The sequence below is a fragment of the Arachis stenosperma genome, chromosome 4, assembly GCF_014773155.1.
Source record: "Arachis stenosperma cultivar V10309 chromosome 4, arast.V10309.gnm1.PFL2, whole genome shotgun sequence".
In the NCBI taxonomy this organism is placed as follows: domain Eukaryota; kingdom Viridiplantae; phylum Streptophyta; class Magnoliopsida; order Fabales; family Fabaceae; genus Arachis; species Arachis stenosperma.
In genome coordinates this window covers 112,261,163-112,333,077 of record NC_080380.1, presented here as the reverse complement: position 1 = coordinate 112,333,077, position 71,915 = coordinate 112,261,163, and the positions used below count along the sequence as shown (strand labels likewise).

Below are 71,915 nucleotides of genomic sequence, written 5' to 3'. Positions count from 1 at the left end.
TAAGCTAGAATTGATGGCGGCATTCATGGGAGTTCGGAAAGTCTAACCTTGTCTGTGGTATTCCGAGTAGGACTCCGGGATTGAATGACTGTGACGAGCTTCAAACTCGCGATTGTTGGGCGTGATGACAAACGCATAAGAATCAAGGGATTCTATTCCAACATGATCGAGAACCAACAGATGATTACCCGTGCTGTGACAGAGCATTTGGACCATTTTCACTAAGAGGATGGGATGTAGCCATTAACAACGGTGATGCCCTACATACAGCTTGCCATAGAAAGGAATGACAAAGATTGGATAAAAGCAGCAGGAAAGCAGAGATTCAGAAGGAAAACAGCACCTCCATACACTTGTCTGAATTTCTCACCATTGAATTATATGAGTAACTATTTACTATTTTATTCCTTCGCGTATACTATAATTTCTTAATACAGTTGAATCTGCCTGACTGGGATTTACAAGATGACCATAGCTTGCTTCATACCAACAATCTCTGTGGGATCGACCCTTACTCACGTAAGGTATTACTTGGATGACCCAGTACATTTGCTGGTTAGTTGAGTGGAGTTGTGACAAAGTGTGATTCATGTTTGAGAGCACCAAGTCTTTGGAGCCATTGTTGATGATCACAATTTCGCCCATCAAGTTTTTGGCGCCGTTGCCGGGGATTGTTCGAGTATGGACAACTGACGGTTCATCTTGTTGCTCAAATCAGGTAATTTTCTTTTTGTTTTAATTTCAAAAGTTTTTCAAAAATTTTTTTCTCTTTTTCGTTTTCCTAAAGAATATTTTCGAAAAAAATAATAAAAATACAAAAAAAATAATAAAATCATAAAAATAAAAAATATTTTGTGATTCTTGCTTGAGTGTAGTGTCAATTTTTAAGTTTGGTGTCAATTGCATGCTTTAAAAATTTTTTCTTGCATTTTTCGAAAATTCATGCATTCATGGTGTTCTTCATGATCTTCAAGTTGTTCTTGGTAAAGTCTTCTTGTTTGATCTTGATGATTTCTTGTTTTGTGTCTTTTGTTGTTTTTCATGTGCATCTTTGCATTCATATTTTCTAAGCATTAAAGATTTCTAAGTTTGGTGTCTTGCATGTTTTCTTTGCATCAAAAATTTTTTAAAAATATGTTCTTGATGTTCATCATGATCTTCAAAGTGTTCTTGGTGTTCATCTTGACATTGATAGTGTTCTTGGATGCATCATTGGTTTTGATCCATAATTTTCATGTTTTGGGTCATATTTGTGTTTTTCTCTCTCATCATTAAAAATTCAAAAAATAAAAAAAATATCTTTTCCTTAATTTTCTCATAATTTTCGAAAATTTGAGTTGACTTAGTCAAAATTTTTTAAAATTAGTTGTTTCTTACAAGTCAAGTCAAATTTTCAAATTTAAAAATCTTATCTTTTCAAAATCTCTTTCAAAAATAAAATCTTTTTCATTTTTCTCACTATTTTTTGAAAATTTTTTTAATTGAATTTTAAAATCTTTTTCTTATCTTTAATTCATGATTTTCAAAGGCTTTACTAACAATTAATGTGATTGATCCAAAAATTTGAAGCTTGTTACTTTCTTGTTAAGAAAGGTTCAATCTTTAATTTCTAGAATCATATCTTTTAGTTTCTTGTTAGTCAAGTAATTAATTTTAATTTTAAAAATCAAATCTTTTTCAAAATATCTTTTTCAACCATATCTTTTTAATCATATCTTTTTATCATATCTTTTTAAAATTATATCTTTTTCAAAAATTTGATTTCAAAATATCTTATCTAACTTCTTATCTTCTTATCTTTTCAAATTTGATTTTAATATCTATTTTAACTAACTAATTAACATTTTGTTTGTTTCTTATCTTTTTCAAAACCACCTAACTACTTTTCCCTCTCTAATTTTTTAAAATATCTCATCCCTTTTTCAAAATTATTTTTAATTAACTAATTGTTTTAAAATTTTAATTTTAATTCTATTTCATCTTTAATTTTCGAAAATCATTAACTCCTTTTCAAAATCAATTTTCGAATTCTCTCTCTCATCTTCTTCTATTTATTTATTCATTCACTTCTCTTCACCTCTCTTCATCTCCAATCACTGCTTCTATCCTCACCCTTGTGTGTGGATTCTTCTTCAATTTTATCCCTTTCTTCTTCTACTAATAATAAGGATCCTCTTTACTGTGACATAGAGGATTCCAATTCTTTTCTTGTTCTCTTCTCTTTCATATGAGCAGGAACAAGGAAAAAGGCACTATTGTTGAAGTTGATCCTGAACCTGAAAGGACTTTGAAGAGGAAACTAAGAGAAGCTAAATTACAACAATCCAGAGGCAACATTTCTGAAATTTTCGAACAAGAGAAGGAGATGGCAGCCGAACCCAACAACAATAATGCAAGGAGACTGCTTGGTGATTTTACTAAACCCACGTCCAAGTTTGATGGAAGAAGCATCTCAATTCCTGCCATTGGAGCAAACAATTTTGAGCTGAAACCTCAATTAGTTGCTCTAATGCAACAGAACTGCAAGTTTCATGGACTTTCATATGAAAATTCTTACCAGTTTTTAACTGAGTTCTTGCAGATTTGTGAGACTGTTAAGACGAATGGAGTAGATCCTGAAGTCTACAGGCTCAATGTTTTCCCTTTTGCTGTAAGAGACAGAGCTAGAACATGGTTGGACTCACAACCTAAAGATAGCCTGGACTCCTAGGATAAGCTGTTCACGGCCTTCCTAGATAAATTCTTTCCTCCTCAAAAGCTGAGCAAGCTTAGAGTGGATGTTCAGACCTTCAAGCAAAAAGATGGTGAATCCCTCTATGAAGCTTGGGAAAGATACAAGCAGATGACCAAAAAGTGTCCTTCTGACATGTTTTCAGAGTGGACCAGATTAGATATATTCTATTATGGTCTATCTGAGTTTTCCAAGATGTCATTGGACCACTCTACAGGTGGATCCATTCACCTAAAGAAAACACCTGCAGAAGTTCAGGAACTTATTGACATGGTTGCAAATAACCAATTCATGTATACTTCTGAGAGGAATTCCGTGAATAATGGGACGCCTCAGAGGAAGGGAGTTCTTGAAATTGATGCTCTGAATGCCATATTGGCTCAAAACAAAGTGTTGACTCAGCAAGTCAACATGATTTCTCAAAGTCTGAATGGATGGCAAAATGCATCCAACAGTACTAAAGAGGCATCTTCTGAAGAAGAAGCTTATGATCCTGAGAACCTTGTAATGGCAGAGGTAAATTACATGGGTGAGCCTTATGAAAACACCTATAATTCATCATGGAGAAATCATCCAAATTTCTCATGAAAGGATCAACAAAAGCCTCAACAAGGCTTTAATAATGGTGGAAGAAACAGGTTCAGCAATAGCAAATCTTTTCCATCATCTTCTCAGCAACAGACAGAGAATTCTGAACAGAGCTCCTCTAACTTATCAAACATAGTCTCTGATCTGTCTAAGGCTACTTTAAGTTTCATGAGTGAAACAAGGTCCTCCATTAGAAGTTTGGAGGCACAAGTGGGCCAGCTGAGTAAGAAAGTAACTGAAACTCCTCCTAATACTCTCCCAAGCAATACTGAAGAGAATCCAAAGAGAGAGTGAAAGGCCATTGATATAGTCAATATGGCCGAATGCAATGAGGAAGGAGAGGACGTGAATCCCATTGAGGAAGACCTCATGGGACGTCTCCCAACCAAGAAGGAGTTCCCTATTGAGGACCTAAAGGAATCTGAGGCTCATATAGAGACCATAGAGATTCCATTAAACCTCCTTTTACCATTCATGAGCTCTGAGAACTATTCTTCCTCTGAAGAGGATGAAGATGTAACTGAAGAGCAAGTTGCTCAATATCTAGGAGCCATCATGAAGCTAAATGCCAAGTTATTTGGTAATGAGAGGAAGCATGAATAGCTTCTCTCAATGCAGAGTTAAACAGAGCCCCCACAGTCAAACTCTAAGTTTGGTGTTGGGAGCCCACAACCAAACTCTAAGTTTGGTGTTGAACCCCCACATTCAAACTCTAAGTTTGGTGTTGGGAGTCTACAACATTGACCTGATCACCTGTGAAGCTCCATGAGAGCCCACTGTCAAGCTAGTGACATTAAAGGAGCGCTTATTGGGAGGCAACCCAATTTTTATTTATTTAATTTTATTTTTATTTTATTGTTCTTTTATGTTTTATTAGGTTCATGATCATGTGGAGTCACAAAAAAATATTAAAATTAAAAACAGAATCAAAAACAGCAGAAGAAAAATCACACCTTGGAAGAAGGACTTACTGGCGTTTAAACGCCAGTAAGGAGCATCTGGCTGGCGTTCAACGCCAGAACAGAGCATGGATCTGGCGTTGAATGCCAGAAACATGCAGCAATCTGGCGTTTAAATGCCAGGATTGCACACTGAAGAAAGCTGGCATTCAACGCCAGAAACATGTTGCAGATGGGCGTTGAACGCCCAGAACAAGCATAAAGCTGGCGTTGAATGCCCTAAACAAGCATCAATCTGGTGTTCAAATGCCAGAATTGTATGCAAAGGCATTTTACATGCCTCGTTGATGCAAGGATGTAAATCCTTGACACCTCAGGATCAGTGGACCCCACAGGATCACCTCAGGATCTGTGGACCTCACAGAATCCCTACCTACCTCACCCTCTCTCTCTCCATTCATGGTCATCCCTTCTGTTTTCCATTCACCACTCACATCCATCCATATCTTTCCCACCCAATCCCATCCATATAGCCAAATACACACATCCCTCCATCTCCTCCATATCTTCTTCTTCTTCTTCTTCCATTCTTTCTTCTTTTGCTCGAGGGCGAGTAACATTCTAAGTTTGGTGTGGTAAAAGCATAGCTTTTTTGTTTTTCCATAACCATTAATGGCACCTAAGGTCAGAGAAACCTCAAAAAAAAAAGAGAGGAAAGGGAAGAAAAAAGCTTCCACCTCTGAGTCATGGGAGATGGAAAGATTCATCTAAAGGGTCTATAGCTCAATGGTAGAATATTTGACTGCAAATCAAGAGATCCCTAAGATACCTCAGGGGATAAATTGTCCTCCACGCAATTATTGGGAGCAACTAAGGATGGGAGCACCAAAATTACTAGGGATCATGCAACAGAAGCAAGGAAGAGACATAGAGGAGCTCAAAGAGCACCATTGGTTCTTCAAGAAGGCGCCACCCTCACTAAGGTGGACTCATTCCTTAACTTCCTTGTTCTTAATTCTCTATTTTTTTATTTTTATGCTATATATTTCTTTATGTTTTGTGTCTCTACTTCATGATCATTAGTAGTTAGTAACTGTTCCGAGGGTTTGCCTGAAACGTGTAGCTCGGTCGTCTGGAAAGGCCCGAGGTGGGGGGTTCAGTGACCCGAGCTTGATATGCAGAATGGTTGGTGGTGGTACCTGCAATGACACTCCGATGCTTAAGTTAGCATAGGTCCAAGCAGATATGTGTAGATTTGGAATGAATGCCATACCTGGGTGCTCCAGTGTATTTATAGTAGTTGGCGGTGATCTCCCCTGGATAAGATATTCTTATCTTATCTTATCTTTGGGAGTTTTATCTCTATCTTTGTGGAACCGCCTTTCCTAGGCCTTTTCGGCCTTTAGGTTTTGGGCTTCGTTCCTTTTTGATGGGCCTTCCTTGTTTATTGTCCGAGGTCCGACCTTTAGGTGTGAGCTTTAGGACAAGGTCGGACCTCTTATGGATTTGCCGGGTTGGAGGACCTCGGTCAGGGTATGAACAGTGCCCCTGCCCGAGTTCGTCCTTTTTTTGGGAGGTCGTGCTCGGGCATAGTAGTTTTTTCAAAATTCGAAAATGGCCGTTTCTGCATTTATTGCATTTTACCGTTTTTCCTCGATTTCCGTTCGGGCTCTGTGAAGGCTTTATTTATTTGCTCCCTTTCCTCTTTTCTGCGTTTTGTCTTTCTTATGTTTTTGCGAGCACTGCTTCTTCTTTCTCTTTGTTCTGCTTTCCCGAATCTTTCTGTGTGTCTTTCCGGGGTTTTCTCTGTGCCGTCGTTTCGTTCTCCTTGCTTCGGAGCTCTTCGTCTTCGTTTCTTCTTCCAGGTTTGTTCCCATGTTTCTCTTTTCTTGTGATCATATACTTCTGTTCTTTGTGTGGCTCTTGTTTGTTTCTTTTTCTTTATGCCTGGGTTGCCCCAAAAAGAGGCGCCGCCATTGCTGTTGTTTTGATATGGGGGGGCTCTTTTTTGTTCTCTGGTGTTTTTGTTCCTTGCTTTACTGAATGGGTTTTTGCTGTCTTCTTTATGTGATTTTTGCTTGCTGTTGTATTCTTCTTTGTAGGTAAGAATTTTATGTCTCGAAATGTTCTTCAAGCGATGTCGACTAAAATTCCATGTGGTCTTGATTGGGTAGACCCTCTTCCTCTAAGAGTCCCTTCTGTGGTAGATTCTGAGTATTTAGCTAGGTTCCGTAGGCATTGTAGCATATGTGAAAATAGAGAGTCTGAGAGGGATTATGAACTAGTAGCCCCAGATTCCGAGGAGAGAGTGTGCTTCCCGCCCCTAGATAGTTCCGAGAAGCTCTTCTTTTATGCTTATGATTGTTTTTTCTCTAAGCTGAGTGTCCGACTTCCCTTTACCGATCTGGAGTCCGAGGTGTTATGGTCTTGTAATCTTGCTCCTACGCAGCTCCATCCAAATTCTTGGGCGTTTTTAAAGCTGTTTCAACTTTTGTGTCAATTTTTGGGCGTTGCTCCCTCTATTTCTCTTTTTTCCTATTTGTTTGTGTTGACGAAGCCGGGGTCGGGTGGAGGAAAGGTATCTTGGGTCTCTTTTAGGGCTAACCAGGGGAGGAAGTTTTGTACCCTGTATGATGAGTCTTTTCATGATTTTAAGAACTTTTATTTCAAGGTCCGGGCTACTGGAGACGTCCGACCTTTCTTTCTAGATGAGAGTGGGGAGCCTTCTTTTCCTCTTTGTTGGCAGGAGAATGTAGTGTCTACTAAGTATACCTTTGAGAGTCTAGATGAGGTGGAGCAGGCTTTTCTGGGTGTGGTAAGCAGTTTATGGGGTCGGGCACCTCACTTGGACACGAAGAAAATGTTGCGAGATCCAAGCCTTCTCCGTTCCGAGTTAGGTAGTTCCCGACCTCTCCGAGATTCATCTTTTTTAGTATTTTGACTTTGCTTGTTTTGGTGGAATTTCTGTTGTGGTAATCCTCTTCTTTTATTTCTGCAGAGATGTCTTCTCAGGCGGATTCCATGAAGTACCTTCGTCGGACGAAGAAGTCCGTGGCTGCTCGAAATATCGAGGGTGGGGAGGCTTCTGCCCGATCTTCTCCAAAGAAGACTACTGTGGGTGTCACTACTCGGTCGAAGACTATTCCGACTCCCCAGTTTCGTCCTATAAATCAGGATCCTCCGACCTCTGGACCCGGTAACTCTTCCCCTCCTTCGTCCTCGGGTCCTCCTCCCAAGAAGCAGAAGACCTCTCAAGAGCTTGCGGGTTTTAATGATAAGGATTTTGATGCTCTTGGTTGGGTTGAACAGCATATTCTCCCTCAGACTTTTATTTCTACTAATGATGTGTCTATGGAGCACCATTTTCAGTATATGGCGCGGAGCTGTGTCCGGATGGCTAGTCTTCATGCCGCTATTGCCCGGGAGTTCAAGAAATCCTCCATTGGTGCGACCAGTTCCCGACTTGAGAATGCTCAGTCTGAGTTCAAGAGGATTAGTGAACTGAAGGCTGCTAGGATTTCTGAGCTGGAAGCATCTTTGGAGAAGGAGAAAGCTAAAGCTACCGCGGCTGTGGCGGCAGCGAATGCATCTGAGGAGATGGCGAAGGCGGCGAAGGAGAGTTATACTCGAACATATGCCGAGCTTGTGGAGACAAAGGAGAGGTTGCAATCCGCTCAGGATGATTTTTACGAGTTAGAAGGACACGTGGCTAAGGGTATGGATGCTATGTTTGAGAATTTGAAGGCTCAGGTCCGGGTTCTTGCTCCTGACCTGGATCTGAGTTTATTCAGTACAGATAATGTTGTTGTGGAGGGAAAGATTGTTCCTGCTCCCAACGAGGATGAGGTTCCGGTGTCTGACCCCAAAGTTCCGGTTGCGAACCTGGCTTTACCTTTGGCCGAGGAGGAATCTGGTGTGGAGGTTTTGAACCGAGATGACGGTGCTGTTAAGGCTGTCCCGATTTCTATGGTTCTTCCTCCGCAACCTTCTACCGACGTGGATTCCGGAAAGGATCTTGATTCCCTGTAATCCTTTTGTCTTTGGTTTTTTTTTTTTTTTTTTTTTTTTTTTTTTGCCCGGCCTGTGGGCTCTTTTCTGGATGGTTCCTGTTGAATGCTTTGAACACCTTTTTGCTATTAGCTACTTGTAGTAACTTTTTAGCTTATTATGCGGTGTTTGTTCGCGTTTTGACTTTTAGCTCCGCTTTATGCTTTTTAGTTGTTTTTGGATAACAACCTTTTAGCTAGCGCTTTTTCTGTGAAACTTTGTTTTTTCCTTTTGATTTCGTTTTTTCGCTTGTACTTTTTAGTTGTTTTTGTATAGCAACTTTTTAGTAAGCGTTTTCGAAATCTTTGTTTTCGCCGTTTTAAGGCTTCTTCTCGGATCCGAGCTCTTTCTCGGACCTCGGGTGGGGCGGTCGAGTACTTCCCTTTGTTGGGTCCGACCTTGTCGTTGGTCGGCCTTTTAAGTTATTTTTGTAATCTCTTTTATTTGGCTCTTTGAGCCTTTTCAGAGTTGCTTTATAACTTCTCACATTAATTTGAACCTCGTCGCTTTATCTTTGCCGACCTTGTGTGGTCTTTTGGCAATGATTTTTTGCGTTTTGCCGAGCATAAATTAATGCGCCTTGGCGGGGTACTTTTTAGGATTTGTTTCATCACGAGGAAGAAGAAAAGAAAATAGAAAAATTTGATTAGTATTTAAAAAAGAAAGAATATTTACAGAGTTTTACCCTCGACTAGGTCGGGTGCCTTACTTGACCGGGTGTCTCATTAAAAAACCCTTGTAGGGAAAAAGAGTACACCTCGGGTTTATCTTTTTCTAGCTGTAGTATCGTCTTAGATTACAGGCGTGCCAGGCCCTGGGCAACTCATTGCCTTCTAGGTCAGATATTTTGTAATAGCCTGTTCCTAAGACTTCTGTTACTTTGTAGGGCCCTTTCCAATTTGCAGCTAGCTTTCCTTCTCCCGACTTTTGTGTTCCGATGTCATTTCGGATTAGAATCAGGTCGTGAATGGAGAAGCTTCGTTTTATTACTTTCTGATTGTATCTGAGGGCCGTTCGCCGTTTTAAGGCTTCTTCTCGGATCCGAGCTCTTTCTCGGACCTCGGGGAGGAGGTCGAGTTCTTCCCTTTGTGTCTGCGGGTTACCTTTTTCGTTGTAAAAGATGGTTCTAGGTGACCCTTCATCTATTTCGATAGGAATCATTGCCTCCATCCCATAAGCTAGTCGGAATGGCGATTCTCCCGTTGTAGAGTGTGGAGTTGTCCGATATGCCCATAGCACCTGGGGGAGCTCTTCGGCCCATGCCCCTTTGGCCTCTTGGAGTCTTCGTTTTAACCCGGCCAAGATGACTTTATTTGCAGCCTCTGCTTGTCCATTGGCTTGTGGGTGCTCGACTGAGGTGAATTGCTGTTTGATTTTTAGTTCGGCCACCAAGTTCTGAAAACTTGTGTCCGTGAACTGTGTTCCATTGTCTGTTGTGATGGAGTAGGGGACTCCGAACCTTGTGACGATGTTTTTGTATAGGAATTTGTGGCTTTTCTGAGCCGTGATGGTGGCTAAGGGTTCAGCCTCGATCCACTTTGTGAAGTAGTCGACCCCTACTATGAGGTATTTGACTTGCCCCGGTCCTTGGGGGAACGGGCCGAGTAGGTCAAGTCCCCATTTTGCGAAGGGCCATGGTGCGGTGATGCTGATAAGGTCTTCGGGTGGTGCCTTGTGAAAATTGGCGTGTTTTTGGCAGGGGGGCATATTTTCACAAATTCCGTTGCGTCTCTTTGCAAGGTCGGCCAGTAGAACCCGGCTCGGACTACTTTCTTGGATAATGCCCGAGCTCCGAGGTGGTTCCCACACATGCCTCCGTGGACTTCTTCGAGGACGCTTTTTGTTTCTGAGGTCGGGACGCACCTAAGGAGGGGGTTTGAGAATCCTCTTCTGTATAATACGTCGTGAATTAGTGTATAATTCTGGGCGTCTTTCGTGAGTCTTTTAGCTTCCTTTCTTTCGGCGGGGAGAGTTCCCGACTTCAGGTAGTTGAGTATGGGGGTCATCCATCCTTGCTGTTGGTTGGATATATTTAGCGTTTCTTCCTCTCTTAGCACGGAGGGAGATTGTAAGGTTTCCTGGAGGAGACTTCTGTTGTTGCCTCCGGGCTTGGTGCTGGCAAGCTTTGAGAGGGCGTCTGCCCGGGCATTTTGTTCCCGAGGTATGTGCTGGATCTGTATCTCTGAAAAGTGGCGTAATTGTGCCTGTGTTTGGTCCAGGTATTTTTTCATAGTTGGGTCTTTGGCCTGGTAGCTTCCATTTACTTGTGATGTGACGACCTGGGAGTCGCTGAAGATCGTGATTTTCTGAGCTCCGACCTCTTCGGCTAGCTTTAGACCTGCTAGTAGGGCCTCGTATTCGGCTTGGTTGTTCGAAGCCTGGAACTCGAATTTTAGGGATAGTTCTATCCGCGTTCCTTGGTCGCTTTCGAGTATAACCCCGGCTCCGCTTCCAGTTTTGTTTGAGGACCCGTCGACATACAGGTTCCATGAGAGTGGGGTTCCAGGGGTCTCAGTGTATTCTGCGATGAAGTCGGCTAGATACTGAGTTTTTATGGCAGTCCGGGTTTCATAGCGGAGGTCGAACTCGGACAGTTCCACCGCCCATTGCAGTATTCGTCCTGCCAGGTCTGTTTTTTGGAGGATGTGTCTCATGGGTTGGTTCGTCCGGACTTTGATGGTGTGGGCTTGAAAGTAGGGACGGAGCCTCCGAGCTGTGAACACTAGGGCGTAGGCGAATTTTTCTATCTTCTGATAGTTTAATTCGGCCCCTTGTAGTGCCTTGCTTACAAAGTATATGGGGTGTTGTCCCTGGTCATTTTCTCGTATTAACGCTGAAGCGACTGCTCGATTTCCAACCGAGAGGTATAGTACGAGTTCTTCTCCTTTTAAAGGTCGGGTTAGGATTGGTGGCTGCCCGAGGAATTCCTTGAATTCTTGAAAGGCTTTTTCGCACTCCGGGGTCCATGAGAAGGGTTTCCCTTTCTTTAGGAGTGTGTAGAGAGGTAGTGACTTTATTGCTGATCCTGCCAAGAATCTTGATAGGGCGGCTAGCCTTCCATTCAGTTGTTGTACTTCTTTGACACACGTCGGGCTCTTCATATTGAGTATCGCTTGGCATTTGTCCGGGTTTGCTTCGATGCCCCTTTGAGTCAGCATGAAGCCTAAGAACTTTCCGGCTTCTGCGGCGAAGGTGCACTTTGTCGGGTTAAGTCTCATGTTGTGTTTTCTGAGGGTGCCGAAGATACTGGTGAGGTCGGTCAGCAAGTTTCTGTCTTCTTGTGTCTTTACCAGCATGTCGTCGACGTACACCTCCAGCTGTAGTCCGATGTGCTCTGAGAACACTTTGTTCATTAGCCTCTGGTAGGTTGCCCCTGCGTTCTTCAGCCCGAAGGGCATCACTACGTAGCAGTAGTTTGCCCTTGGGGTTATGAACGAGGTCTTTTCTTGGTCGGGTCCGTACATCGGGATTTGATTGTATCCCGAGTATGCGTCCATGAAGGAGAGATATCTATAGCCTGAGGCTGCGTCTACCAAGGCGTCGATGTTTGGTAGTGGATATGGGTCTTTGGGGCAAGCTTTGTTGAGATCTGTGTAATCGACGCACATCCTCCATTTTCCGTTGGGCTTTTTTACCAGGACCACGTTTGCGAGCCATAGGGGGTATTTTACTTCCCTAATGAACCCTGCATCTAGCAGTGCTTGTACTTGTTCTTCTATTGCTTGCATGCGCTCGGGTCCGAGCTTCCGGCGTCTTTGTTGGATAGGCCGGGATCCCGGGTAAACCGATAGCTTATGGCACATCAGGTCGGGACTTATGCCTGGCATGTCGGAGGCTTTCCAGGCGAAGAGGTCGGAATTCTCCCTTAAGAGGGTTATGAGTTCCTCTTTTAGGCCCGTTTCGAGGTTTGCTCCTACGTTTGTTATTTTTTCAGGTGTGTTCCCAATCTGGACTTTTTCGGTCTCTCCCTCTGGTTGTGGCCGAAGATCTTCTCGGGATTGAACTCGTCCGAGTTCTATCGTGTTGACCTCCTTCCCTTTTAGGCTCAGGCTTTCGTTGTAGCATCGTCGTGCTAGTTTTTGGTCGCCTTTTAGAGTAGCGATTCCCTTTGTGGTAGGGAACTTCATACAGAGGTGTGGGGTCGAGACTATAGCTGCCAGTCTGTTTAGGGTTGGTCGCCCTATGAGGGCATTATATGCTGAAGTGACGTCGACTATAATGTAGTTTACGCTTAATGTTTTAGATTGCTCGCCTCTTCCAAAGGTAGTGTGTAGCGAGATGTATCCTAAGGGATGGATCGGAGTATCCCCTAGTCCAAATAGGTCGGTGGGGTAGGCCTTTAGTTCCTTTTCTTCAAGTCCGAGTTTGTCGAAGGCCGTTTTGAACAGGATGTCTGCTGAGCTTCCCTGGTCAATCAGGGTTCGATGCAAGTTGGCGTTTGCTAGGATAATGGTGATTACCATTGGATCGTCGTGTCTGGGAGTTATCCCTTGAGCATCTTCTCGGGTGAATGAAATAGTAGGTAAGTCGGGCAGGGGACTGTCTTCTCGGACGTGATAGACTTCTTTGAGGTGTCTTTTTCGTGAGGATTTGGATATTCCTCCGCCTGCAAAACCTCCATTTATCATGTGAACATGTCTTTCAGGGGTTCGTGGGGTTTGTTCGGCCCGATCTTCGTTGTCTCCCCGCCTTCTCTTCCTGGTCTCTTCTCCTTTCTCTGCTATGTATCTGTCGAGTTTTCCTTCTCTGGCTAGCTTTTCTATAACATTTTTTAGGTCGTAGCAGTCGTTAGTGAAATGACCGTAGAGCTTGTGATATTCACAATATTCGGACCGATCTCTCCCCGCTTTCTTGTGTTTTAGCGGTCGGGGCGGTGGGATCTTTTCGGTGTGGCATACTTCTCTGTAGACGTCTACCAGCGAGACTCGGAGGGGGGTGTAGTTGTGGTACTTCCGTGGCTTGTCCGAGTTGGGTTCTTCTTTCTTCTTCTGTTCCCGATCTCGATCTCGGAGTGGGTAGGTTGATTCCTTCCTAGAAAAGTCTCTTAGCTGGGAAGTTTCCTCCATGTTGATATATTTTTCTGCCCGCTCCTGCACCTCGTATAGGGAGGTCGGGTATCGTTTGGATAGGGATTGGCTAAACGGTCCCTCTTTTAGGCCGTTTGCTAGTCCCATGATGGCTGCTTCAGTGGGCAAGTGTTGTATGTCCAGGCAGGCTTTGTTGAATCGCTCCATGTATTCTCGGAGAGTTTCTTGGTTACCTTGTTTGATCCCGAGTAGACTGGGGGCATGTTTTGTCTTGTCCTTTTGAATAGAGAATCTTGTTAGGAATTTTTTGGTTAAGTCTTCGAAGCTAGTGATTGATCTTGGTGGCAGGTTGTCGAACCACTTCATGGCTGACTTGGTGAGAGTGGTGGGGAAGGCTTTGCACCGAATCGCGTCGGAGGCGTCGACTAGGTACATTCTGCTTCTGAAGTTGCTGAGGTGATGACTTGGATCGGTGGTGCCGTCGTAGAGGTCCATATCGGGTGGTTTGAAGTTTCGCGGTACCTTCTCCTTCATGATCTCTTGCGTGAAGGGATCGTGGTTGCCCTCGGTGGTGGTGCCGCGTTCTGTCCGGTCTTTCAGGTTGGCCTCTATTTTCCGCAGTTTTTCTTCTAATTCTCTGCGCTTTCGAGCTTCCCTTTTCAGATCTTGTTCAGTTTCTTTCTGCTTTTTTATGTCCTCCTCGAGTTGTTTTAGTCGGTTTTGTTGTGCTCGGACTGCTTCTAGAATTTCTGAGCTCTTCTCTTTTTCGGAAATTTGTGGATCTTTGTTTGGGAGTGATGTTTTTGGGCGATTCTGTTTGTTTCCCCCTGGAGTGCGTGGTGATAGAGGGCTGTCCGGTCGTTCTCCGGTGTCAATTTCGTCCTCTTGTTCAGATGCAGCGTGGTCATTGTTGAGAGGGTCGTCTGCCATGGTAGAGAGATGACTTCCAGGTTCCCCGGCAACGGCGCCAATGTTCCGAGGGTTTGCCTGAAACGTGTAGCTCGGTCGTCTGGAGAGGCCCGAGGTGGGGGGTTCAGTGACCCGAGCTTGATATGCAGAATGGTTGGTGGTGGTACCTGCAATGACACTCCGATGCTTAAGTTAGCATGGGTCCAAGCAGATATGTGTAGATTTGGAATGAATTCCATACCTGGGTGCTCCAGTGTATTTATAGTAGTTGGCGGTGATCTCCCCTGGATAAGATATTCTTATCTTATCTTATCTTTGGGAGTTTTATCTCTATCTTTGTGGAACCGCCTTTCCTAGGCCTTTTCGGCCTTTAGGTTTTGGGCTTCGTCCTTTTTGATGGGCCTTCCTTGTTTATTGTCCGAGGTCCGACCTTTAGGTGTGAGCTTTAGGACAAGGTCGGACCTCTTATGGATTTGCCGGGTTGGAGGACCTCGGTCAGGGTATGAACAGTAACTATGTCTTAAGGCTATGAATAATTCCATGAATCCTTCACCTCTCTTAAATGAAAAAATGTTTCTAATTCAAAAGATCAAGAAGTACATGAATTTCGAAATTATCATTGAATTTAGTTTAATTATATTGATGTGGTGACATACTTTTTGTTTTTTGAATGAATGCTTGAACAGTGCATAATTTTTGATCTTGTTGTTTATGAATGTTAAAATTGTTGGCTCTTGAAAGAATGATGAACAAAGAGAAATGTTATTGATGATCTGAAAAATCATAAAATTGATTCTTGAAGCAAGAAAAAGCAGTGAAAAACAAAAGCTTGCGGAAAAAAATGGCGAAAAAAATAGAAAGAAAAAGAAAAAGCAAGTAGAAAAAGCCAATAGCCCTTAAAACCAAAAGACAAGGGTAAAAAGGATCCAAGGCTTTGAGCATCAATGGATAGGAGGGCCCAAGGAAATAAAATCCAGGCCTAAGCGGCTAAATCAAACTGTCCCTAACCATGTGCTTGTGGCATGAAGGTCCAAGTAAAAAACTTGAGACTGAGTGGTTAAAGTTGTGATCCAAAGCAAAAAGAGTATGCTTAAGAGCTCTGGACACCTCTAACTGGGGACTCTAGCAAAGCTGAGTCACAATCTGAAAAGGTTCACCCAGTCATGTGTCTGTGACTTTTATGTATCCGGTGGTAATACTGAAAAACAAAGTGCTTAGGGCCACGGCCAAGACTCATAAAAGTAGCTGTGTTCAAGAATCAACATACTTAACTAGGAGAATCAATAATACTATCCGAAATTCTAAGTTCCTAGAGAAGCCAATCATTCTAAACTTCAAAGGAAAAAGTGAGATGCCAAAACTGTTCAGAAGCAAAAAGCTACAAGTCCCGCTCATATAATTAGAATTAATATTCATTGATATTTTGGAATTTAGAGTATATTCTCTTCTTTTTATCCTAATTGATTTTCAGTTGCTTGGGGACAAGTAACAATTTAAGTTTGGTGTTGTGATGAGCGGATAATTTATACGCTTTTTGGCATTATTTTTAGGTAGTTTTTAGTATGATCTAGTTACTTTTAGGGATTTTTTCATTAATTTTTATGCTAAATTCACATTTCTGGACTTTACTATGAGTTTGTGTGTTTTTCTGTGATTTCAGATATTTTCTGGCTGAAATTGAGGGACCTAAGCAAAACTCTGATAGGAGGCTGACAAAGGACTGCTGATGCTGTTGGAATCTGACCTCCCTGCACTCAAAATAGATTTTCTGGAGCTACAGAACTTCAAATGGCGCGCTCTCAACGGCATTGTAAAGACGACATCCAGAGCTTTTCAGCAATATATAACAGTCCGTACTTTATTCGTGATTAGATGACGTAAACTGGCACTCAACGCCAGTTCCATGCTGCAGTCTAGAGTCAAACGCCAGAAACACGTCACAAACCAGAGTTGAACGCCCAAAACATGTTACAACTTGGCATTCAACTCCAAAGGAAGCCTCAGCTCGTGGATAGATCAAGCTCAGCACAAGCACACACCAAGTGGGCCCCAGAAGTGGATTTATGCATCAATTACTTACTTCTGTAAATCCTAGTAGCTAGTTTAGTATAAATAGAACTTTTTACCTTTGTATTATTCATCCTGGATCCTGGATTGTTTTATTCAGTCTTTTGACCACGTTTGGGGGCTGGCCATTCGGCCATGCATGAACCTCTATCACTTATGTATTTTCAACGGTGGAGTTTCTACATACCATAGATTAAGGGTGTGGAGCTCTGCTGTACCTCAAGTTTCAATGCAATTACTACTATTTTCTATTCAATTCCGCTTGTTCTTATTCTAAGATATTCCTTGCACTTCAACATGATGAATGTGATGATCCGTGACACTCATCATCATTCTCACCTATGAACGTGTGACTGACAACCACTTCTGTTCTACCTTAGACCGGGCGCATATCTCTTGGATTCCTTAATCAGAATCTTTGTGGTATAAGCTAGAATTGATGGCGGCATTCATGGGAATCCAAAAAGTCTAACCTTGTCTATGGTATTTCGAGTAGGATTCCGGGATTGAATGACTGTGATGAGCTTCAAGCTCGCGATTGCTGGGCGTGATGACAAACGCAAAAGAATCAAGGGATTCTATTCCAACATGATCGAGAATCGACAGATGATTAGCCGTGCTGTGACAGAGCATTTGGACCATTTTCACTGAGAGGATGGGATGTAGCCATTGACAACGGTGATGCCCTACATATAGCTTTCCATAGAAAGGAATGACAAAGATTGGATAAAAGCAGTATGAAAGCAGAGATTCAGAAGGAAAACAGCACCTCCATACACTTGTCTGAAATTCTCACCATTGAATTATATGAGTAACTATTTACTATTTTATTCCTTCGCGTATACTATAATTTCTTAATACATTTGAATCCGCCTGACTGGGATTTACAAGATGACCATAGCTTGCTTCATACCAACAATCTCTGTGGGATCGACCCTTACTCACGTAAGGTATTACTTGGACGACCCAGTACACTTGTTGGTTAGTTGAGCGGAGTTGTGACAAAGTGTGATTCATGTTTGAGAGCACCAAGTCTTTGGAGCCATTGTTGATGATCACAATTTCACCCATCAAAGCAAAATGTTGATGAGCCTTCATTATTGAAACTAAAACTAGACTTACTCATTTAATTGACTAGAAAGAAATGATTGATCTTAAATGACGATACCAACAAATGTGAAGTATGTGCTATATGAAGCCTGGTATATTAGCCATCATTATTTAGTTTCGAGAAATTACTATTTTATCCAAAAATGATTATTCAAAATTTGAGTCCTCACAAGCATGAAAATAGTCAACTTAATTTTCCTTATTTCATACCTTAATAGTGAAAAACTTCACTATAAAATAGCCTCAAATGAGCTACTATTTCATACTAAAAAACTAAACAACTAACTAACACTTATAACTATCAATACACTCTTTCCTTTCATTGTCTTTTCTTTGCTTCTCAGTTTCAAAAAATGAGTGACATTCCCCCTAAGAGAGTCATCCTGCCAGACCTTCCTAACGAGATCATGCTTGGGATATTTTATCGTTGTGATGCAAGAATGCTTTTAAGTGTTCGATCAACATGCCACTATTGGAGAAACAAACTTAACTACTATGAGTTCATAACAGAAATGGGAACAAGATGGAAAAGCAATGGTTGCTCCCTCTTTGCACGTTTTGGATTCTCATCTAGGTGGGCTACTCCCCTAGATTGGATGATAAAAATTAATGCATGGAGTGGTCAAACCTCTACATTCCAATTTCCATTTCTGTTAACACAAGAGGAATGGTTTCACATTATTGGTGTTCAGAATGGTATATTTTGTATACATTATTGTTCTATGGGAAAAAGAACCTTTATACTTACTTGGAACCTAACAACTAGAAAGTCCAGCATCATGAATGATCTTGGAAAACATTATTGTGATGATTGTTCTTTTTTTTTTCTCATTTGTTTATTATCCCAGGTCTGTTAATTATTCCGTTGTCCACATATTCAAGGAAAAGCCAAAAAGTCCTTCATGGACATTAACAATGTCTACAAATTTAGTTCGGGATTGGAATGTGTCACTCACATGTCCACCATACGTTGATAGATTAGATCTTGATTACGTTCCCTTGATGGTGTTATTTATTGGGTAAGTTGCTTACTTCTTGAGGAGGATGTTGACCCTCCATCATTGTATCATTCTTTGTATTAACATTTACTTTCCATAAATTTTTCCTCCCAATTGAAGCCCATGCCCATTGCCATAATCTGTTGATCCGAAATGATAAGCTCTGCCTGGCTACAAATAATCATGATGATCAGTCATATAGCTCTACCATTTGGCAAGCTGATGCTATCAATGATGATATTATTTGGAGCAAGCTTTATATGTTTAATGGTATTGGAGTTCCTTACATACCTGCATTATTTGTTAATGATAACCTTTTACACATCATGGAAAGGCATTTACCAATGCTGGATATGGATGGTATAAAGTCCACTTATTTCCATATTCTCAAAGTACAATGAAACAAATCACACAAGGAAAACAGTTCGGTGGATCTAATATGACAGCTTGGTGAAAATGAAATCAATCCACAAGTTCAACGAAAGTTTCTTCCCAGCCTAATTTACAACTTTGACGTCTTCTTTGTTATATTTGGTGTGCTGGTAGTGTCTATTTTTATTTTTCTATCATGTTTCGTTTCAATCTTTCTTGCTGTCATTAATTGTTAGCATTTGTATTAGTTTAGCCTTAGTATAAACGGGGAAGATTGCTTATGAGAATATATGTCATATGCCCAAACCTACTTTCATATTAATAGTAACATGTCCCTTTTTTTAATTATGACTTGGGTATTATGTATTCATCTTTTCCTTGCAATTAGAATGGCTCTTAAATTGTGAAGGGGTCTGAATCTATATATTACTTTCAAATTCGTAAATTCATATGTTGATTGCAGTGTGACGGTAAATTATTGTAGGATTATATCAATAGTGGATTATAGAATGTTCCAATCATAACTTACCATTGAGTTATACGTAATTGGATCCAATATAGACAACTCATATTAATATTTACTTTTAATTTACATAAACATATGGACATATTTATTTATAACTTATTTTTTACACAAAAAAAATTATTTCCACTTTCTTTAATTTTAACCCAGTCTTCTTATTTAAATTAGCTTAGTTAAGTTTATCATTAAATTTTATGTAGAAAAAAAGAGATAGATTTAAAAAAAATTGTGATACATAAGTCAAAGAAATAATGTGTAAATTACATACATAATCACATAAAACATTTCAAGAGTTTATAATTATAATCTGCATTAAAGTCAACAGATATATGTAATTAAAGGTATTGAGTTACCTAGATTATTTTTTTAATGTTAATGATAATTAATTATAGTCAAGGTACATAAGGAGTACATAATGCTAACCACAAAACTTTTTTTTGTTTTCTTTTTTCATTCATTTAAAATTTTAAAAATGAAATGAACCAATTTTTCTCAGATTGGTTCTAACATTAAGCTATCACGGATATATCTTATGCAAATTGAAACTGTAAAGAAAGAATGGAAACAAAATAAAATGTAGAGAGGTTTTTGAAAATTTAAAAACACTTTAAAGCCAAAAAATTTACTTTACTCAATCTATAATTATTAGTTAAAAACTTATACCCTAATAAATTATATTAGTTGTAACACCCTACCATACGGAGTTTTATGCTTAAGTCATAAAACAGAGGTGGCGAGGTATTGCGACCTCTAATAATAAAATTTAGTATATTTAGTAGTGGAAAAAATGTTTATAACTAGGAGCCTTTGTAAAAAGGGTAAATAAAAAATCATTAAATTTGAAAAGCGCAACACTCATGAAGCGATAGAGACAAGTGAATCAGGGTAAAAGATAAGCCGACGTGGATGTATACACAAAAGAGTGCCAAAATACAGATAACGAGGTTCAAGACTCAGTTCGCGAAGGTAACCAGCCTGAACACATAAATATACATACATATATATATATCATCAACACAAAATGAAACCAAAAGATAGAATTACAGAACCCGTTTCTCCAAAATAACCTCTAACAGGATTTAATACAGTATATATAGACAGTGGAGAATATAAGTATCTATGCAAGTACATATAACCAAAATAAAGTCCTGAGAGCTAAGGATCTTCACTAAATCAGAAGCTTCCAGCATGCTTCAGCGAGGAGCCTCACGTTCTGCATCTAAAAATCACAAAATCTGCATGGGTGAGAACCGGAGGTTCTCAGCATAGTAATAGTGTCCACATATATAACATATAATGTCCTGGAAATGCCGAAGGCAATCCTAGAACTTCTGATATATATAATTAAAGCTTACAAAATTAATTAAACCATGGAAATGAAAATAGGCAACTAACTAAGGATTTTCGGTATAACTAAAACTCTCCTTTCCTACACCTCTGAACCTCCCAACCACCAATGGAACCAAAATGCCACAAACACAATTATTACAAACAAGGAAAAACCACAAATAGCATTCAAATATAGCAATTAATCAAGTAGCAATTATTTATGCAAACAATTAGGCATTCCAACAAATCACACCAAACAAACATATAAATGCATATAATGCATGCCTGTCCTAGTGGCTGATGAGTATCATCTGTCGGTTATAAAGCCAACCCGACAAATCCTGGTAGCTAACCATTGGACTGTCTCTCTGTCGTGGATCCCTAACTCGAGTTATTCACAATCATAATTATCAATATATATACAACACCCACACTGGTGTTTATCCACAGGGGCGAGCTCATCCGGAACTTTCATAGTATTCAGCCACACTTACCACATAGGGTCAGCAAACTATCGAGTCTCAATCTAGAGCACATGGTGCCTAGCCACTGCTTTCACCTAGGAAAACTCGTATCTCAGATAGTGGAAGTGCAGCAATCACATTATCAATCAACAAGCATATATGCATTCATACTCAGCCATAATCAACATTAACACTGCCATTCGGCTCATAATACACAATCCACAGCCAGCCATAATCCGCTGTCACATACAGCCATTCGGCTCATATCATACACAACACTCCTACCGTCATCCTTAGCAACTCATACCATCATCAACAATTATGATTCATTATAAATTTCCTTTTTACTTCTTTCACAAGTTACCTTTCTCACTGTCCTCACTAAGCTTCATAACCTAAAAACCACCTATTAAGCTTTAAACAAGCGAAAACATTTGAACGTTGAAGGAATGCATCAAAATCAGAATTCATAGTTGCTGAGGAACAGAGGCTCGCGTATGCGACCTTATGCTTGCGTATGCGATGAGCGTCGCCCGTAGCATATGCTCGCATCGCGTGCTCCTTCTCGCGTACTGATGAGTTCGGATTCACTCCCCTCCCAATAAAATTGATGAATCTGCTCTTTGAAAAGCGCACCAAAATTATCGTCAAGTAATAACCCACAGTTGAGTGGGATCGTATCCACAGAGATTGATAGATTTGAACAATTTTAATTAATGGGTGAATTAGTTAAGCTTAGACAGAATAAGTTGTAAGTGAAGGATCATAAATGGTGGAAACATAAATAGCAAAAGAATAAAGGAAAGCAATAAAGTGTAGAAATAGAAATGGCAAGAATGTAAAAGGGAGTGGGAATTCGCTGAATGTAAATGAAAGCTATAAAAGAATGGGAGAGATAAGAATGAGGGAATTCATTGAGATCAGGAGATATTGTCTCTTTGGATTAAATCCAGCTTATATCCTCTTCAATCATGAAACTCATTGACCTCTTGGCAATCATGATTGATTGAGCCCCAATCCCTTGGTGACTCAATCTCTCAGATCTTGATCAATAGCCAATTCCTTGGTCTAATTGCTCAAGAAGAGAGATATGCTTGGTCCCTGATTTTACCACACATCCTTGTAGGTCCAGATAGAGGGAGGATTATATGTCACCATATCCAAACACCAAAACCCAGATTCTAATCAAGTGTGAGAAGAGATTTCTAGCATGGTTTCATGTTTCCTTTTCCAAGGTTCCCATGAAACCCATTTTGCATTCACTCTCTTTTCCAAGATAATTGAACACTAAGCATGAAAATTGAAATCCCTTCTAGCAAATCAAAAAGAAGACAAAGAGAAGAAGAAATTCACTATCATTAATCCATCAAGTACAATAGAGCTCCCTCTCTCAGTGAGAGGGAATTTAGCTACTCATAGCTCAGAAAGAAAGTACAAAAGATGGAAGAGATGAAGTGTAAAAAGTGAATTCAAAACTAAAACTCTACAATCCCCTTGAGATAGTGATCTGCGCCTCTGTATCTATATCTAATACTTCCAAGGGTATTTATACTACTCCTAGATCTAAAAAATAAAGGAAATTACAAAAGTGAAAAGAAAATTACAATTTGGAGGGAAAAGAAACTCAACAAACGTGATCTTCCAGCTGGCGTGTGACTGGCGTTCCCTTGGCGTGTCATGCTTTCTTCGTTTCAAGCTTGGCGTGCCACGCCTCACCCTCGAAGTGGCACGCCTTCCTCCATCACATCCCTGGCGTGCCACGCCTTCGAGCCAAAGTGGCATGCCCAGGGCATTTTAATTGACCCAAGTACCTTGGTGTGCCACGCCTTCGAGCCAAGTAGCACGCCCAGGCCATTTTAAAGTTCTCAAGTAGCTTAGTGTGCCACGCCTTCGACACCAATGGCACGCCCAGGCTATTTTTCACATCTTCATGCTTCTGGAAACTTGTACCAGCGTGGCACGCCCAGGGTTTGGCGTGCCACGCCCCTCTAAATGCATCATCCTCTTGCTGGCGTGCCACGCCTCATCATCCAAGTGGCACGCCCAGTTCATTTGGCCCTTTATCTCCTCCTCTGGAAAACACTACCAGTGTGCCACGCCATGAGACTGGCGTGCCACGCCCTTTACTTGCCTTGGTTCCAAAGGTTGGCGTGCCACACCTGGACGTTCAAGTGGTAGGCCAAAGTGGGACAATTGAGCTGGCATGCCACGCCTTCGATACCAAGTGGCACGCCCAGCTTTGTTTGGCCTCCTTCAGTGCTGGCATGCCACGCTTGATCATTCAAGTGGCACGCCTTAGTGAGACTTCTTGAGCTGGCGTGCCACGCCTTCGACACCAAGTGGCACGCCCAGCTTTTTTGCTTTGCCTTATTGTTCATTGGCGTGTGACGCCTGGTTGCTCAAGTGGCACGCCCAGACCTCATTAGCCTTCAACCCCTTTTCTGGGTTCTTGTACCAGCGTGCCACGCCATGTAGCTCAAGTGACATGCCCATTCAATTGTGGGTCTCTTAGGCTTGGCGTGCCATGCCTTGATCCTCAAGTGCCACGCCCAAGTGAATTCTGGAACTGGCGTGCCACGCTTTTGACACAAAGTAGCACGACCTAGTGATGACTCTTCTAGGTGATTAGTTGGCGTGCCACGCCCAGCTTCTGGCTTGCCACGCCCCTTTGATGGTCTTCATTGATGCTCTCTGGAATGTTGTACCAGTGTGCCATGCCTAGCTTTTGGCGTGCCACGCCAATACATTTTTCTGGCGTTTGTTCCAAGTGGTACGCTTGCTTCACACGCCCACTTGTTTAGTCGTTTCCTTCCCATTTTTATGTCTTTTTCGCCTGAAATTCAACACAAACTCATTTCAAAGTAATGTACTATGATATTCATCAATTAAGGCATGAATTGCAAAGATCAAATGAGATTATGCCTCTTTTATGGTCCTTTTTATGCAAGAAAAAGGGTAGATAATGTAAGTCATCACAACACCAAACTTAAGCTTTACTTGTACTAAGCAAATCAATGTGATTGGTCTTTTTGTGAATTGAGACTTGACCTTGAATGGATGCAATATAACTAAGAATGGGACTAAGTGTTCAACACATGCATGAATGCTTTGAATGTCACAAAGAGTCCCTAGATCCTTGAGGGTTCTTCCAAGTATGTGCCTCAGGGGTCCTATTTTTGGTTTTGCTTCTTTTCTGTTCATTAACCACGACTCTAAGTGTTTTGTCTCAAGACAACCCTTTAGTTAGGCTTTCAATCAACACTCCCAAACCAGTTGGCTTTAGGGTATTAGGTGTTGAAACACCCCTGAGAATTTACTTGCCCAAGCCTCTTCTTGACATATCTTCACCACAAGCATCTACTAGGGTTTCTAACTCTTTTGAGTTTTTCAATGTTTCTCTTTTCTTCGTAGTAGTTGATGCTCAGAGCCTTGGGTCTTTGTTGCTTACTACTTCTTGGTTCTATAGATATTCAAGGAACACCCCTCAACCTCTACTTATCATGCCTTCTAAGACTAGTTGCCTTTCATGACTCATTTTCTTTTTAGTTCATTCAAGGTTCTACACTTAGTCTTTTGTTTCTTAGTTCTTTGAAAGAGCTTTCTTAGTCTTAGTCTCATTTACTCTTGTTCTTGCACAACTCACAACAACTCTTATGGAGATAAACTACACTTTATTGATGTTGAAAAAGACTAAAGTTAACATTGCATTTTCTTTCTTACATACCAATTATTCTCAAACATAAAGTAAAGTAAATAGATAAGAACTTAAACAGAATTCAGAAATTTGGAAAATGTCAATCATGGAACTCAATAACCTTGTGTAGCTTCAACTTTAGTTCATTGGCCCTTTTCCCTTGTCTTTCTTCTTGGAGGAGGAGGAGTCATCTTCACCCTTTTGGGAGGATCCTTTTTGTGCTTTCTTGTCCTTGGGCTTCCAGAATCCCAGCCTTCTCATGTAGAACTTCACATTTTCTTTGTGCTGGTATGCAATTTCCTCCTGTCGTCCAATGAGTTCTTCCAATTTCTGCATGTAGGTGGGATGATTGGGATTCATGTTGGCTACTGCATTGCACAAGTAGCTTAACTTAGTTTGTGCATAGAAGTCATAGTCCCCTCTTGCTATAGTTCTAGCTTCATAGAGGTGTCTGAATTCAGCAAGGCTATTCAATTGATGTAGTTGATGTTCCAGCATCATCCCTAGACTGCCTTGCAACTCTCCCCAGTTTATCTGTTCTTGCTGCTCCTTCAGGTGTTCAAAGCTTCCTTGGAGGTTTTGATGCATGGAAACTTGTCTCTCAACAAATTTTCCTTCGGCAAGTATACCGAATTATCGTCAAGTAAAACTCACTATAGAGTGAGGTCGAATCTCACAAGGATTGATTGGTCAAGCAACTTTAATTAGAAGAATATGCTAGTTGAGCTAAACAGAATTGAGATTGAGATGCAGAAATTTAAATGACTAGAAATTAAATAGCAGAAATTAAAGTGCAGAATCTTAAATGGGGAATTGCAAAAATGCTCATAAAAGTAAATGGAAGAAATTAAAGAGAATGGGTAAGATCAGAAATGGGGAAATCATTGGGTTTAGGAGATGTTGCAATTCTTCGGATCAAATTCATTTTCATCTCTTCCTCAATCAATGCATTCATGGATCTCCTTGGCAATCTTAAGTGATTGGATTCCAATTCCTTGGTAATCCAATCTCTCAAATCTTGATCAATAGCCAATTTCTTGGTCAATTGCTTATGAGAAGAGATGAAGTCTGGTCACTGATTATACCACATACATTTCCCAAATCAAGTATTGGTAGGATTATAGTCACATATCCATCTAAACCCAATTTAGTCCATCATGAGAAAGCATTTCTAGCATGATCTCTTCATTCCTCTTCCAAGGTTCCGAAGAGATCCAATTATGGAGAGTTTCTTTTCCAAGACAACTAAGCAATTTAATTAAGATTGAAAGCTTTCTAGTAAAATCAAGAGAAAAGATAGAAGAAGAAGAATGAAAACTAATATTGATCCATCAAATTACAACAGAGTTCCCTAACCCAATGAAAGGGGTTTAGTTGTTCATAGCTCTAGGAATCAAAATTGGCAGAAAAGAAGAATCCATGCTAGAAGTACAGAAAAGTAAAATATGCAGAGAGTAGTTCCCAAAAGTCCAAAAGTTCCTATCTAGTTCAAAACTACTCCTATATATACTACTCTTCATGATCTTCTAGTGAGTTCTTCAAGTCTTGGATGTGGGCTTTGGACCTTGAGTTGAAGCAATTCTCATCTTTAGTGGGCCCAGCTTGCAGAGAAATATGAATTAGGCTTGGGCATTTAGTGAGATTAACGTGGAATACATTTCTGGGTGCGAGAACGTTAGTGGCATTCACCTTTTCCACTAACGTTCCACCCTTATATGACCACGTTATTCTCAACGTTAGAAGTCTTAACGTAACTTCTAACGTTCCTTCTCAATTCTTGGCCAACGTTAATGGGACTCACTTTTCCCATTAACGTTGGCTTGTGCCCCTTTTTGCAAATGTTAATGGGAATCACTTTTCCCATTAACGCTGCTTGCCTCTTGCCCCCCTACGTTAGGTCTCACGTTAGCTTAGCTAACGTAGCTCTTAACGTGGGCATCTATCACCTTCGAGAGTATTAGTGACACTCACCTTTGTCACTAATGCTCTAGTTGCCTTAAGCCCCTACGTTAGAACCCACATTAACTAAGTTAACATGGCTTTTAACATAGTAATAAAGCCATCTCCTAACATTAGTGACAAAAGTGAGTGTCACTAACGTTGGCTCTTTGAACCCCACTCCACGTTAACTTTCACGTTAACAATCTTAACGTGAGAGTTAATGTAGGCAATGCTAATGATCCAATGTTAGTGACAAAAGTGAATGTCACTAACGTTGGCATTGTTGAACCTCTTCCACGTTAGAGTTCACGTTAACTTAGTTAACGTGACTCTTAACGTGGGGCATTGCCTAGTTTCCCAGCGTTAGTGGTGTTCACTTTTACCACTAACGTTGAGGAGAAACGTTATTGGAGTTCACGTTTCTCATTAACGTGGAGTCCTTTTTTCTTCTACGTTAAGTACCACGTTAACTTAGTTAACGTGGCTCTTAACGTAGGCTATGAATGGCTTCGCAGGCGTTATTGGTGATCACTTTTCTCATTAACGTTGCAAGCTATTTGCCATCCCACGTTAGTAGTCACGTTAACTAAGTTGACGTGAATGCTAACGTGATTTTTTCATGGTTCATTTGTCCTGAAATTAAGCAATTAAAGTGCATCAAAGCTCTAGCCAAAGTCATGAGATCATGTATCATTAGATTATCATGCAATTCTGGCAAAAATCTCATGAAATCATGCAAAATTCACAATAGTTGCTTAAATGCAGGTGTAAGTGTATTTTCACCCAAAACTTGCCTTGTTTACTAGGAAAATGCATGAAACTACCCTAAAACAGTAAGGAAAAGGTCAGTGAAACTGGCCTAGATGCCCTGGCATCACAATACCAAACTTAAAGCTTGCTTGTCCCTAAACAAGTACTGAAGCATAAGAAAAATGAAATGAAAGAACAAGAAGATAAGATGGAAATAGCATTCATGGTTCATGGAGTTTCACGCATAGCAACTTAGGTTCTTTCCTTTTAGGTTTCAAGCCTTTATCAAATCCCTAGTCACTCTCTTGATTGCATCCCTTGAGGCTTCTTTCTTATTGATCCTTCTTTTTTTTCTTTTCAAAGTTTATTTTTCTTTTTGCTAGGTGCTTTGTAAGAGGGCGACTTTTTATGATAAGCTTTCAGCCAACACTCCCAAACCAGTTGGTTTTAAGGTGCTAGGTGTTAAGACACCCCTAAGGACTTACTCCCTCAAGTCTCTTTCCCTCATACATACACACTACAGGCACATGGTTTGTTATTATTTCTTTCTTGAGACCTTGGTGTCCAGCACCTCTTTAGGTTACTTAGTGCTCTGTAACAAGGGTTACTCTTGATAGTGGACTTTCAACTGATAATCCCGGATTAGTTAATCCAAGTTACCAAGTGATAAGGCACCCCTAAGAGCTTATTCATCCAAGTATATCCCTTGTACATAAACACCATAGACACATGCCTCAGTTTCAAAACCCTTGATGCCTAGCATTGTTTCTTATTGTGTTCCCTTTCTTATTTTCACTTGTATTGCTCTTCTTTTTTTTTTCTTTTCTTGCTGGGATCTTATTGTTTAGCTAGCCTCAAGGAATGTGTCTCAAACTTAGGACTTAGGATGGATAGTTGCTTTCTTTCCTTTCTTGGTGAACCAACTTAGCTTACTAATCATCCTACCACAGACATTCAGAATGCACTTTACAAAATAACTCCACTCTCATTCTTTTCATAACATTTTCTTTTTGATTAACTTAAAGAGACAATCATACAAGTAAGAAAGGTGCAAGTGAACATTCAAGACATTAGGTTCAATAACATAGACTTAAGCAAGGAGAATTAAATGCATAATTGAAAATCCTAAGCTACCATGGAAGCATGTTCTATTTCATACATGATTTTCCTTATTTAAAGCTTTGAAAAATAAGGTAAACTAAGAAGGAACTTCACCACCTTTCACTTGTTGGCCTGCTCATTCTCTTCTGCTCCCTTGCCCTCTTGAAGTTTACTTTGTCTACTTGTGCTTTCCCTCATTCGGTTTATTCTGGCTATCTTCCAATCCTCTAGTGCCTTTCTGACAGATTCATAACTTTGTTCTATCCTTTCGCGCTCCATTCGTGCTAACTCATCTTTTACATCTTCATATTTTGTTATTCTAGGATGCAAAACAGGTATTTGTCCGACTAGGTATCCAAGCCTGGCTTGGGTATTCACATGATGCCCAGCCTCACTCAGGTAGACACCTTCCGAAAATGCTCTATGCTCATCAAAAAGATCTGCTTGTTCTCTTTGTATTCGATGCATCTCGTGGATGTGTGCCCCTTGATGTGCTTGAATGTTGATTAGCCTTTGGATGGCTTCTTGTTGCTGATCTTGTTTTTGACTCAAGTTGTGGAAGGATTCACTCCATTGTCTCCCTTGTTCCAATTGCTGATCCATCAATTGTTTTTGCCATTCCTTTTGCTGGTCCATCCATCTAGAGACTGATCCTTTTTGGCGGTCCATTAATTGCATTTGAAACTCCTTATGTGCCTCTTGATTTTCCATTCATTGCCTGGATAAGGTATCAATAGCTTCTTGCAGTTAGTGCATGCTTAAGGTGGCTGGGGGTTGCTCTTGTGGAGGTTGTTCTTCTTCAGTTTGAAGGGTTGGCCTCTTTCTTACCCTCCGTGGAGGTAGTGGAGCTGCAACTGTATGCATCCAACGATAAGTGATTGGAAGACCAACCGTTACCCACACGGGGTTCGCATCCTCGAATATCACCCTGGCCAGTCTGCAAAGAAGAAAAATAGTGCTGGGATAGCCCAACTTTCCTCCAGAAGCACTCTTCTCAGCAAACTTCGAATGCCTTGGGCTATGATTTCATGAACCTTGATCTCTCCTCCTTTCATTATACATTGTAACATCGTTGCTCTCTTGAGATTTACCTCTGAGTTGTTTCCGGCTGGGAGGATGGATTTTCTTACAATTTCAAACCAACCTTTTGCCTCTGGAAAGAGATCTCCTCTTTTTATAAATTTGGGTTTTCTCTTGGGAACTTTTTCCCAATCGGCTCCTGGCACACATATATCTTGTATAATCTGGTCATAATTGGGAGGTTTGTCCATTCTTGAGTGATAGCTCTCCTCTTCAAAAGAAATGCTTCTCAACTTCAGCACTCTCATGATAGTCATAGGACTAAAATCCACCATGACCCCTCTCACAAAACTTGTGTATGAGTCATCTGCCTTGTCTTGCCTAACTGCATTTGCATAGAACTCTCTTACTAGAGTTGCATTCACCCTTGTGATCGGATCGGTAAGGAGCTCCCAGCGACGTTGCTCCACCTTCTCTATGATCTCCGGACACTCGGTTTTTGTTACTTGGAAGCCCAGTTCATAAATTATTTCTTTGTCAGCCATCCACCCATATTGAAGTGCATGATGAAATGTTCTAAACTGCACTTCATCAAAAGGAGGATGTTCTATGGGTCCCTTCCCTTTTTGTCTCTTGGAGCTTGACGATGCCATGTAAGATAGTTGCTATGTTGGTTATTCTCAAGATGGCTGTGAGGTTGTATGTGAAGCTTTGGTGAGGAGTGATGTGTGTAGGACTGAAAAGAGAGAGTGGAAACGGTGAGTATAAGTGTGTATGGAGAGGTTGTGTGAAGTGGTTTAAATAGGAAAATGGCAATTGATTGAAGGGTGTGGATTGATGATGGTGTTTGATAGTGGACGGTTGGGGTTTTAGGATTGAAGGAGCACAAGGATCAGCTCCTTTATGGGGGTCTTGTTTTGGTCTCCAAAGCCATCCATTCCCGATGTTGCATGGCAACACTTCCAAGGACATTCCCTATGAGGACAAGTGTGAAATTCCCTTGGTGTAGTGGCCGAACCTCTTGTCCTATCAAGTACCATCAATGTCCTTTTTGATTCCCTATATATGACAAAGAGAGAATGTGAAGATTAATTGCAAAATTGGTGGGAAAATTCAAAAGGTGAACTAACGAAGCAAAAATCTCTCTCCTTTTTTTCTCTTTTTTTTTGGATGCAACTGAACTAGTTATTAAGCTTCTCAAGCATGCACGTCAGCACACCAAACTTGTTTGTGATCCTATGGTACAACAAGTTTGGGACCTAAATCTTTCTCATAAAGTGTGTTCAAACCTCAATTGATGTGTTTGAACACTAAACTTATCATGTACTATACGTTGTATGTGGAGAAACTTTATATTAGTTGTCAAAGTTGGATTGAAATTCCATGGAAATTATTTTGTTGCTCTTATTAGAAATTTAAGAAAGAGAGAGTTATAGAACATGGGTTGCCTCCCATGAAGCGCTTCTTTAGCGTCACTAGCTTGACGTTGGTTCTTTGTCAAGGTGGTTGATAGTGCTTGAAGTCCTCTCCTCTTGCAGTGAATCTATATCCGTTAGCTTTGTTGACGAGCTCCAGGTGCTCTAAGGATAAGATTTTATTGATAGTATACACAGGAGGTAGCTGAGATGGAATAGTGGGTAGGTGAGGTGGTATAGATGCAAAATATGTAGAAATAACTTCATCACCTGGTGAGAAATTGTCTGTAGGAATTTTCTTATTTCTCCATCCCCTTGGAATTCTTTTCCTTGTTTCCATTGATGTTTTATTGTTTTCTATGGATTCTTTCTCTAGGGGATTCTTGTTATTGATCTTGCATGACTCTGGTGGTTCTGGTTCCTCTTGGATCACCTTTGAACATGGTTCTTCCTAACAATATGGCTTCTCAACCAATGGGGCTTTCAATTGTGTTGTTTATGCTTCCTCGTTTGGCTCTTCTATCATCTTATTGTCTTCGTGATCTGCTCCTTGTGAGAGGTTGTAAACATTGAAAGTGAGCTGCTCATCATGTATTCTCAACACTAACTTTCCTCGTTCTACATCTATGAGTGCTCTAGCTGTGGCTAGGAATGGTCTTCCCAGAATGATGGGGTAAATAGGATTCTCATCCATTTCCAGAACGACAAAATCTGTGGGAAGATAGTAGCTCCCAACCTTCACCAGCACATTTTCAGCTACTCCTACTGCTTGTTTTTGTGTTTTGTCAGCCAATCTGATAATTACATCAGTAGGAGTTAATTCATTGATTTGGAGCTTCTTCATGAGAGAGAGAGGCATTAAGTTGATGCTTGCTCCCAAGTCACAAAGCCCTTTGTCAATCATTGTTTCTCCTATGGCACAAGGAATGTGGAAGCTTCCTGAATCCTCTTTCTTTGTGGGTGGTCTTGGTTGAATGAGAGCACTACAATCTCTGTTCATCTTGATTGTTTGTCCACCCTTCAATGGACTTTTTCTGGCTAGTAGCTCCTTTATATACTTAATATAGAAGGGCATCTGTTGGAGGGCTTTAATGAATGGTATATTTACATCTAAAGATGCAAACATATCAAGAAACCTTGAGTACATTCTCCCTACTACACCACCTTTAAGCCTGTGGGGAAAAGGTGCATATGGATTCAATACCTCCTTCTTCTTTCGTTCTTCCTTGGATGTGAGTGGAGTTGCATAGCTTCCTTCCTCTTGACTTCCCCTTTGGTTATTTTGGAGGTGTTCTACTCCATTCGTACTCCCCTCATCACTTGTGGTTATCATTTTGCATTCTTCCCATCTCACTTTCTTTGGTTCTCCTCTTGGATTCTTTTCTGTATCACTGGGGAATCCATCAGTGGGTTTGGGAATTTGTTGAGATAGATAACCTACTTGGGATTCCAATCTTTTAATGTTTTCTCCTTGGTTTTTGATGTTGGCTCGCACTTCTTCCTTAAACACTTTGTTGTCTTGGACTTCTCTGCACATGTTTTCAAGTAGAGCCTCAATCTTTGAAAGCCTATCATCTGTGGATGATGGTGGGTTGAGATTAGGTGGTTGAGAAGGTTGGTTAGATGGATGTTGGTAATATCTCTATGTAGTGTTTTGATGAGTGGCATTGTTATTGGAGTTGAAGTTGGAACGTCTCTGATCTTGTCCTTGGTCTTGTTGGTTTCCCAATCCAAAGTTTGGGTGCTTTCTCTATCCAGAGTTGTAGGTTTTAGAGTATGGATCATGGACTTGTCTAGGTGAATTTCCCACATAGTTGGCTTGCTCTCAGTCACCTTCTTCTCCCATGTTTACTCCTTCATGAGTTGGTAATGAGGTGATGGCTGCTGCAACTTAGTTCTCTTCCACCTTCTTGGTAAGATCTGCTAGCTACTTGGTGATCATCTTATTTTGGGCTAACAGTGCATCCATGTGGTTCAGCTCCATTACTCCTCTAGTGTTACTTCTTTTAGAGGCATAGAAGTAGTCATTCTCAGCAACTGTTTCAATGGCATCTATGGCTTCTTCAACGGTTTTTTTCTTGTTTAAAGAACCTCCTGATGAATGATCTACAGCCTTCTTTGACTCATAGGAAAGACCTTCATAGAAGATGTGAAATTGAACCCACTCATTAAACATCTCTGGTGGACATCTCCTTGTCAAGTCTTTGAATCTCTCCCATGCTTCATAAAGTGTCTCACCATCTTGTTGCCTGAAAGTCTGCACCTCAGTTCTTAGCCTATTGATCCTTTGAGGAGGATAAAATCTTGCTAAAAACTTGTTCACTACCTCCTCCCAATTTGTCAGGCTTTCTTTTGGGAAGGATTCAAGCCACTTTGTTGCCTTGTCGCTGAGTGAAAAGGGGAACAAGAGCAACCTATAGACATCGAGGTGGACTCCGTTGGACGTTACCGTGTCACAAATCCTCAAGAAGGTGGTCAAGTGTTGGTTAGGGTCTTCTTGAGCACCTCCTCCAAATGAGCAATTATTTTGCACCAAAGTGATGAGCTAAGGTTTTAGCTCGAAATTGTTGGCATGTATGGTGGGTTTCTGAATGCTGCTTCCACAGTTTCCTGGATTAGGATTGATATAGGATCCTAAGACCCTCCTTTCATGCCCAGTCCGGTTTGCATGGCCTTCTCTGGCATGATTATGAGCTTCTTCTTCATGATTGTTCTCCAAATTCTCTTCCATGTTGGGTTCAAAATACTCTTCCTCTTCCTCAGCACCAATAATTCTTTTTCCTCTTGCCTCCCTTTTTCGTCTCTAAAGGGTTCTCTCAGGTTCTGAATCAAAGGATGTTGAGGTTCCTTCTCTTCTCCCTGTCATACAACAAACAGAATGCACAACAGGAGATATAGTAAAGACTATTTTTGTTAGAATGATTGTTAGTGTGAGTGATGCAATTTATCAAACAGTTAGTGGGTTAGTGAGCTGAATTATGATAAACTAAGAAAAAGATAACAGAAAATAGAGAGGGTAAAGGGGATGAGGAGGAAATTAAAAACAAACTAAGGTAAATTACTGAATATAGAAAAGAATAGCAAAAAAAATAAAAAATGCCTAATCTAGTGATCTTCTAGCTTAATCATTGTTGATTCAAAATCAATCCCTGGCAACGGCGCCATAAACTTGATGCATGAAAACTTGTCTCTCAACAAATTTTCCTTCGGCAAGTATACCGAATTATCGTCAAGTAAAACTCACTATAGAGTGAGGTCGAATCCCACAAGGATTGATTGGTCAAGCAACTTTAGTTAGAAGAATATGCTAGTTGAGCTAAACAGAATTGAGATTGAGATGCAAAAATTTAAATGACTAGAAATTAAATAGCAGAAATTAAAGTGCAGAATCTTAAATGGGGAATTGGGGAAATGCTCATAAAAGTAAATGGCAGAAATTAAAGAGAATGGGTAAGATCAGAAATGGGGAGATCATCGGGTTTAGGAGATGTTGCAATTCTCCGGATCAAATTCATTTTCATCTCTTCCTCAATCAATGCAATCATTGATCTCCTTGGCAATCTTAAGTGATTGGATTCCAATTCATTGGTAATCCAATCTCTCAAATCTTGATCAATAGCCAATTCCTTGGTCAATTGCTCATGAGAAGAGATGAAGTATGGTCACTGATTATACCACATACATTTCCCAAATCAAGTATTGGTAGGATTATAGTCACATATCCATCCAAACCCAATTTGGTCCAGCATGAGAAAGCATTTCTAGCATGATCTCTTCATTCCTCTTCCAAGGTTCCGAAGAGATCCAATTATGGAGTGTTTCTTTTCCAAGACAACTAACCAATTGAATTAAGATTGAAAGCTTTCTAGTAAAATCAAGAGAAAGATAGAAGAAGAAGAATGAAAACTAATATTGATCCATCAAATTACAGCAGAGCTCCCTAACCCAATGAAAGGGGTTTAGTTGTTCATAGCTCTAGGAATCAAAATTGGCAGAAAAGAAGAATCCATGCTAGAAGTACAGAAAAGTAAAATATACAGAGAGTAGTTCCCAAAAGTCCAAAAGTTCCTATCTAGTTCAAAACTACTCCTATATATACTACTCTTCATGATCTTCTAGTGAGTTCTTCAAGTCTTGGATGTGGGCTTTGGACCTTGAGTTGAAGCAATTCTCATCTTTAGTGGGCCTAGCTTGCAGAGAAATATGAATTAGGCTTGGGCATTTAGTGAGATTAACGTGGAATACATTTCTGGGTGCGAGAACGTTAGTGGCATTCACCTTTTCCACTAACGTTCCACCCTTATATGCCCACGTTATTCTCAACGTTAGAAGTCATAACGTGACTTCTAACATTCCTTCTCAATTTTTGGCCAACGTTAATGGGACTCACTTTTCCCATTAACATTGGCTTGTGCCGCTTTTCACAAACATTAATGGGAATCACTTTTCCCATTAACGTTGCTTGCCTCTTGCCCCCTACGTTAGGTCTCTTGTTAGCTTAGCTAACGTAGCTCTTAACGTGGGCATCTATCACCTTCGAGAGCGTTAGTGACACTCACCTTTGTCACTAACGCTCTAGTTGCCTTAAGCCCCTACGTTAGAACCCATGTTAACTAAGTTAATGTGGCTTTTAACGTAGTAATGAAGCCATCTCCCAACGTTAGTGACAAAAGTGAGTGCCACTAACGTTGGCTCTTTGAACCCCACTCCACATTAACTTTCACGTTAACAATCTTAACGTGAGAGTTAACGTAGGCAATGCTAATGATCCAACGTTAGTGACAAAAGTGAATGTCACTAATATTGGCATTGTTGATCCTCTTCCACGTTAGAGTTCATGTCAACTTAGTTAACTTGACTCTTAACATGGGGCATTGCCTAGTTTCCCAACGTTAGTGATGTTCACTTTTACCACTAACGTTGAGGAGAAACATTATTGGAGTTCACGTTTCTCATTAACGTGGAGTCCTTTTTTTCTTCTACGTTAAGTACCACGTTAACTTAGTTAACGTGGCTCTTAACGTAGGCTATGAATGGCTTCGCAGGCGTTATTGGTGATCACTTTTCTCATTAACGTTGCAAGCTATTTGCTATCCCACGTTAGTAGTCACGTTAACTAAGTTAACGTGAATGCTAACATGATTCTTTCATGCTTCATTTGTCCTGAAATCAAGCAATTAAAGTTCATCAAAGCTCTAGCCAAAGTCATGAGATTATGTATCATTAGATTATCATGCAATTCTGGCAAAAATCTCATGAAATCATGCAAAATTCACAATAGTTGCTTAAATGCAGGTGTAAGTGTATTTTCACCCAAAACATGCCTTGTTTACTAGGAAAATGCATGAAACTACCCTAAAACAGTAAGGAAAAGGTCAGTGAAACTGGCCTAGATGCCCTGGCATCAGGTTTTGTGTGTTCTCATTCACCTGGTTCCATTGCTCCCTTTGGCTATTTTGAAATTGGTTGACATCTTCCCTCAATTGGTGCAAATCTCCCTTCATTTGATGTACGTCTCCTTGTAGTTGCTCCCAGTTTACTCCTTCAGGAATTTGTTGAAATTGCTGGTATTGTTGATATTGTGGTGGTTGAAGCGCCAAAAAGTGTGGTTGCTCCTCAACCTCTTCTTCTTCTTCTTGTTGTTGTGGCACATGAGCATGAGCTCTATGCTCTCTGGAGTGGGTTGACAGCCAACAACTTGGCCATTTTCTTAGCAGTTATAGGCTTATCTTACATTACTAGCACCTCATCAATAACTTTCTCAACTCCAGCGTCATCACATAGCTCTTGTATGATGCTGGGGAATGCCAACCTTGTGCTTTCATTAGTGCTATTCAATATCTTGTTTATGTTGTTGGCAATCAACTCCCCAACATTTACATTCTCTCCTTTTATAATGTTGTATATGAGCACAGCTCTCTCCTTGGTCACCTCGGAGGTGTTGGATGTAGTAATCAAAGATCTTCTCACAAAGTCCAGCCACCCCCTAGCTTGTGGGCTCAAGTCCCTTCTTCTTAGTTGGTTGGGTTTCCCATCTTTGTCATTGATCCACTGCACATTTAGTACACAAATTTTATTCAATATTTCATCAAATCCTGGGTCTAGTTGCTTCATCCTCTCCTCATAACTCCGAGTGGATTTTGTCCTCTTCACCATCAGCACCCTTTCTATGTTAGAGGGGCTATAGTCAATGGACTTCCCTCGTACATAGCTAATGTATCCATAAGCTTGCCCTGGTTGTGGCACAGCGTTGGCATAAAATTCCCTTACCACGCCTTCCACCACTTTCCTTGGTGGGTTACAGAAGAGTGCCCAACCCCTATTGTTAATCTCAATGTTGATCTTATGGTGCTCATTCCTTCCCAGTTGGAAACCAACCTCTGGGATGATCTCCTTCTCACTCACCCAACCATAGAATTGGTTTTGGTTGAATGCGGAAAAGAATTTGTATTCATTGAAGGTTGAGCTTGAGGAACCAGAAGTTGGTTCTTTGGTCTTTCTTTTCTTTCAAGCTGAGGACCTTGGTGGTGCCATTGGGTGGAGAGAGAGAGAGTGTGTTTGAAGGTTCTGAGATAGTAGTAGAGTGTTGCAAAGAAACACAAGCAAAATAAAAAGTTTTGCTCCAACACCAAAATTAGGACTTGATTGTCCCAATCAAGAAGAAAGATAGAGAGAAAGGGGATGAAAAGAAAAAAGAGAAGAGAGAAAGAAAGGTCTGTGTGAGTTTCTTTTGTGTGTGGGATGGGGTTTTTATAGGGGTGAGAGTGTGGTTCGAATGGTGGGAAAGGAAGAGAATTCAAAGTTTTCCCACTTGGGGAGTGGCGCCTAACGTGGGAAGAGGCGCCAATCCTTATCCCACTGTGCCCTCTGCTTATGTTGAGTTCCAAAGTGCAAGTACACTTTGACCTCTTTGCTATCAACCAAGTGGGCCCCATTCAATCTCTTGAAAAATGAAACTGGAACCCCATGAGTAATGACAATATAATCCTCCACATTCCTTCTTAATGCTAGTGAATGGACTTGCAACTGATGGGTGTCCCTTGGGACACCAAACTTAATTCATTTGCATCTCAATAAATTGGGTTCATCATTGGGTTTTTAATGTGTTCATGGGAAAGATGTAATTCCAATTATTTCACATTATGTTTCTTATAATCTCCCCTAAACACATTAAAATTCATATTCAAGCCTCCACTAATATATTAAATGCTTTCAAATTAAGTGGCATTGGGCTTGTTAAGTGATCCTCGTATGGTGGTGGCCTCACCAAACTTAATCTCTGGGCTTACTCTTCAAAATTTAGTTTATCCAAATGGTTGTAAGCCTAGATTAAGTAGGTGAGTGGCCACACCAAACTTAGCTTTTTAGCTAGTTCTTAGCCCAATTACTCATCATCAATAAATGCCTTCATCAAGTTGCATTTCCAAAAATAGGAGACAAAATAATTCAAAAAGCTATCCCAACTATCAAAACTGAAATTGAACTTCCTAAGCTAATATTCACAATCTACTTCTAAGAAAGCAATAAATCAAAAGGATATAAAGTGTTGGGGTGCCTCCCAACTAGCGCTTCTTTATCGTCACTAGCTTGACGTTCTTCCTTTTTCAGTTGAGGTGGTAGCTCACTCTCCTTTCAACCAGTGAATCCCCCAGGTAATGCTTGAGTCTATGGCCATTTACAGTGAAGGTTCTTTGTGTTTTGTCCTCCATAAGTTCCACCTGACCATAGGGGTACACTTTGATGATGGTGAAAGGTTTTGACCATCTAGACTTAAGCTTCCCAGGGAAGAACTTAAGTCTATAATCGTACAATAACACCTTTTGTCCTTCAGTGAACTCCCTCCTTATTATCTTTTGATCATGCCACCTTTTTGTGTTCTCTTTGTAAATCTTTCCATTCTCATATGCTTGGCTCCTAAATTCCTCCAGATCGTTGAGTTGCCTTAGTCTCTTTTCTCCAGTAGCTTGCTCATCAAAGTTCAATAGTTTTAGAGCCCAGAATACTCTATGTTCAAGCTCAACTGGCAAGTGAAAAGCCTTGCCAAATACCAATTGGTATGGAGACATCCCAATGGGGTCTTGAAGACTGTTCTGTAGGCCCATAAAGCATCGTCTAGCTTCTTAGACCAGTCCTTCCTTGAGCTTCCAATAGTTTTTTCAAGAATCCTTTTTAGCTCCCTATTGGAAATCTCTGCTTGCCCGTTGGTCTGCGGATGAAAAGGAGTTGCCACCTTGTGCTTGACTCCATATTTAAGCAGGAGTGCTTTCAGTTGTTTATTGCAGAAATGTGTTCCTCCATCACTAATGAGTGTCCTGGGAACTCCAAACCTGCTGAAAATGTTCATTCTTAAGAAGCTCATTACGACCTTGTTGTCATTTGTGGCGGTGGCAATATCCTCTACCCATTTTGACATATAATCTACAGCCACAAGTATACAACTATTTGAGTAGGATGATGGAAAAGGTCCAATAAAGTAAATCCCCCATACATCAAATAGTTCTAACTCCATTATAAATCTCTGTGGCATTTCATTATTCTTGGGTAGATTGCAGCCGTTTGGCACTCATCACATCTTGACACCAAGTCCTTTGCATCCTTGAAAATGCTTGGCCAGTATAATCCACATTGGAGCATATTGGTTGCTGTTCTTTCTCCACTAAAATGGCCTCCATATGCAGATCCATGACATTGCCAAAGCACCTCTTGTCCTTCCCCATGGGATATACACCTCCTCAAGATCCCGTCAGCACACTTTTTGAACAAATATGGCTCATCCCAGATATAGTATTCGGCATCTTTGATGAGCTTTCTCCTCACGTGTTTGTTAATGTTAGTTGGTAGTTCCCCAATGGCTTTAAAATTGGCTATGTCTACAAACCAAGGGGTTTCTTGGATCATCATTAATTGCTCATCATGGAAGCTTTCATTCACTGCAAGATGGTGTGCTCCTTTTTCTTCTTGTGGAATTCTTGAGAGGTGGTCAGCTACTTTATTCTCTGCCCCGCTCCTGTCTTTAATTTTGATGTCAAACTCTTGGAGTAGCAGGATTCATCTTATTAGTCTTGGCTTGGACTCTTGTTTGGTAAGCAAGTATTTGAGTGCTGCATAATCAGTGAATACAATTACTTTAGAACCAATGAGATATGATCTAAATTTGTCAAAAGCAAAGACAATGGCAAGTAATTCCTTCTCTGTAGTGGTGTAGTTCCTTTGATTTTCATTAAGAACTTTGTTGGCATAGTAAATGACATGCACCAATTTATCTTTCCTCTGTCCTAAAACAGCACCCACAGCAAAATCTGATGCATCACACATCAACTCAAAGGGTAAATCCCAGCATGGCGGTGCTATGATAGGTGCAGAGGAAAGTTTGTTCTTAAGTTTCTCGAAAGCAAACATGCATTCATTATCAAAAACAAAAGGCACATTAGAGACAAGCAGGTTGCTCAAGGGTTTGGCAACCTTAGAGAAGTCCCTAATAAACCTCCTATAGAAGCCAGCATGTCGTAGAAAACTTTTGATTGCCTTGACATTGCAAGGTAGGGGTAACTTTTCAATCACCTCCACTTTTGCCTTGTCCACTTCTATGCCCCTTTTTGAGATTTTATGACCAAGGACCACCCCCTCTGTAACCATGAAATGGCATTTTTCCCAATTTAAGACAAGGTTGGTCTCTTGGCATCTCTTTAGCACCAAGGCCAAGTGATGTGGGCAATCAGAATATGAGTTACCAAATACAGAGAAGTCATCCATAAACACCTCAATGAACCTTTCAATCATATCTGAAAATATGGAGAGCATGCACCTTTGGAATGTTGCAGGTGCATTGCACAATCCAAAGGGCATTCTCCTATAAGCAAAGACACCATATGGACAAGTAAAAGAAGTTTTCTCCTGGTCCTTGGGGTCTACAACTATTTGGTTGTAACCCAAATAACCGTCAAGAAAGCAGTAGTATTCATGTCCGGCCAGACTCTCAAGCATCTGGTCCATGAATGGTAGGGGGGAAGTGGTCCTTCCTGGTGGCTTTATTGAGCTTCCTGTAGTCGATCCACATGCGCCAACCAGTCACCGTTATTGTTGATATTAGCTCATTCTTCTCATTTGGTACAATAATGACCCCTCCCTTCTTTAGAACTACTTGGACAGGGCTCACCCAAAGGCTGCCTGAGATAGGGTAGATCACCCTAGCTTGCCACAACTTCAATACTTCCTTCTGGACCACTTCATTCATAGTTGGGTTCAACCTTCTTTGTTGTTGTCTTGAGGGCTTAGCACCCTCCTCAAGCAAGATCTTGTGCATGCACATTGAGGGGGCTGATCCCCTTTAAGTCTGTGAGTGTCCAGCCTATAGCATCCTTGTGTTGTTTCAGCACTTGGATGAGTTTCTCTTCTTGCTCCTTACTAAAGTTTGAGTTGATGATCACTGGGTAGGTGCTGTTGTCACCCAGATATGCATATTTCAAGCTTGAAGGTAAGGTTTTCAGCTCTAGTTTTGGTGCCACTTCTCTATTGTTGTCTTTGTAGTTTGTCATGATTGAACTTTCCATGGTTCCTTGTGGTAGTTCTCCACGTGATGTTCGTTGCTCCAATTCTATAGTTCCTTCACATTGCTCTTCTTCCAAAACTCCTTGAACTATTTATTCTATGGTGTCCACCATCATGCATTCTCCTATTGATTCCTTGGGGTAACTCATTGCCTTGAAGACATTGAAGATCATCTTATCCTCATGTAATCTCAAAACTAGTTCCCCTTTTTGCACATCAATGATGGCTCCAGCAGTAGCTAGGAATGGCCTTCCTAAGATAATTGAAGTGTTAGCCTTTTCTTCCATATCCAGCACAACAAAGTCAGCTGGAAAAATGAATTCTCCCACTTTCACCAATAAATCTTCCACTACTTTATGTGGAAACTTGAATGTCCTATCAGCTAGTTGGAGTGCCATTCTTGTTGGTTTGGCTTCCTCAATTCTCATCCTTCTCATCATGTTCAAGGACATGAGATTGATGCTAGCCCCCAAGTTGCATAAGGCCTTCTCAATATTGATATCTCCTATGATGCAGGGGATTTGGAAACTCCATGGGTCTTTCATTTTTTGGGGGAGTTTCTTTTGTTTGATGGCACTACACTCCTCACTTAGGACTACAGTCTCCTTTTCTCCCCAATTTCTTTTTCTTGTCATGAGTTCCTTCAAGAACTTGGCGTAGAGGGGAATTTGCTCTAGTGCTTTAGCAAATGGTATATTGAATTAGAGCGTTTTGAAAATTTCCAAGAATTTGGAAAGCTGGCTATCCTTCCCATCCTTTCTTAGTCTTTGTGGGTATGGTGCCTTTAGAACATAAGGCTTCAAGACTGGCTTTTTTGAAGATGGGCTAGGGGTTTCTTCCTTCTTCTTGTTTTCAGGCTTTTTTGCAGCATCTTCTTCGTGGTTCTCCTAGCTTGGGGTTGCCTCTTCTACCACCTTTCCACTCCTAAGTATGATGGCGTTGCATTTCCCTCTTGGGTTGGCCATGGTGTCACTGGGAAATGTGTGTGTAGGCATTGGAATTTACTTGGATAAGATCCCCACTTGTGCTTGCAGCTTTGAAATTGCTGCACCTTGATTCTTCATATTAGATTTGTATTCTTCTTGGTTGGCATCTAACTTCTTTTTAGCCTATGCTTGTCTCTCCAAAAGGGTGGAAATAGCCCCTGTGAGCTGTGATGATAGCTGTGCTATTTTAGCCTCTATTCTCTCAAAGTTACCTCTGATCTCGCATGGTTGTGAGGTTGAGGTTAATGTGTCTTGATGGTAGTGTGTTTGCTGGGTAGAAGGGTATGATGTGTAAGGTGGATTGTGGTAGGGTCTGTTGTTGTTTGATTGATGGTTAGAGTTGTGATTTTGGTAGTAATTGGCTTGGTATGGCTTGTTATGATCTTGGTTTTGACCTTGTTGGTTCCCCCACCCAAAATTTGGGTGGTTCTTCCATCTTGGGTTGTATGTCTTGGAGTTAGGGTCATATGGTGGTCGAGAGGGGTTGTGTACATAGTTTGCTTGCTCACATTCGACTTCTGGTGCATCTTTTTCTTGGGGTGGTGCTTGAGCTTGAACCACTACAACTTGATTGTTCTCCATCTTCTTAGTCAAGGTGGCTAGTTGTGCTGCAATTGCCTTGTTTTGTGCCAACAGGGCATCTACAGAGTTGAGTTCCAGCACCTCCTTCTTTTGGCCCCTTTCTAAAGCATAGAAGTAGTCATTCTCAGCTACAGTTTCAATGACATCTATGGTTTCCTCAATGGTCTTCTTCTTGTTGAGTGAACCCCCTAAAGAGTGGTCCACAGCCTTCTTTGATTCATAGGTTAGTCCTTCATAGAAAATGTGGAGCTGCACCCATTTATTAAACATATATAGTGGGCATTTTCTTGTTAGATCCTTGAACCTCTCCCAGGCCTCATAGAGTGTTTCACCATCTAACTGTCTGAAGGTTTGCACCTCAGCTCTTAGCCTGTTGATCCTCTGTGGAGGGTAAAATCTTGCTAGAAATTTGTTCACAACATCTTCCCATGTGGTTAAGCTCTCCTTGGGAAATGCTTCCAACCACTTTGTTGCCTTATCTCTGAGTGAGAAAGGGAACAAGAGTAGTTTGTAGGTGTCAGGGTGTACTCCATTGGACTTTACAGTATCACATATCCTCAAGAATGTGTTGAGATATTGATTTGGATCTTCTTGGGCACTTCCTCCATATGAACAATTATTCTGGACTAATGTGATGAGTTGAGGTTTCAACTCAAAGTTGTTAGCATGAATTGTTGGCTTGAGGATCCTGCTGCCACAGTTTCCTGGATTTGGATTGATGTAGGAGCCTAAGACTCTCCTCTCTTGCCAGCTTGATTTCCAGCACCTCCTCCAACATTGTCATGCACTTCGTCTTCCATGGTGGTTGTTAGATCTTCTTCCACTGGTTCTTCTCCAACTATGCCTTTGCCTCTAGCCTTCCTCCTCAATATAAGGAAGGTTCTCTCAGGTTCACTATCAAAAGAGGATGAAGGTTCTCCTCTTCTACTTGTCATACACTCAACGCACAGCAAGTAAAGGACAAGTGAAAGAATCTCCTTAGTTAAGATTAGTGGTTAGCTTGGTTGATGCAATTAATCAAACATTTAGAAGAGTGAAAATATAAACAATGAATAGTTAAAATGATCCCAAAAAAAAAAGAGAAAGAAAAACAGAGATTAGAAGGGAATTTAAAGATTACAAAAAAAGGAAAAGAAAACAACAAGGTAGATGAAAGTGCTTAATCTAGCTCTCCAATTAATTTAATCATTGTCAAATTTAAACCAATCCCCGGCAATGGCGCCATAAAACTTAATGAGTTTGGATTCACTCCCATCCTAATAAAATTGATGTGTCCGCTCTTTGGCAAGCGCACCAAAATTATTGTCAAGTAATAATCCACAGTGGAGTGGGATCGTATCCATAGAGATTGCTAGATTTGAACAATTTTAATTAGTGGATGAATTAGTTAAGCTTAGACAGAATAAGTTGTAAGTGCAGAATCATAAATGGTGGGAACATAAATGGCAAAAGAATAAAGGAAAGTAATAAAGTGCAGAAATAGAAATGGCAAGAATGTTAAAGGGAGTGGGAATTTGCTGAATGTAAATGAAAGCTATAAAAGAATGGGAGAGATAAGAATGAGGGAATTCTTTGAGATCAGGAGATATTGTCTCTTTGAATTAAATCCAGCTTATATCCTCTTCAATCATGCAACTCATTGACCTCTTGGCAATCATGATTGATTGAGCTCCAATCCCTTGGTGACTCAATCTCGCAGATCTTGATCAATAGCCAATTTCTTGGTCTAATTGCTCATGAAAAGAGATATGCTTGGTCCCTGATTTTACCACACATCCTTGTAGGTCCAGGTAGAGGGAGCATTATATGTCACCATATCCAAACACCAAAACCCATATTCTACTCAAGTGTGAGAAGAGATTTTTAGCATGGTTTCATGTTTCCTTTTCCAAGGTTCCCATGAAACCCATTTTGCATTCAATCTCTTTTCCAAGATAATTGAACACTAAGCATGAAAATCGAAATGCCTTCTAGCAAATCAAAAAGAAGATGAAGAGAAGAAAAAATCCACTATCATTAATCCATCAAGTACAATAGAGATCCCTCTCTCAATGAGAGGGAATTTAGCTACTCATAGCTCATAAAGAAAGTACAAAGATGGAAAAGATAAAGTGTAAAAAGTGAATTCAAAACTAAAACTCTACAATCTCCTTGAGATAGTGATCTGTGTCTCTATATCTGTATCTAATTCTTCCAAGGGTATTTATACTACTCCTAGATCTAAAAAATAAAGAAAATTACAAAATTGAAAAGAAAATTACAATTCAGAGGGAAAAGAAACTCAACAAACGTGATCTTCCAGCTGGCGTGTGACTGGCGTTCCTTTGGCATGTCAGGCTTTCTTCATTTCAAGCTTGGCGTGCCACGCCTCACCCTCGAAGTGGCACGCCTTCCTCCATCACATCCCTGGTGTGCCACGCCTTCTAGCCAAAGTGGCATGCCCAGGGCATTTTAATTGACCCAAGAACCTTGGCGTGCCACGCTTTCGAGCCAAAGTGGCATGCCCATAACATTTTAAAGTCCTCAAGTTGCTTGGCGTGCCACGCGTTCGACACCAAGTGGCACGCCCAGGCTATTTTTCACATCTTCAAGCTTCTGGAAACTTGTACCAGCGTGGCATGCACAGGCTATTTTTCACATCTTCATGCTTCTAGAAACTTGTACCAACGTGGCACACCCAAGGTCTGGCATGCCACGCCTGATGAGCGGATAATTTATACGCTTTTTGGCATTGTTTTTAGTATGTTTTTAGTATGTTTTAGTTAGTTTTTAGTATATTTTTATTAGTTTTTAGTAAAAATTCACTTTTCTGGACTTTACTATGAGTTTGTGTATTTTTCTGTGATTTCAGGTATTTTCTGGCTAAAATTGAGGGATCTGAGCAAAAATCTGATTCAGAGGCTGAAAAGGACTGCAGATGCTGTTGGATTCTACACACCATAGATTAAGGTGTGGAGCTCTGCTGTACCTCGAGTATTAATGCAATTACTATTGTTCTTCTATTCAATTCAGCTTGTTCTTATTCCAAGATATTCATCCGCACTCAAGAACTTGATGAATGTGATGATTATGTGACGCTCATCATCATTCTCAATTATGAACGCGTGCCTGACAACCACTCCCGTTCTACAAACAAACAAGGCTTGAATGTTTATCTCTTGGATTCCTTAATCAGAATCTTCGTGGTATAAGCTAGAATTGATGGCGGCATTCAAGAGAATCCGGAAGGTCTAAACCTTGTATGTGCTATTCTGAGTAGGATTCAATGATTGAATGATTGTGACGAGCTTCAGACTCCTGAAGGCTGGGCATTAGTGACAGACGCAAAAGAATCACTGGATTCTATTCCAACCTGATTGAGAACCGACAGATGATTAGCCGTGCCGTGACAGGGTGCGTTGAACATTTTCACTGAGAGGACGGGATTGTAGCCACTGACAACAGTGATGCCCAACATACAGCTTGCCATGAAAAGGAGTAAGAAGGATTGGATGAAGACAGTAGGAAACCAGAGAGACGGAAGGGACAAAGCATCTCCATACGCTTATCTGAAATTCCCACCAATGAATTACATAAGTATCTCTATCTTTATCTTTATGTTTTATTCATATATCATTCATGACCATTTGAATCTGCCTGACTGAGATTTACAAGGTGACCATAGCTTGATTCATACCAACAATCTCCATGGGATCGACCCTTACTCGCGTAAGGTTTATTACTTGGACGACCCAGTGCACTTGCTGGTTAGTTGTGCGAAGTTGTGATAAAGAGTTGAGATTGCAATTGAGCGTACCATGTTGATGGCGCCATTGATGATCACAATTTCGTGCACCAAGTTTTTGGCGCCGTTACCGGGGATTGTTTCGAGTATGGACAACTGACGGTTCATCTTGTTGCTTAGATTAGGTATTTATCTTCAGAGTTCTTAAGAATGAATTCTAGTGTTTCAAGGTGATGTTCTTATCATCACCAAAGCTGATTGATTCTCATCAATTTAGCTCTTGAATGCAATGTTCTGCTGAAGCTTGGCTAGCCATGTCTAATTCCTTTAGACTGAAGCTTTAGACTAACATTGCATGATTCTTGGAATTCTCATTAAGAATTTTGATATCTTTATTTTCTTTTTCACTTAATTTTCGAAAAATCCAAAAAAATTACAAAATTATAAAAACCAAAAAAATATTTTATGTTTCTTGTTGAGTCTAGTGTCTCATTTTAAGTTTGGTGTCAATTGCATGTTTCTGTTCTTCTTGCATTCATTCATGTGTCTTAAGTGATCTTCAAGATGTTCTTGATGATTTCCTTGCTCTGATCTTTAAATTCTCTTATCTTGAGTATTTTTGTTGTTTGTCATATGCATTCTCATTTTGTTAGTGTCAGTAGTATACAAATTGCTAAGTTTGGTGTCTTGCATGCATTGTTATTTGATTTTAGTTGCATTTTGATTATTCTTTATCATTAAAAATCCAAAAAAATTTTAATTTGTGTCTTTTCAAGTCAATAATACAGAGAATTGAAGATTCAGAACCTACAGCAGAGGAATTACACAGAAAAAGGCTGGGCGTTCAAAACGCCCAGTGAAGAAGGGCAAACTGGCGTTTAAATGCTAGCCAGGGTGCCTGGCTGGGCGTTTAACGCCCAAAAGGGTAGTGCTTTGGGCGTTAAACGCCAGAATGTGCACCATTCTGGGCGTTTAACGCCAGGATGGCACAAGAGGGAAGATTTTGTTTTTAATGCAAATTTTTTCAAATTTTCAAAATCTTTTCAAAATCAAATCTTTTTCAAATCATATCTTTTCAATCAAATCTTTTTCAAAATTAATTTCTTTCCATTTTCAAAGATACTTGCTAACAATTAATAATTTGATTCAACATTTCAAGTATGTTGCCTTTTCTGTTGAGAAAGGTTTAATGTTTGAATCATATCTTTTCTTGTTAGCCAAGTCATTAATTTTCAAAATCAAAATCTTTTTAAATTATTTTTCAAACCATAACTTTTCAATCACATCTTTTTCAAAATAGTTTTCAATCATATCTTTTTAATTTCTAATTTCAAAATCTTTTTCAAAAATCACTTGATTTCTTTTCCACTCTTAGTTTTCGAAAATCAATTAGTATTTTTCAAAATGTTTTCAAAATCTTTTTAATTTATTTTCGAAAATTTCTTCCCCTCTTTTCATATCCTTCTATTTATGGACTAACACTTCTCCTCAATGCACAATTCGAACTCCATCTTTCTTGATAAGTTCGAATTCTTCTACCTCCTCCTTCTGTTTTTCTTTTCCTCTGACACCTCAAGGAATCTCTATACTGTGACATAGAGGATTCCATATTTTCTTGTTCTCTTCTCTTTCATTTGAGCAGGAGCAAAGACAAAAGCATTCTTGTTGGGGCTGATCCTAAACCTGAAAGGACCTTGAAGCGAAAGCTAAGAGAAGTTAAGGCACAATTCTCTGTAGAGGACCTAACAGAAATCTTCAAAGAAGAAGAACCCATGGCAGCCGAAAACAACAACAATGCCGACAATGCAAGGAAGGTGCTGGGTGAATTTACTACACCTACTCCCGACTTCTATGGGAGAAGCATCTTTATCCCTGCCATTGGAGCAAACAACTTTGAGCTTAAGCCTCAATTAGTTTCTCTAATGCAATAGAATTGCAAGTTTCATGGACTTCCATTGGAAGATCCTCATCAGTTTTTAGCTGAATTCTTGCAAATCTGTGACATTGTCAAGACTAATGGGGTTGACCCTGAGGTCTACAGACTTATGCTATTCCCTTTTGCTATAAGAGACAGAGCTAGGATATGGTTGGACTCACAACCTAAAGAAAGCCTGAACTCTTGGGAAAAGCTAGTCAATGCCTTCTTGGCAAAGTTCTTTCCACCTCAAAAACTGAGTAAGCTTAGAGTGGAAGTCCAAACCTTCAGACAGAAGGAAGGAGTATCCCTCTATGAAGCTTGGGAAAGATACAAACAATTGATCAGAAAGTGTCCCTCTGACATGCTTTCTGAATGGAGCATCATAGGTATTTTCTATGATGGTCTGTCTGAACTGTCCAAGATGTCATTGGATAGCTTTGTTGGAGGATCTCTTCATCTGAAGAAGACGCCTACAGAAGCTCAAGAACTAATTGAAATGGTTGCAAATAACCAATTCATGTACACTTCTGAAAGGAATCCTGTGAACAATGGGACAAATCAGAAGAAATGAGTTCTTGAGATTGATACTCTGAATGCCATATTGGCTCAAAACAAAATATTGACTCAGCAAGTCAATTTGATTTCTCAAAGTCTGTTTGGAATGCAAAATGCACCAGGCAGTATTAAGGATGCTTCATCTGAAGAAGAAGCTTATGATCCTGAGAACCCTTCAATGGAAGAGGTGAATTACATGAGAGAACCCTATGGAAACACCTATAATTCTTCATGGAGAAATCATCCAAATCTCTCATGGAAGGATCAACAGAGACCTCAACAAGGTTTCAACAATAATAATGGTGGAAGAAACAGGTTTAGCAATGGCAAGCCTTTTCCATCATCTTCTCAGCAACAGACAGAGAATTCTAAGCAAAGCCACTCTGACTTAGCAACCATGGTCTCTGATCTAATCAAAACCACTCAAAGTTTCATGAGTGAAACAAGGTCCTCCATTAGGAATTTGGAGGCACAAGTGGGTCAGCTGAGCAAGAAAATTACTAAACTCCCTCCTAGTACTCTTCCAAGCAATACAGAAGAGAACCCAAAAGAAGAATGCAAGGCCATTAACATGACCTACATGGCCGAACTAGGAGAGGAAGAAGAGGCAGTGAACGCCACTGAGGAAGACCTCAATGGACGACCACTGGCCTCCAATGAGTTCCCCAATGAGGAGCCATGGGAATCTGAGGCTCACACTGAGACCATAGAGATCCCATTGGATTTACTTCTGCCATTCATGAGCTCTAATGAGTATTCTTCCTCTGAAGAGGATGAATATGTCACTGAAGAGCAAGTTGCTAAATACCGTAGAGCAATCATGAAGCTAAATGACAAGTTATTTGGTAATGAGACTTGGGAGGATGAACCCCCTTTTCTCACCAAAGAACTGGATGACTTGTCTAGGCAGAAATTACCTCAAAAGAGACAAGATCCTGGGAAGTTTTCAATACCTTGTACCATAGGCACCATGACCTTTAAGAAGGCTCTGTGTGACTTAGGGTCAAGTATAAACCTCATGCCTCTCTCTGTAATGGAGAAGCTAGGGATCTTTGAGGTACAAGCTGCAAGAAACTCACTAGAGATGGCAGATAACTCAAGAAAACAAGCTTATGGACTTGTAGAGGATGCTCTGGTAAAGATTGAAGACCATTACATCCCTGCTGATTTCATAGTCCTAGAGACTGGGAAGTGCATGGATGAATCCATCATCCTTGGCAGACCCTTCCTAGCCACAGCAAAGGCTGTGATTGATGTGGACAGAGGAGAATTGATCATTCAAGTGAATGAAGAATCCTTTGTGTTTAAGGCTCAAGGATATCCCTCTGTCACCATGGAGAGGAAGCATGAAGAGCTTCTCTCAAAACAGAGTCAAACAGAGCCCCCACAGCCAAACTCTAAGTTTGGTGTTAGGAGGCCACAACCAACTTCTAAGTTTGGTGTTAAACCCCCACATTCAAACTCTAAGTTTGGTGTTGGGAGGTTCCAACATTGCTCTGAGTATCTGTAAGGCTCCATGAGAGCCCTCTGTCAAGCTACTGACATTAAAGAAGCGCTTGTTGGGAGGCAACCCAATGTTATATTTTATCTATTTTCCTTTGTTATTTTATGTTTTCTGTAGGTTGATGATCATGAGAAGTCACAAAATCAACTAAAAAAGCAAAAACAGAATGAAAAACAGAAAGAAAAATAGCACAGGGTAGCAAATGGGCATTTAACGCCCAGTCTGGCACCATTCTGGGCGTTTAACGCCAGAAAGGGGCACCAGATTGGCGTTAAACGCCAGAAAAGGGCAAGAAGCTGGCGTTAAACGCCAGAAATGGGCACCAGCCTGGCGTTTAACGCCAGAATTGGCACAGAGAGCAATTTTGCTCGCCACTTGGTGCAGGGATGACTTTTCCTTGACACCTCAGGATCTGTGGACCCCACAGGATCCCCACCTACCCCACCACTCTCTCTCTTCTTCTTCACCCATTCACCAATCACCTCAACACCTCTTCCCCAAAAACCATTCACCTATCAAATCCCATCTTTCTCTTCACCACTCACATCCATCCTTCATAAAACCTCACCTACCTCACCATTCAAATTCAAACCACTTTCCCACCCAAACCCACCCTCCCATAGCCGAACCCTACCCCTCTCTTCACCCCTATATAAACCCATCTTCACTCCTTCATTTTCACACAACCTAAACACTACTTTTCCCCCTTTGGCCGAACCATAAGCCATCTCCATCTCCTCTATTTCCTCTTCTTCTACTCTCTTCTTTCTTCTTTTGCTCGAGGATGAGCAAACATTTTAAGTTTGGTGTGGTAAAAGCATTGCTTTTTGTTTTTCCATAACCATTTATGTCATCCAAGGCCGGAGAAACCTCTAGAAAGAGGAAAGGGAAGGCAAAAGATTTCACCTCCGAGTCATGGGAGATGAAGAGATTCATCTTAAGGGTGCATCAAGACCACTTCTATGAAGTTGTGGCCTTGAAGAAGGTGATCCCCGAGGTCCCTTTCAAACTCAAAAAAAGTAAATATCCAGAGATCCGATATGAGATCCGAAGAAGAGGTTGGGAAGTTCTTACCAACCCCATTCAACAAGTCGGAATCTTAATGGTTCAAGAGTTCTATGCTAATGCATGGATCACCAAGAACCATGATCAAAGTGTGAACCCGAACCCAAAGAATTGGCTTACAATGGTTCGGGGGAAATACTTAGATTTTAGTCCGGAAAATGTAAGGTTGGCATTCAACTTGCCCATGATGCAAGAAGATGAACACCCTTACACTGAAGGGTCAACTTTGATCAAAGGTTGGACCAAGTCCTCATAGACATCTGTGAAGAGGGCGCCCAATGGAAGAGAGATTCAAGAGGGAAGCCGGTTCAACTGAGAAGGCATGACCTCAAGCCCGTGGCTAGGGGATGGTTGGAGTTTATCCAACGCTCAATCATTCCCATTAGCAACCGGTCTGAAGTTACTATAGACCGGGCCATCATGGTTCATAGCATCATGATTGGAGAGGAAGTAGAAGTTCATGAGGTTATAGCCCAAGAACTTTATAAAGTGGCGGATAAGTCCTCTACCTTGGCAAGGTTAGCCTTTCCTCATCTCATTTGTCACCTCTGTTATTCAATTGGAATTGACATTGAGGGAGACATCCCCATTGATGAGGACAAGCCCATCACTAAGAAAAGGATGTAGCAAACAAGAGATCCCACTCATCATGAAATCCCTGAGATGCCTCAAGGGATGCACTTTCCTCCACAAAACTATTGGGAGCAACTGAACACCTCCCTAGGAGAATTGAGTTCCAACATGGGACAACTAAGGGTGGAGCACAAAGAACATTCCATTCTCCTCCATGAAATTAGAGAAGATCAAAGAATCATGAGAGAGGAACAACAAAGACAAGGAAGAGACATTGAGGAGCTCAAGCACTCCATAAGATCTTCAAGAGGAAGAACAAGCCGCCATCACTAAGGTGGACCCGTTCTTTAATCTCCTTGTTCTTTATTTTTCTGTTTTTCGAAAATTATGCTTATGTTTATCTATGTTTGTGTCTTATGATCATTAGTGTCTTAGTGTCTATGCCTTAAAGTTATGAATGTCCTATGAATCCATCACCTTTCTTGAATGAAAAATGTTCTTAATTGAAAAAGAGAAGAATTGCATGAATTTTGAATTTTATAACAGATTAATTATTTTGATATGGTGGCAATACTTTTGTTTTCTGAATGTATGCTTAAACAGTGCATATGTCTTTTGAATTTGTTGTTCATGAATGTTGGCTCTTGAAAGAATGATGAAAAAGGAGACATGTTACTGAGGATCTGAAAAATCATAAAAATGATTCTTGAAGCAAGAAAAAGCAGTGAATACAAAAAAAGAGAGAAGGAGAAAAACGAAATAAAAGAGAAAAAGAAAGAAATAAAGTTGTGATCCAAGGCAAAAAGAGTGTGCTTAAAAACCCTGGACACCTCTAATTGGGGACTCTAGCAAAGCTGAGTCACAATCTGAAAAGGTTCACCCAATTATGTGTCTGTGGCATGTATGTATCCGGTGGTAATACTGGAAGACAGAGTGCTTTGGGCCACGGCCAAGACTCATAAAGTAGCTGTGTTCAAGAATCATCACACTTAACTAGGAGAATCAATAACACTATCTGGATTCTGAGTTCCTAAAGAAGCCAATCATTCTGAATTTCAAAGGATAGAGTGAGATGCCAAAACTATTCAGAGGCAAAAAGCTAAAAGCCCCGCTCATCTAATTAATACTAATCTTCATAGATGTTTTTGGAATTCATTGTATATTCTCTTCTTTTTATCTTATTTGATTTTCAGTTGCTTGAGGACAAGCAACAATTTAAGTTTGGTGTTGTGATGAGCGGATAATTTATACGCTTTTTGGCATTGTTTTTAGTATGTTTTAGTTAGTTTTTAGTATATTTTTATTAGTTTTTAGTAAAAATTCACTTTTCTGGACTTTACTATGAGTTTGTGTGTTTTTCTGTGATTTCAGGTATTTTCTGGCTGAAATTGAGGGATCTGAGCAAAAATCTGATTCAGAGGCTGAAAAGGACTGCAGATGCGGTTGGATTCTGACCTCCCTGCACTCGAAGTAGATTTTCTGGCGCTACAGAAGCCCAATTGGCGCGCTCTTAACGGCGTTGGAGAGTAGACATCCTGGGCTTTCCAGCAATGTATAATAGTCCATACTTTGCACAAGATTTGATGGCCCAAACCGGCGTTCCAAATCAGCTCAAAACTGCCCGGCGTTAAACGCCGGAACTGGCACAAGAACGGGAGTTAAACGCCCAAACTGGCACAAAAGCTGGCGTTTAACTCCAAGAAGAGTCTCTACACGAAAATGCTTCAATGCTCAGCCCAAGCACACACCAAGTGGGCCCGGAAGTGGATTTTTATGTCATTTACTCATCTTTGTAGACCTTAAGCTACTAGTTCTCTATAAGTAGGACCTTTTACTATTGTATTTTCATCTTTAGATCTTTAGATCTTTGAATCTTTGGACGGTTAGTTCTTAGATCATTTGGGGGGCTGGCCTCACGGCCATGCCTAGACCTTGTTCTTATGTATTTTCAACGGTGGAGTTTCTACACACCATAGATTAAGGGGTGGAGCTCCGCTGTACCTCGAGTATTAATGCAATTACTATTGTTCTTCTATTCAATTCAGCTTGTTCTTATTCCAAGATATTCATTCGCACTCAAGAACTTGATGAATGTGATGATTATGTGACGCTCATCATCATTCTCAATTATGAACGCGTGCCTGACAACCACTCCCGTTCTACAAGAAAACAAGGCTTGAATGTTTATCTCTTGGATTCCTTAATCAGAATCTTCGTGGTATAAGCTAGAATTGATGGCGGCATTCAAGAGAATCCGGAAGGTCTAAACCTTGTCTGTGGTATTCTGAGTAGGATTCAATGATTGAATGACTGTGACGAGCTTCAGACTCCTGAAGGATGGGCGTTAGTGACTGATGAGCGGATAATTTGTACCCTTTTTGGCATTGTTTTTAGTATGTTTTTAGTATGATCTAGTTAGTTTTTAGTATATTTTTATTAGTTTTTAGTTAAAATTCACTTTTCTGGACTTTACTATGAGTTTGTGTGTTTTTCTGTGATTTCAGGTATTTTCTGGCTGAAATTGAGGAACCTGAGCAAAAATCTGATCCAGAGACTGAAAAGGACTGTAGATGCTGTTGGATTCTGACCTCCCTGCACTCGAAGTGGATTTTCTGGAGCTACAGAAGTCCAATTGGCGCGCTCTCAACGGCGTTGGAAAGTAGACATCCTGGGCTTTCCAGCAATATATGATAGTCCATACTTTGCCCAAGATTTGATGGCCCAAACCGGCGTTTAAAGTCACCCTCAGAAATTCCAGCGTTAAACGCCGGAACTGGCACCTAAATGGGAGTTAAACGCCCAAACTGGCATAAAAGCTGGCGTTTAACTCCAAGAAGAGTCTCTACACGAAATTGCTTCATTGCTCAGCCCAAGCACACACCAAGTGGGCCCGGAAGTGGATTTTTATGTCATTTACTCATCTCTGTACACCCTAGGCTACTAGTTCTCTATATATAGGACCTTTTACTATTGTATTTTCATCTTGGTTCTTCGGGTTCCCTCTCTGGGGCCGAAACCAATGATCACTTTTGTTCTTATGTATTTTCAACGGTGGAGTTTCTACACACCATAGATTAAGGTGTGGAGCTCTGCTGTACCTCGAGTATTAATGCAATTACTATTGTTCTTCTATTCAATTCCGCTTGTTCTTTGTCCAAGATATTCATTTGCACCCAAGAACATGATGAATGTGATGATTATGTGACGCTCATCATCATTCTCACTTATGAACAAAGTGACTGACAACCACTCTTGTTCTACAAGCAAACGAGGCTCTAATGTTTATCTCTTGGATTCTTTAACCGGAATCTTCGTGGTATAGGCAAGAACTGATGGCGGCATTCAAGAGAATCCGGAAGGTCTAACCTTGTCTGTGGTATTCTGAGTAGGATTCAATGATTGAATGACTGTGACGTGCTTCAAACTCCTAGCAGGCGGGGCGTTAGTGACAGACGCAAAAGAATCGATGGATTCTATTCCGGCCTGACCAAAAACCGACAGCTGAATTCCGCGTGCTGTGACAGAGCATATGCAATCGTTTTCACTGAGAGGATGGGAGGTAGCCATTGACAACGGTGAAACCCTACACAAGCTTGCCATGGAAAGGAGTAAGAAGGATTGGATAAAGACAGTAGGAAAGCAGAGAGACGGAAGGGAAGGCATCTTCATACGCTTATCTGAAGTTCCTACCAATGAATTACATAAGTACCTCTATCTTTATCTTTATGCTTTATTCGTATATCCCTATACCCATTTGAGTCTGCCTGACTAAGATTTACAAGGTGACCATAGCTTGCTTCATACCAACAATCTCCGTGGGATCGACCCTTACTCGCGTAAGGTATTACTTGGACGACCCAGTGCACTTGCTGGTTAGTTGTGTGAAGTTGTAGTGATCACAATTTCGCGCACCAAGTTTTTGGCGCCGTTGCCAGGGATTGTTCGAGTATGGACAACTGACGGTTCATCTTGTTGCTTAGATTAGGTATTTTTTTTCAGAGTTCTTAAGAATGAATTCTAGTGTTTCAAGGTGATGTTCTTATCATCACCAAAGCTGATTGATTCTCATCAATTTAGCTCTTGAATGCAATGTCCTGCTGAAGCTTGGCCGGCCATGTCTAATTCCTTTAGACTAAAGCTTTAGACTAACATTGCATGATTCCTGGAATTCTCATTAAGAATTTTGATACCTTTATTTTCCTTTTCACTTAATTTTCGAAAAAGCACAAAAAAATTACAAAATCATAAAATCCAAAAATATATCTTGTTTGAGTCTAGAGTCTCATCTTAAGTTTAGTATCAATTGCATGTTTCTGTTCTTATTGCATTCATGCATATGTCCTCATTGATCTTCAAGTTGTTCTTGATGATTTCCTTATTTTGATCTTTGAATTCTATTGACTTGAGTGTTTTGTTATATGCATTCTCATTTTGTTAGTGTCAATGGTATACAAACTGCTAAGTTTGGTGTCTTGCATGCATTATTATTTGATTTTAGTTGCATTTTGATTATTCCTTATTATTAAAAATCCAAAAATATTTTTAATTTGTGTCTTTTCAAGTCAATAATACAGAGAATTGAAGATTCAGAACATACTGCAGAGGAATCACACAGAAAAAGCTGGGCATTCAAAAATGCCCAGTGAAGAAGACAGACTGGCGTTTAAACGCTAGCCAGGGTGCCTGGCTGGGCGTTTAACGCCCAAAAGGGTAGTAGTTTGGGCGTTAAACGCCAGAATGTGCACCATTCTGGGCGTTTAACGCCAGGATGGCACAAGGGGGAGGATTTTGTTTTCAAAATCAATTTTTTTCAAGTTTTCAAAGTTTTTCAAAATCAAATCTTTTTCAAATCATATCTTTTCAATCAAATGTTTTCAAAATCAATTTCTTTCCCTTTTCAAAGATACTTACTAACAATTAATGATTTGATTGAACATTTTAAGTATGTTGCCTTTTCTGTTGAGAAAGGTTTAATGTTTGAATCATATCTTTTCTTGTTAGGCAAGTCATTAATTTTTAAAAAAATTAAATCTTTTTAAAATTGTTTTCAAATCATATCTTTTCAATCATATCTTTTTAAAACCATAACTTTTCAATTCAAATCTTTTTAATCACATCTTTTTCAAAATAGTTTTCAATCAAATCTTTTTTTATTTCTAATTTCAAAATATTTTTCAAAAATCACTTGATTTCTTTTCCACTCTTATTTTCGAAAATCAATTAAGTGTTTTTCAAAATGTTTTCAAAATCTTTTACTTAATTTTCGAAAATTACTTCCCTTCTTCTCACATCCTTCTATTTATGGACTAACACTATTCCTTAATGCAAAATTCGAACTCCATCTTCTTTGATAAGTTCGAATTTTCTACCTCTGTCTTCCATTTTTCTTTTCCTCTGACACCTCAAGGAATCTCTATACTGTGACATAGAGGATTCCATATTTTCTTGTTCTCTTCTTCTTCATATGAGCAGGAACAAAGACAAAGACATTCTTGTTGAAGCTGACCCTGAACCTGAAAGGACCTCGAAGCGAAAGCTAAGAGAAGCTAAGGCACAACTCTCTGTTGAGGACCTGACCGAATTCTTCAAAGAAGAAAAACCCATGGCAGCCGAAAATAACAACAATGCCAACAATGCAAGGAAGGTGCTGGGTGACTTTACTGCACCTACTCCCGACTTCTATGGGAGAAGCATCTCTATCCCTGCCATTGGAGCAAACAACTTTGAGCTTAAGCCTCAATTAGTTTCTCTAATGCAACAGAATTGCAAGTTCCATGGACTTCCATTGGAAGATCCTCATCAGTTCTTAGCTGAATTCTTGCAAATCTGTGACACAGTCAAGACTAATGGGGTTGACCCTGAGGTCTACAGACTGATGCTATTCCCTTTTGCTGTAAGAGACAGAGCTAGAATATGGTTGGACTCTCAACCTAAAGAAAGCCTGGACTCTTGGGAAAAGCTAGTCAATGCCTTCTTGGCAAAGTTCTTTCCACCTCAAAAATTGAGTAAGCTTAGAGTGGAAGTCCAAACCTTCAGACAGAAGGATGGAGAATCCCTCTATGAAGCTTGGGAAAGATACAAACAATTAATCAGAAAATGTCCCTCAGACATGCTTTCTGAATGGAGCATCATAGGTATTTTCTATGATGGTCTCTCTGAACTATCCAAGATGTCTTTGGATAGCTCTGCTGGAGGATCTCTTCATCTGAAGAAGATGCCTACAGAGGCTCAAGAGCTCATTGAAATGGTTGCAAATAACCAATTCATGTACACTTCTGAAAGGAATCCTGTGAACAATGGGACTAGTCAGAAGAAAGGAGTTCTTGAGATTGATGCTCTGAATGCCATTCTGGCTCAAAATAAGATATTGACTCAACAAGTCAATCTGATTTCTCAGAGTCTGTCTGGAATGCAAAATGCACCAAGCAGTACTAAGGATGCTTCATCTGAAGAAGAAGCCTATGATCCTGAGAACCCTTCAATGGAAGAGGTGAATTACCTAGGAGAACCCTATGGAAACACCTATAATTCTTCATGGAGAAATCATCCAAATTTCTCATGGAAGAATCAAGAAAGACCTCAATAAGGTTTCAATAACAATAATGGTGGAAGAGACAGGTTTAGCAATGGCAAGCCTTTTCCATCATCTTCTCAGCAACAGACAGAGAGTTCTAAGCAGAATACCTCTGACTTAGTAACAATGGTCTCTGATCTAATCAAAACCACTCAAAGTTTCATAACTGAAACAAGGTCCTCCATTAGGAATTTGGAGGCACAAGTGGGACAGCTGAGCAAGAAAGTTACTGAACTCCCTCCTAGTACTCTCCCAAGTAATACAGAAGAAAATCCAAAAGGAGAGTGCAAAGCCATAAACATGGCCGAATCTGGAGAGGAAAGAGAGGAAGTGGACGCCACTGAGGAAGGCCTCAATGGGCGTGCACTGACCTCCAATGCGTTCCCCAATGAGGAACCATGGGAATCTGAGGCTCAAATGAGACCATAGAGATTCCATTGGACTTACTTTTGCCTTTCATGAGCTCTGATGAGTATTCTTCCTCTGAAGAGGATGAGTATGTCACTGAAGAGCAAGTTGCTAAATACCTTGGAGCAATCATGAAGCTAAATGACAAGTTATTTGGAAATGAGACTTGGGAGAATGAACCCCCTTTGCTCACCAAAGAACTGGATGACTTGTCTAGGCAGAAATTACCTCAAAAGAGACAAGATCCTGGGAAGTTTTCAATACCTTGTACCATAGGCACCATGACCTTCAAGAAGGCTCTGTGTGACTTAGGATCAAGTGTAAACCTCATGCCTCTCTCTGTAATGGAGAAGCTAGGGATCTTTGAGGTACAAGCTGCAAGAATCTCACTAGAGATGGCAGACAACTCAAGAAAACAAGCTTATGGACTTGTAGAGAATGTTTTGGTTAAGATTGAAGACCACTACATCCCTACTGATTTCATAGCCCTAGAGACTGGGAAGTGCATGGATGAATCTATCATCCTTGGTAGACCCTTCCTAGTCACAGCAAAGGCTGTGATTGATGTTGATGGAGGTGAACTGATCATTCAAGTGAATGAAAAATCCTTTGTGTTTAAGGCTCAAGGATATCCCTCTATCACCATGGAGAAGAAGCATGAAGAGCTTCTCTCAAATCAGAGACAAACAGAGCCCCCACAGTCAAACTTTAAGTTTGGTGTTGGGAGGCCACAACCAAACTCTAAGTTTGGTGTTGAACCCCCACATTCAAACTCTAAGTTTGGTGTTGGGAGGTTCCAACATTGCTCTGAGCATTTGTGAGGCTCCATGAGAGCCCTCTGTCAAGCTACTGACATTAAAGAAGCGCTTGTTGGGAGGCAACCCAATGATTATATTTTATCCATTTCCCTTGTTATTTTATGTTTTTTTTGTAGGTTGATGATCATGAGAAGCCACAAGATCAATTGAAAAAGCAAAAACAGAATGAAAAACAGGAAGAAAAACAGCACACCCTGGAGGAAGAACTCACTGGCGTTTAAACGCCAGTGAGGCTAGCAGTTGGGCGTTTAACGCCCAGTCTGGCACCATTCTGGGCGTTTAACACCAGAAAGGGGCACCAGACTGGCGTTAAACGCCAGGAAAGGGCAAGAACCTGGCGTTAAACGCCAGAAAGGGGCACCAGCCCGGCGTTTAATGCCAGATTTGGCACAAAACGTGATTTTGATTGCCATTTGGTGCAGGGATGACTTTTCCTTGACACCTCAGGATCTGTGGACCCCACAGGATCCCCACCAACCCCACCACCCATCTTTCTCTTCACCACTCACATCCATCCTTCATAAAACCCCACCTACCTCACCATTCAAATTCAAACCACTTACCCTCCCAAACCCACCCATACATGGCCGAACACAAAGCCATTCCCTTTTTCCTCATTTCTTCTTCTTCTACTCTCTTCTTTCTTCTTTTGCTCGAGGACGAGCAAACCTTTTAAGTTTGGTGTGGTAAAAGCATTGCTTTTTGTTTTTCCATAACCATTTATGGCATTCAAAGCCGGTACAACTGAGAAGGCATGACCTCAACCCCATCACTAAGAAAAGGATGGAGCAAAAAGAGACCCCTCTCATTAAGAGATCCCTGAGATGCCTCAAGGGATGCACTTTCCTCCACAAAAACTATTGGGAGCAAATCAACACCTCCCTAGGAGAATTGAGTTCCAACATGGGACAACTAAGGGTGGAGCACCAAGAACACTCCATTCTCCTCCATGAAATTAGAGAAGATCAAAGAATCATGAGAGAGGAGCAACAAAGACAAGGAAGAGACATTGAGGAGCTCAAGCTCTTCATAAGACCTTCAAGAGGAAGAACAAGCCGCCATCACTGAGGTGGACCCGTTCTTTAATCTCCTTGTTCTTTATTTGCTTGTTTTTCGAATTTTCATGCTTGTGTTTATCTATGTTTGTGTCTTATGATCATTAGTGTCTTAGTGTCTATGCCTTAAAGCTATGAATATGAATCCATCACCTTTCTTAAATGAAAACTGTTTTTATTACAAAAGAACAAGAAGTACAGGATTTCAAATTCATCTTTAAAACTAGCTTAATTAGTTTGATGTGGTGGCAACACTTTTGTTCTCTGAATGTATGCTTGAACAGTGCATATGTCTTTTGAATTTGTTGTTCATGAATGTTAAAATTGTTGGCTCTTGAAAGAATGATGAAAAAGGAGACATGTTACTGAGGATCTGAAAAATCATAAAAATGATTCTTGAAGCAAGAAAAAGCAGTGAATACAAAAAAAAACGAAAAAGAAAAAGAAAAAGAAGGAGAAAAAGAAAGAAAAAAGAAAGAAATAAAGTTGTGATCCAAGGCAAAAAGAGTGTGCTTAAGAACCCTGGACACCTCTAATTGGGGACTTTAGCAAAGCTGAGTCACAATCTGAAAAGGTTCACCCAATTATGTGTCTGTGGCATGTATGTATCCGGTGGTAATACTGGAAGACAGAGTGCTTTGGGCCACGGCCAAGACTCAATAAGTAGCTGTGTTCAAGAATCATCATACTTAACTAGGAGAATCAATAACACTATCTGGATTCTGAGTTCCTAAAGAAGCCAATCATTCTGAATTTCAAAGGATAAAGTGAGATGCCAAAACTGTTTGGAGGCAAAAAGCTACTAGTCCCGCTCATCTAATTTGGAGCTAAGTTTCATTGATAATTTGGAGTCTATAGTATATTCTCTTCTTTTTATCTTATTTGATTTTTAGTTGCTTGAGGACAAGCAACAATTTAAGTTTGGTGTTGTGATGAGCGGATAATTTGTACCCTTTTTGGCATTGTTTTTAGTATGTTTTTAGTATGATCTAGTTAGTTTTTAGTATATTTTTATTAGTTTTTAGTTAAAATTCACTTTTCTGGACTTTACTATGAGTTTGTGTGTTTTTCTGTGATTTCAGGTATTTTCTGGCTGAAATTGAGGAACCTGAGCAAAAATCTGATCCAGAGACTGAAAAGGACTGTAGATGCTGTTGGATTCTGACCTCCCTGCACTCGAAGTGGATTTTCTGGAGCTACAGAAGCCCAATTGGCGCGCTCTCAACGGCGTTGGAAAGTAGACATCCTGGGCTTTCCAGCAATATATGTGCTCATACCCTGACCGGGCTCCTCCAACTCGGCAAATTCATAAAAGGTCCGACCTCGTCCTAAGGCTCACGCCTAAAGGTCGGACCTCGGACAAAAAGCAAGGAAGGCCCATCAAAAGGAACGCAGCCCAAAACCTAAAGGCCGAAAAAGGCCTAGAAGAGGCGGTTCCGCAAAGATAGAGATAAACTCCCAAAAGATAAGATAAGATAAGAATATCTTATCCAGAGAAGATCACGGCCAACTACTATAAATACACTGGAGCACCCAGGTATGGCATTCATTCCACATTCTACGCATATCTGCTTGGACCCATGCTAACTTAAGCATCGGAGTGTCATTGCAGGTATAACCACCAACCACTCCGCATATCAAGCTCGGGTCCCTGAACCCCCACCTCGGGCCTCTCCAGACGACCGAGCTACACGTTTCAGGTAACCCTCGGAACATTGGCGCCGTTGCCGGGGAACCTGGAAGTCATCCCTCTATCATGGCGGACGACCCTCTCAACAATGGCCACGCTGCATCTGAACAAGAGGACGAAATTGACACCGGAGAACGACCGGACAGCCCTCTATCACCACGCACTCCAGGAGGAAACAAACAGAATCACCCAAAAACATCACCCCCAAACAAAGATCCACAAAATTCCGAAAAAGAGAAGAGCTCGGAAATTCTAGAAGCAGTCCGAGCACAACAAGACCGACTAAAACAACTCAAAGAAGACATAAAAAAACAGAAAGAAACTGAACAAGATCTGAAAAGGGAAGCTCAAAAGCACAGAGAATTAGAAGAAAAACTGCGGAAAATAGAGGCCAACCTGAAAGACCGGACAGAACGCGGCACCACCACCGAGGGCAACCACGATCCCTTCACGCAAGAGATCATGAAGGAGAAGGTACCGCGAAACTTCAAACCACCCGATATGGACCTCTACGACGGCACCACTGATCCAAGTCATCACCTCAGCAACTTCAGAAGCAGAATGTACCTAGTCGACGCCTCCGACGCAATTCGGTGCAAAGCCTTCCCCACCACTCTCACCAAGTCAGCCATGAAGTGGTTCGACAACCTGCCGCCAAGATCGATCACCAGCTTCGAAGACCTAACCAAAAAATTCCTAACAAGATTCTCTATTCAAAAGGACAAGACAAAACATGCCCCCAGTCTACTCGGGATCAAGCAAGGTAACCAAGAAACTCTCCGAGAATACATGGAGCGATTCAACAAAGCCTGCCTGGACATACAACACTTGCCCACTGAAGCAGCCATCATGGGACTAGCAAACGGCCTAAAAGAGGGACCGTTTAGCCAATCCCTATCCAAACGATACCCGACCTCCCTATACGAGGTGCAGGAGCGGGCAGAAAAATATATCAACATGGAGGAGACCTCCCAGCTAAGAGACTCTTCTAGGAAGGAATCAACCTACCCACTCCGAGATCGGGATCGGGAACAGAAGAAGAAAGAAGACCCCAACTCGGACAAGCCACGGAAGTACCACAACTACACCCCCCTCCGAGTCTCCCTGGTAGACGTCTACAGAGAAGTATGCCACACCGAAAAGATCCCACCGCCCCGACCGCTAAAACACAAGAGAGCGGGGAGAGATCGGTCCGAATACTGTGAATATCACAAACTCTACGGTCATTCTACTAACGACTGCTACGACCTAAAAAAAGTTATAGAAAAGCTAGCCAGAGAAGGAAAACTCGACAGATACATAGCAGAGAAAGGAGAAGAGACCAGGAAGAGAAGGCGGGGAGACAACGAAGATCGGGCCGAAAAAACCCCGTGAACCCCTGAAAGACATGTTCACATGATAAATGGAGGTTTTGCAGGCGGAGGAACCTCCAAATCCTCGCGAAAAAGACACCTCAAAGAAGTCTATCACGTTCGAGAAGACAGCCCCCTGCCCGAATTACCTACTATCTCATTTACCCGAGAAGATGCTCAAGGGATCATTCCCGGGCACGACGATCCAATGGTAGTCACCATTATCCTAGCAAACGCCAACTTACATCGAACCCTGATTGACCAGGGAAGCTCAGCAGATATCCTGTTCAAAACGGCCTTCGACAAGCTCGGACTTGAAGAAAAAGATCTAAAGGCCTATCCCACCGACCTATTTGGACTAGGGGATACCCCGATCCATCCCTTAGGATACATCTCACTACACACTACCTTTGGAAGAGGCGAGCAATCCAAAACATTAAGCATCGACTACATCATAGTCGACGTCACTTCAGCATACAATGCCCTCATTGGGCGACCAACCCTAAACAGGCTGGCAGCTATAGTCTCAACCCCACACCTCTGTATGAAGTTCCCTACCGCAAAGGGAATCGCTACCCTAAAAGGCGACCAAAAACTAGCGCGGCGATGCTACAACGAAAGCTTAAGCCTAAAAGGGAAAAAGGTCAACACAATAGAACTCGGACGAGTTCAAGCCCGAGAAGATCTTCGGCCACAACCAGAGGGAGAAACCGAAAAGGTCCAGATTGGGAACACACCTGAAAAAATAACAAACATAGGAGCAAACCTCGAAGCAGGCCTAAAAGAGGAACTCATAACCCTCTTAAAGGAGAATTCCGACCTCTTCGCCTGGAAAGCCTCCGACATGCCAGGCATAAGCCCCGACCTGATGTGCCATAAGCTATCAGTGTACCCGGGATCCCGACCTGTCCAACAAAGACGCCGGAAGCTCGGACCCGAGCGCATGCAAGCAATAGAAGAACAAGTACAAGCACTGCTAGATGCAGGGTTCATTAGGGAAGTAAAATACCCCCTATGGCTCGCAAACGTGGTCCTGGTAAAAAAGCCCAACGGAAAATGGAGGATGTGCGTCGATTACACGGATCTCAACAAAGCCTGCCCCAAAGATCCATATCCACTACCAAACATCGACGCCTTAGTAGACGCAGCCTCAGGCTATAGATATCTCTCCTTCATGGACGCATACTCGGGATACAATCAAATCCCGATGTACGGACCCGTCCAAGAAAAGACCTCGTTCATAACCCCAAGGGCAAACTACTGCTACGTAGTAATGCCCTTCGGGCTGAAGAACGCAGGGGCAACCTACCAGAGGCTAATGAACAAAGTGTTCTCAGAGCACATCGGATTACAGCTGGAGGTGTATGTCGACGACATGCTGGTAAAGACACAAGAAGACAAAAACTTGCTGACCGACCTCACCAGTGTCTTCGGCACCCTCAGAAAACACAAGATGAGACTTAACCCGACGAAGTGCACCTTCGCCGCAGAAGCCGGAAAGTTCTTAGGCTTCATGCTAACTAAAAGGGGCATCGAAGCAAACCCGGACAAATGCCAAGCGATACTCAATATGAAGAGCCCGACATGTGTCAAAGAAGTACAACAACTGAATGGAAGGCTAGCCGCCCTATCAAGATTCTTGGCAGGATCAGCAATAAAGTCACTACCTCTCTACTCACTCCTAAAGAAGGGGAAACCCTTCTCATGGACCCCGGAGTGCGAAAAAGCCTTTCAAGAATTCAAGAAATTCCTCGGGCAGCCACCAATCCTAACCCGACTTTTAAAAGAAGAAGAACTCGTACTATACCTCTCGGTTGGAAATCGAGCAATCGCTTCAGCGTTAATACGAGAAAATGACCGAGGACAACACCCCATATACTTCGTAAGCAAGGCACTACAAGGGGCCGAATTAAACTATCAGAAGATAGAAAAATTCGCCTACGCCCTAGTGTTCACAGCTCGGAGGCTCCGTCCCTACTTTCAAGCCCACACCATCAAAATCCGGACAACCAACCCATGAGACACATCCTCCAAAAACAGACCTGGCAGGACGGATACTGCAATGGGCAGTAGAATTGTCCGAGTTCGACCTCCGCTATGAAACCCGGACTGCCATAAAATCTCAGTATCTAGCCGACTTCATCGCAGAATACACTGAGACCCCTGGAACCCCACTCTCATGGAACCTGTATGTCGACGGGTCCTCAAACAAAACTGGAAGCGGAGCCGGGGTTATACTCGAAAGCGACCAAGGAACGCGGATAGAACTATCCCTAAAATTCGAGTTCCAGGCTTCGAACAACCAAGCCGAATACGAGGCCCTACTAGCAGGTCTAAAGCTAGCCGAAGAGGTCGGAGCCCAGAAAATCACGATCTTCAACGACTCCCAGGTCGTCACATCACAAGTAAATGGAAGCTACCAGGCCAAAGACCCCACCATGAAAAAATACCTGGACCAAACACAGGCACAACTACGCCACTTTTCAGAGATACAGATTCAGCACATACCTCGGGAACAAAACGCTCGGGCAGACGCCCTCTCAAAGCTCGCCAGCACCAAGCCCGGAGGCAACAACAGAAGTCTCCTCCAGGAAACCTTACAATCCCCCTCCGTGCTAAAAGAAGAAACGCTAAATATATCCAACCAACAGCAAGGATGGATGACCCCCATACTCAACTACCTGAAGTCGGGAACTCTTCCCGCCGAAAGAAAGGAAGCTAAAAGACTCACGAAAGACGCCCAGAATTATACACTAATTCTCAACGTATTATACAGAAGAGGATTCTCAAACCCCCTCCTTAGGTGCATCCCGACCTCAGAAACAAAGAACGTCCTCGAAGAAGTCCACGGAGGCATGTGTGGGAACCATCTCGGAGCTCGGGCATTATCCAAAAAAGTAGTCCGAGCCGGGTTCTACTGGCCGACTCTGCAAAGAGACGCAACGGAATTTGTGAAAATATGCCTCCCCTGCCAAAAACACGCCAATTTTCACAAAGCACCACCCGAAGACCTTATCAGCGTCACCGCACCATGGCCCTACGCAAAATGGGGACTTGACCTACTCGGCCCGTTCCCCCAAGGACCGGGGCAAGTCAAATACCTCATAGTAGGGGTCGACTACTTCACAAAGTGGATCGAAGCTGAACCCTTAGCCACCATTACGGCTCAGAAAAGTCGCAAATTCCTATACAAAAACATCGTCACAAGGTTCGGAGTCCCCTACTCCATCACCACAGACAATGGAACACAGTTCACAGACACAAGTTTTCGGAGCTTGGTGGCCGAGCTAAAAATCAAACAGCAATTCACCTCAGTCGAGCACCCACAAGCCAATGGACAAGCAGAGGCCGCAAATAAAGTCATCTTGGCCGGATTAAAACGAAGACTCCAAGAGGCCAAAGGGGCATGGGCCGAGGAGCTCCCCCAGGTACTATGGGCATATCGGACAACTCCACACTCTACAACGGGAGAATCGCCATTCCGACTAGCCTACGGGATGGAGGCAATGATTCCTATCGAAATAGATGAAGGGTCACCCAGAGTCATCTTCTACAACGAAGAAGGTAACCCGCAGGCACAAAAGGAAGAACTCGACCTCCTCCCCGAGGTCCGAGAAAGAGCTCGGATCCGAGAAGAAGCCTTAAAACGGCGAACGGCCCTCAGATACAATCAGAAAGTAATAAAGCGAAGCTTCTCCATTCACGACCTGATTCTAATCCGAAATGACATCGGAACACAAAAGTCGGGAGAAGGGAAGCTAGCTGCAAAATGGAAGGGACCCTACAAGGTAACAGAAGTCTTAGGAACAGGCTATTACAAAATATCCGACCTAGAAGGCAATGAGTTGCCCAGGGCCTGGCACGCCTGTAATCTAAGACGATACTACAGCTAGAAAAACTTGACCCGAGGTGTACTCTTTTTCCCTACAAGGGTTTTTTAATGAGACACCCGGACAAGAAAAACACCCGACCTAGCCAAGGGTAAACACTCTGTAAATATTCTTTCTTTTTTAATACTAATCAAATTTTTCTTTTTCTTTTCTTTTTCCCTTCTCGTGATAAAACAAATCCTGAAAAGTATCCCGCCAAGGCGCATTAATTTATGCTCGGCAAAACGCAAAAAATCATTTGCCAAGAGACCACACAAGGTCGGTAAAGATAAAGCGACGAGGTTCAAATTAATGTGAGAAGTTATAAAGCAACTCTGAAAAGGCTCAAAAGCCAAAATAAAAGAGGTTGCAAAAATAACTTAAAGAACCGACCAATAACAAGGTCGGACCCAACAAAGGGAATACACCGAGGTCCGAGTAAAAGCCCGGATACAAGAAGAAGCCTTAAAACGGCGAAAAGGCCAAAAAAAAAAGATTTCGAAAAACGCTTACTAAAAGGTTGTTATACAAAAACAACTAAAAAGTACAAGCGAAAAACGAAATCAATTGGTAAAACAAAGTTTCAAAAAGCGCTAGCTAAAAAGTTGTTATCCAAAAACAACTAAAAAGCATAAAAGCGGAACTAAAAGCCAAAACGCAAACAAACACCACATAATAAGCTAAAAAGTTACTACAAGTAGCTAATAGCAAAAAGGTGTTCAAAGTATTTAAACCATCCAAAAAGAGCCCACAGGCCGGGCACAAAACCAAAGACAAAGGATTACAGAGAATCAAGATCCTTTCCGGACTCCACGTCAGTAGGAGGCTGCGGAGGAAGAACCATAGAAATCGGGACAGCCTTGACAGTACCGTCATCTCGGTTTAAAACCTCCACACCAGACTCCTCCCTGGTCGGAGGTGAGGTCGGGTTCGCAACCGGAACTTCGGGGTCAGACACCGGAACTTCATCCTCATTGGGAGCAGGAACAATCCTTCCCTCCACGACAACATTATCCATACTGAATAAACTCAGATCCAGGTCAGGGGCAAGAACCCGGACCTGAGCCTTCAAATTTTCAAACCTAGCATCCATACCCTTAGCCACATGACCTTCTAGCTCGAAAAAATCATCCTGAGCGGATTGCAATCTCTCCTTTGTCTCCACAAGCTCGGCAAATGTTCGAGTATAACTCTCCTTCGCCGCCTTCGCCATCTCCTCAGATGCATTCGCTGCCGCCACAGCCGCGGTAGCTTTAGCTTTCTCCTTCTCCAAAGATGCCTCCAGCTCAGTAATCCTAGCAGCCTTCAGCTTACTAAACCTCTCGAGCTCAGACTGAGCTTTCTCAAGTCGGGAACTGGTCGCACCAATGGGGGATTTCTTGAACTCCCGGGCAATAGTGGCATGAAGACTAGCCATCCGGACACAGCTCCGCGTCATATACTGAAAATGGTGCTCCATAGACACATCATCAGTAGAAATAAAGGTCTGAGGGAGAATATGCTGTTCAACCCAACCAAGAGCATCAAAATCCTTATCATTAAAACCGGCAAGCTCTTGAGAGGTCTTCTGCTTCTTGGGAGGAGGACCCGAGGACGAAGGAGGAGAAGAGGTAGCAGGTCCAAAAGTCGGAGGATCTTGATTTATAGGTCGGAACTGGGGAGTCGGAATAGTCTTCGACCGAGTAGTAACACCCACAGTAGCCTTCTTCGGAGAAGATCGGGCAGAAGCCTCCCCAGCCTCAATATTTCGAGCAGCCACAGACTTCTTCGTCCGACGAAGGTACTTCATGGAATCCGCCTGAGAAGACATCTCTGCAGAAATAAAAGAAAAAGGATTACCACAAACAGAAAATCCACCAAAATAAGCAAAACCAAAAATACTAAAAAAAATGAAATCTCGGAGAGGTCGGGAACTACCTAACTCGGAACGGAGAAGACTTGGATCTCCCAACATTTTCTTCGTGTCCAAGTGAGGTGCCCGACCCCATAAACTGCTTACCACACCCACAAAAGCCTGCTCCACCTCATCTAGACTCTCAAGGGTATACTTAGTAGACACTACATTCTCCTGCCAACAAAGAGGAAAAGAAGGCTCCCCACTCTCATCTAGAAAGAAAGGTCGGACGTCTCCAGTAGCCCGGACCTTGAAATAAAAGTTCTTAAAATCATGAAAGGACTCGTCATATAGGGTACAAAACTTCCTTCCCTGGTTAGCCCTAAAAGAGACCCAAGATACCTTCCCTCCACCCGACCCCGGCTTCGTCAACACAAACAAATAGGAAAAAAGAGAAATAGAGGGAGAGACGCCCAAAAACTGACACAAAAGTTGAAACAGCTTTAAAAACGCCCAAGAATTTGGATGGAGCTGCGTAGGGGCAAGGTTACAAGACCATAACACCTCGGACTCCAGATCGGTAAAGGGAAGTCGGACACTCAGCTTAGAGAAAAAACAATCATAAGCATAAAAGAAGAGCTTCTCGGAACTATCTAAGGGCGGGAAGCACACTCTCTCCTCGGAATCCGGGACTACTAGTTCATAATCCCTCTCAGACTCTCTATTTTCACATATGCTACAGTGCCTACGGAACCTAGCTAAATACTCAGAATCTACCACAGAAGGGACTCTTAGAGGAAGAGGGTCTACCCAACCAAGACCACATGGAATCTTAGTCGACATCGCTTGAAGAACCTTTCGAGACATAAAATTCTTACTTACAAAGAAAGAATACAACAGCAAGCAAAAATCACATAAAGAAGACAGCGAAAACCCATTCAGCAAAGCAAGAAACAAAGAAAATGCGGCAACCCGGAACTAAAAATACCAGAGAACAAAAAAGAGCCCCCCCCATATACAAACAACAAGCAATGGCGGCGCCTCTTTTCGGGGCAACCCAGGCATAAAGAAAAAGAAACAAACAAGAGCCACACAAAGAACAGAAGCATATGTGCACAAGAAAAAAGAAACATGGGAACAAACCTGGAAAAAGGAAACAAAGACGACGAGCTCCGAAGCAAGGAGAACGAAACGACGGCACAAAAAAAAACCCCAGAAAGACACACGTAGAGATTCTGAGAAACAGAGCAAAGAGAAAGAAGAAGCAGTGCTCGAAAAAGGATAAAGAAAAACAACGCAGAAAAGGAGGAAAGGGGCAAATAAATAAAGCCTTCACAGGGCCCGAACGGAAATCGAGGAAAAACGGTAAAACGCAATAAATGCAGGAGCGGCCATTTTTGAATTTTGAAAAACTACTATGCCCGAGCTCGACCTCCCAAAAAGGACGAACTCAGGCAGGGGCACTGTTCATACCCTGACCGGGCTCCTCCAACTCGGCAAATTCATAAAAGGTCCGACCTCGTCCTAAGGCTCACGCCTAAAGGTCGGACCTCGGACAAAAAGCAAGGAAGGCCCATCAAAAGGAACGCAGCCCAAAACCTAAAGGCCGAAAAAGGCCTAGAAGAGGCGGTTCCGCAAAGATAGAGATAAACTCCCAAAAGATAAGATAAGATAAGAATATCTTATCCAGAGAAGATCACGGCCAACTACTATAAATACACTGGAGCACCCAGGTATGGCATTCATTCCACATTCTACGCATATCTGCTTGGACCCATGCTAACTTAAGCATCGGAGTGTCATTGCAGGTACAACCACCAACCACTCCGCATATCAAGCTCGGGTCCCTGAACCCCCACCTCGGGCCTCTCCAGA

The 71,915-nt window shown here is 41.4% G+C and overlaps 2 protein-coding genes and 3 non-coding genes across 5 annotated transcripts; 1 reads left to right on the top strand and 4 right to left on the bottom strand.

Annotated features, from left to right (window-relative positions):
• Positions 1-2,764: 2,764 nt before the first annotated feature.
• LOC130978333 (small nucleolar RNA R71) lies at positions 2,765-2,868 on the bottom strand. The gene has a single exon (XR_009085982.1). It is a non-coding gene; the product is annotated as a small nucleolar RNA R71 (small nucleolar RNA).
• Positions 2,869-36,715: 33,847 nt separating this feature from the next.
• On the bottom strand, positions 36,716-39,494 carry LOC130975326 (uncharacterized). Its single transcript, XM_057900136.1, has 3 exons — positions 38,989-39,494; positions 38,611-38,782; positions 36,716-37,036 (listed from the first exon to the last, which is right to left on the bottom strand). The coding sequence occupies exons 1-3, from the start codon at positions 39,492-39,494 to the stop codon at positions 36,716-36,718; spliced, it is 999 nt and encodes a 332-aa protein (XP_057756119.1).
• Positions 39,495-41,625: 2,131 nt separating this feature from the next.
• LOC130975325 (uncharacterized) lies at positions 41,626-42,078 on the bottom strand. The gene has a single exon (XM_057900135.1). The coding sequence runs from the start codon at positions 42,076-42,078 to the stop codon at positions 41,626-41,628; it is 453 nt and encodes a 150-aa protein (XP_057756118.1).
• A 1,287-nt stretch (positions 42,079-43,365) lies between these two features.
• LOC130977654 (small nucleolar RNA R71) lies at positions 43,366-43,473 on the top strand. The gene has a single exon (XR_009085338.1). It is a non-coding gene; the product is annotated as a small nucleolar RNA R71 (small nucleolar RNA).
• Positions 43,474-58,447: 14,974 nt separating this feature from the next.
• On the bottom strand, positions 58,448-58,555 carry LOC130977578 (small nucleolar RNA R71). Its single transcript, XR_009085264.1, has one exon. It is a non-coding gene; the product is annotated as a small nucleolar RNA R71 (small nucleolar RNA).
• Positions 58,556-71,915: the final 13,360 nt, after the last annotated feature.

Excerpts from the sequence above, each read along its gene's own strand:
- LOC130975326 (XM_057900136.1), bottom strand. The coding sequence starts at position 39,494 with ATGGAGTTAGAACTATTTGATGTATGGGGGATTTACTTTATTGGACCT. Across the intron at positions 38,783-38,988 it reads CAGTTGAGCTTGAACATAGA|ACTTAAGTTCTTCCCTGGGA; the intron begins GTATTCTGGGCT and ends GTACGATTATAG. Across the intron at positions 37,037-38,610 it reads ATTCACTGGTTGAAAGGAGA|TGGATCAATGACAAAGATGG; the intron begins GTGAGCTACCAC and ends CTAAATGTGCAG.
- LOC130975325 (XM_057900135.1), bottom strand. The coding sequence starts at position 42,078 with ATGAAAGACCCATGGAGTTTCCAAATCCCCTGCATCATAGGAGATATC.